The sequence below is a fragment of the Rhyacophila brunnea genome, unplaced genomic scaffold (assembly GCF_057557595.1).
Source record: "Rhyacophila brunnea isolate RB1 unplaced genomic scaffold, BYU_Rbru_1.0 scaffold_2, whole genome shotgun sequence".
NCBI lineage: Eukaryota > Metazoa > Arthropoda > Insecta > Trichoptera > Rhyacophilidae > Rhyacophila > Rhyacophila brunnea.
The window spans coordinates 48,928,728-48,986,522 of NW_028232859.1; the positions used below are offsets into that span (position 1 = coordinate 48,928,728).

Genomic DNA, 57,795 nt, shown 5'->3' on the forward strand with positions numbered 1-57,795 from the left:
TCTAACGCCATTACAATAAAGGTGATATTGCTATAAATTCCCGATGCTTTTTGTCGGTCTGCCGAATGGCATAATTCATAGTTTAATATCAATATCGTTCGCTCAAATGAACATTGACACTAGAAACATTGTTCTAACGCCATTACAATAAAGTTGATATTGCTATAAATTCCCGATGCGTGATATCGCATAATGGAAATTGCGAAATTTTGTCACGTGACGTCTACCTATACGTGTGCGAATGTCGCTATGCGCGAATTTACTTGCTAGCTACTGTACTGAGTGCGTTGTCCATCAATAATGTCATTGAAAATAGTTCATCTGTATTAATAATAATAAAATTGTAACCATCTTTATATTCTTATAACTATTAGTCTTTTACATAAAAGATAAAAATAATGTTGAAACTTTTCTTTTAAATGTTGTTCTACAAGACAGTGTAATCATTTTTTGGAAGATAATTAAATAAAATCGATTTTTAGTGCATGTAAATGATTAGGTAGGTAAATATTTAAATATATAAGGGCCCGCTTTTACTATAGGTATCTATCTACTTCACTTGGATTTTTGAGTACATTTATTTATTTGTTTATTTATGTTTTGCTTTAAAAAATGCTGTTTTTTTGCTCACGGTTGACGCATCCAAATTTGGAGGACAAGTGGACCCTGCTTGCGGCTTTGATTGTTTTTCTACTTTTAATGGTACACGTTGGGCATTAGCTGAACAAATCGATCTATTTATATAAATCTTTTCAAGCTTCATTCAAGCTAGGAGATCTTCAAAAACTCATGACCGGAAAATTTCCTGATTGCCTTGTGGCTAATTTAATCAGTAGAACTATGTTCCTTATTTACCCTTTTCACCCTTTTCATATCCCTAGATCTACCTATCTATACCTAATACGTATCCACCTCTAAAGACTGAAGTCTTCAACACAAATTAAAGATAAATAATATTATTATGTTTGTTGATATTTTGCAATTTCAATTTCACATAATACTGTTATCAGTATTATCACACTCAGGCCAAGGAAACATTTTATCGATTGGTGGCAAATTCTTCTACTATAAACTGTATTAAGCACATACTACGATGGTAATGCTAATTTTATTTCCTTATGAGTTTATAAAAACAATCAATTATTTATGTTTTCCAGCAGCTCTTGCATGTTATCGGACACGATATATCAGCGAATATTTAATTGTTGGAATGTTACATCTACTTTTCAAATAATGAACAACAGATATTCGTTTAGAGGAGAAGAGACGATGTGGCATTGGGTCGTAGTCAAAGTCTCGGTGATATTGTATAATAAAAAGTAACCCCATCGTGAAGACGTACGAATAGTGAGTTACAGAGATTCTTGAAGGCGCCGCGCCGCGTCGTGTTCATATACTCTAACTAAGCAACGGACATAAAACGATGAAGAGTCTCAATGCCATGTCAAGGGATGTTGGTACACAGACCCGATAAATCTAACGCTCACCGTAATACAAATAATTTCGAAATAACTAAAAACTTTTCGCGTGTTCGAATGTCAATTAGGCGAAATTGACAGGTGACTATTACTCCAGAAATCATTGGGAAAGTATTAAAGTAGTGATATGTTCAAGTATAACTCTCACACAATTACTTGAGTTTTCCGGCTAGTTAGCCGCTTCACTAACCAGCCGAAAATGGGTCGGGCGACGAAGGTTTTGGAGTGGGAGGTTGTTGGCGATAAAATTGAAGTTTGCACGCAAAAGATGAGAAATCGAAGAGAATCGTTCCTTTGCGTTAAACCTTTATATTTAGTAAATTCTTAATCTATCTATCTAATCATTACTCCGTGGTATATGTACTTACGAAAGTGGCATATAGGTATGTCATCACCAACATTCAGTGTTGGATATGTAACCTGAAGAAGAAGAATACATATGATCATTGCCCCCAAATCCTGAAGCGGGCCCCAAGGCTAGGATCTTTGTCGGCCCCCTCTACCTATCGCCAAGGTTAAAGGCAGTGTGACGCACTACAGGAGCGTTTTCAAAATGGCGTTTACGGTAAAATTAAGGGTATTTAGTGTATTTTTAATACTTACATCCACTCTAATTATGGAGTTTTTTTTATCAAGCAATGACACAATTAAAAATTACATCATACTATCAGATATTTTAAAATATAATTATTATTAAAGGAAAATAGTGCCGCAGGCGACTTTATTTACTATTAGAGCAAATGTGTGATGTGTGTTTATCTCACATATTTGGTTGACTCGCCATGCCGGGGCCCCCAGGCTAGAGTCCTATCAGCCCCATGCATATGATTATTAATAATAAACTTAAATGTTAATAGCCGCGTACTGACTGACCGAGCATTTGGCTCACGAGGCAAATGCACGCGCCGCTCGCCCGAGCCTTGCCGCGGCCGATCCGAGCGTTGTCGGTTTTTGTCGACGCTTAAAGGTGCTTCGGTACGATTGCCGTGCGCACTCAGGGCGGTAATATTTTGCCTCGCTCGCTCCCATTATGGATAAATATCAGTGTTTGAAGCTGAGATAATTATAAGGTAACTATAGACGGCTTTGGGACTCGCAATGATCAGAATACACGAATAGGCTTAGGGAAGATGTGTGGAGAAAATAATATAAGCCGGGAAATGAAACACCCCGTAGTGGATCTGAAAAAGAAGATTGAGTCCTTGATGGAATCATAATATAGAAGGGAAAAGTCAAGTAAACTTTCTTATATATTTTTTTAACCCATAACCATTTAGGGTTTTGTTTTTTTTTTAATTTCAATTAAGTCGATGGAATCAGTCAAAACGCAGTAGCTACGACAGCAATTCCCACGCACGGCCTCATATCGACATCGCGACTAAATTGCCTGGACGTCTTGTGGCTCGGTCTAGCTGCTCGCTCAGTCAGTACGCGGCCATTAACCGTGACTTGGTAAACTAAGGTTATCTTAATTATAGATACATAGATTTGTCACTTTTACGATTTGCAATCTGTTACTGCCGATATAAATTTGGGGTATTATGCGTGGTCTATTCTGGACGGAAGCGGAAGATCGAGAAGGATGGAAAGTCTTGATCGCTCAAAGGATGGCAAAATTCAAAGTTGGTCACGAGCCTCAGCCATGAGGGTACGACCAAGAAGAAGAAGAAGATTTGTATGTATATAAATCTTTTGTTAAATCACGTAAATGTAGCTATATGATAAATTATACATTGCAATCATTCGAATATAAAGCAATAAATGTGATTATTATAAATAATTGCTATCCAATATAATGTGAATCTTTCACGTGTCTCCTTTGGGTAATAGAGGAAGGTTAGCCATGTAAAAAATAAATTTTAACAATATTTTATTTCTTTGCATTTACAAAATAAATGCTCACAACGATAGAATAAAATTAAAAAAATCAAATTTTCAATTACAATCTTAGCCTTAAATATTAAATAATGTTTCCCGGTGTAGGACGTTCATATCGAAACAAATATTGATAAATGAAGCAATGCATATATTTGAAAGGAATTTAAGTGACTTGGAAACGACTTCATCTCGGAATAGAATCATCCAAGCTGATGATGATTATATAAATAAGTACTTATATAAAATCACCAATTCTGATAAGAATCGAAATTCATAGGACCAAGAGGAGTGGATCAGCTTAGATAAGCTTTCGTCCAGCAGTGGATTGATGATGATTATAATCACATTATAAATAGGTAGATATTATTATATACAGGGCTCGAAATGGACCGGAACGCACCGGAGTGCCGTTCCGGTTCGTGAAATCTGTAAAGTTATCGCTCCGTCTCACGGACAAAATAATTTGAGCGTCTGAGCTAGATATGCCATATAAAGATATAACAAAAATCTAGCGCACTTATGTTTATAAAATACGCATAAAATTTGATAACCTTGTTAATATCTTCGGAAAATTTTCGAGCGCTCCGGTTCGTAAACTTTTCCATTTCGAGCGCTGATTATATCAAGTTTGATACGTACAGCAATTCGTGTGACTGACAGGAATGCAATCAGCTTCGAGAAGCCTCCATCCAGCAGTGGACTGATCCATGTTGATGATGATAATGATGATATAAATAGGTAGATAAATATAATAATATCATATTTTTAAAAATAAATTTATCAATTAATACGACCGACAGGAGTAAAATTTGGTTGGAGAGGCCTTTATCCAGCAGTGGATTTATATAAATCGGTTGATATTATTTAATATCCCCATTTGTCTTTCACACTTTAAATATTTTTAAAGTAACATAAGATTATTTCAAAAATATAAGTATATTTAAATTTGTTTCATTGGTTGCATCAGTGAATAATTCAAATTTGGCATATTGTGTAATGTAATCTATATTACCTACCTATGGAATAAATCCAGTGAAGGCGTAATTAAACAGTATGTGCATTGTGAATTTACTTTATTAGTACTTGAGTCGGGTTTGTTTACATACGAAATTTTATTAAAATAATCGCTTATATCTGTCAATATAAAGGATTAGAAGGTAAGGAAAAATTGCAATTTTCTTAGACATCAACAGTAGTATATCGAAACGTGGTGTGTTAGTAAATGTCGAATTTAATCATCACCCATCTTGGAATTCATCGTAATGTTCTCTAATATTATGTCTATGTCAAATGTGTCACTAGATTTCAAAAGCAGCCAAGTCCATAATGGATGAATAGGAGAAAACAGCTTTTTTGTTTTCTCAAGTACACAGTCATAAGGGTTAGAGTATATATTATTTCGAGTATAGAATATTTAAAATTGATAAGTTCCACATTTCGATAATGCAGAAATGTTAGAAAGCAGTAGTTCTTCAGCAATTCACAAAAATGTCAAAAATACCTAAAGGTGGACTTGGGTGATTTTTAAATCTAGCGACACAAATGGTAGACATTTCGGGAGCGTACAAATCGAAGTGAAAACGTTTAAAAATCAATAGAATTGCGTTTAGTTATTAAATTGGTGTGTTATCCAAGATATTTGATAGTAATTATAATAGTGATCATTGTTTTAAAAAAATACACATTGCATGCTTAGGTAGGTTAGGTCAGGTTAGGTAGGCAATAGGCAACGGAAGTAAACTAAACATCGCGAACCCAAAAAAAAAATCGATCCTGTCAAACCTTTTACGTTAATTCCTTAATACATTTTGTTTCCAACCAGCAAGCTGATTTTTTTATGGAAAGATATTTTATTATTAGGTACTAAGTTTAGGTAGCTATTTCTATATATTATACCAAATGATTCTCCTCGATTTGCCGCCCTTCGAATAACCGCCGCCCCCAAGCGATGCTCAATCTGCCTACCCCTACGGGACGTCACTGATAATAGTATATCGGCACTATTTGAATGCGGTGCATCAAGTTCTATAAACAACGCATGTAACCTCTACAGCATGGCCCCCACAAGGGGGGGGGGGGCTGATAAGGCTCTAGCCTGGGGGCCCGGGCTCAGGAAGGGCCCGGTGTGGCGAGCCGACCAGATAAGTGAGATAAACACAGATCACAAATTTGTTCCAATAGTAAGAAAAGTCGCCTGCGGCGCTATTTTGATGTGATATTAATAATTAAAACTATCTGGTTGTACGATGTAATTTTTTACTGTGTGCCGATGCTCGACAACTCCATCATTCAAATGGATGTAACCGTACATATTAAACATATAAAAAATACACCATTTGGAACAAGCTACTGCAGCGCGTCACGCTGACTATACCCTTAGAGATAGGTAGGGGGGGCCCGCCAAATATCCTAGCCTGGGGTCCTTCAGGATGTGGGGGCCATGCTGTACAGTGTTCATAGATTTAAGTGAAAACGACTTTCCGATACACTAATATGCAAATGACAAAATGTAATATAAGTTTTCATAGGTATTATAATTTTATTTTTGTGAAAGTGATTCCGAACAAAAAATAAATATTAAAGGATTACTAAAATAAAAATCAGGTCGTTAGATTGGATACATAATGGATAATTATTATAATTACATCCACATACAATTGTGTACTTAATATTATGTGATTATAGTTCCATTTATGTATTCGTAACCGTTTAAAAATAATTTGATCCCTCCGTTTGGTGACTGATAATAAATTAATAGCATGAACTAAGAAAAAACCCGCATGTGAAAAACAGCGATCCAAACGCGTTTTCGATTCGCGAGGAAAGACAATCATATTATTTCCTTTTCATATAAATAAGTATTATAATTATTATCTCGTCTTGGGGAAAAAATATTCTGCTGTCGTCACAACATTCGTAATGATGTGTTGGTGCATTATGAGTTAAAGCAGGCGTCTACAACAGCCGGTAGGTATATTGAATAGTTGTCATCATCATCAGCCGACTTGTATCAATTGCTTGATAAAATTTCCTATAATATTTGTTATGTTTTTGTTAGAGACAAGGGTATCTGCAGGACCAAATATTAATCTTAATTATACTTTTATTACGTGCGGAATTGTGAAAAATAAATTATTATAATTACTGAATTTATTTTTCTTGTCAATAAATTGTTGATTGCACTGGCACATCCAGTTTAATAATCTATTTATAATATTAATACTATCGACCGAAAGTACTTAATGGAATTTGAATTTAAATTCTAATGGATTTAAGTTTTGTACTATTCCATTTGAATTTGTCGTGCGGCAGTGTGTGTTTGCCTTTTGGTGAGTGTACACAGTTCCTGAAGATGTCGAAAGGCGAAACCCGGGTCGCAAAAAACGACTCAAATGGAATTGTACAAAATTCAAATCCATTAGAATTTATTAATAATGTTGCTAGTTTACCTAATTACAGACTGAAAGCTATGGATCACGCTCAGGAGTTCGGAGAAGTCGAATATTGAATTTACATTTTTAACATGGCCAAAAGTTCGCCCTAATTTTAGCATATATATATCAATTATATCTAACAAATTACCATAGACAATATACGATTATGCTTCAAATACACTCTATGACAATCGGTCATATATATGTCGAAAAACCCGTTTCTTATGTTGGCGTCCTGTGTCACAGGGTGTCACAGAGTGTAAATACGATGTCATAGTTCTCATACAATATGTATGCATAATATGTCGGAATGGCATAGATTTGATCATAGACACTAAAACGCTCTTAGCATATATGTGCCCGACCGTCATATAGTCTACTTGAACCCTTAGTCAACTGCAGCGCGAAGATTATAGTAAATAAAAATTGGTTTATTATTTTATTGGTTTATTTTTAATATATTCCAGAAGTGAGCGCATAAGATACGGCATAAGACTCAAGAGATACACCATTTTCCACCACGATTAAATATCAAAATAAATGGACGTAAGTATTTATCGGTGAGTGAATAAATCACTAAATGATATATATTATAGGTTATACTATAAGTACGTTTTCTAATTTTAAAATATTTTTTATCGTTTTCTTAAGTCTACCAAAAGAGAGATGAAAATATATTTTTTATCATATTTTAACTCTACATTTACAAATAAACATACTTGTGTTCAAACTGTCTCGAATTTTTCACCCATTTCCCGTATACCCACACAGAGACCTAAGGCAAAGATAAATTCGACACACATGTGCTAATAAGGTGACAATTCGTTATATTTAAATTAAGGGGCAGTTCGGATTTTCAACCGTAAGGTGCGCATGAAACGTTCTTGCAAATAATCAATTTTTATTTAAATAAAAAGTCCACCTCATATTATGTTAAGTCGACAACAGAGCCCATAAAGAGGTCCCCAACCCCATCTATGACAATTGCATAATATTTACAATAAGTTTATTTTCAAATGTACTTCATATGACTAGTTGAATAAAGATTATCATAAGTACATGAATTTATTTATCTCAATGTTCATTGAAATTAAATTTCTTTTATTTTGTTAACTGTCAATTCATGGTGGAACTGCATTGTGTTGTTGTTTTAATTTAATAAAACGCATTTTTTTGTAGTACTTATTCCACTTTTAATCAATAAATTAGGATCGGTTTCGTCCGCCTCAGAGGGACATTTTCAACTTTAGAGTTTCATCAAGAGTTGAAAATGTCCCTCTGAGGCGGACGAAACCGGTCCTCATTTATTGATTAAAAGTGGAATAAGTACTACAAAAAAAATGCGTTGTATTAAATTAAAACAACAATTCATTGAACTTATTCAGTGATCATAATCTGTTCCTATAACATTTTCTTTGTTCTGCCGTTTCGCGCCCTTTGTAAAATTAATGATATTATGTAAACTTGTTTATTTTTAAAACTATATGTTTCCACCGTCATCATTAGCGTGATAAGTACCTAACAGTGACAACGCCGTATCGGCTTTTAATACCGCTCACGAACCAACTGTTGGCGCCCAAAGCATCAAAGCTATTTCCTCCAGGGCCGATGATATAAAACAGGTTGCAGGACCCCAATCGTGAGTTATTTTATTTAGGAGTGCGCGACGATTTTTCGCTCAGTTGCATTTGTGGTCTCCGGTTGAGTGGTAGCGAATTATATTTTACCTAGTGACCAAATCATTTTTGACTAACGATGGAAGCGAGATACATTTTTATCATCGCCCTTGTGTATATGAGCAGGTAAATACATTCGATTTTAAACCTTTTTATTAAAAGATCTCTCGGTTGCATTTTGTACTTTATGGTCGTATATTGTAATGCAACATTTGTAGAATAATTAATAACATTTAAACAAATTTATATAAATAATAATAGATTAAATATCATTTCTTCATAATTTCGTTAATATTAATATTCGATTATATAATTTTAACTGTAGGCAGCGATTAAATAACGCAAAATTTCAAAATTCTTATTAAGTATAATAAATTTAATGCTAATGAATTTCGATTGCGTAAATTCTGTAAATGGTGTAATAGATTTGTAAATATGACAATGTTATTTTTTTTGTTTACCTGAAAGATATTTGCGATGTCATGCGCTAATTTTCAACCTGTATTCAAATGTGTGACAAACAATGAAAGTATCACAAATCCATAGTCCATATACCATGAATCCAAATATTGTTAATATAGAAATGGAGGTGATTTTAATATCCTCAGTCGGAAGACGAAAGATCACAATTAATATAATATAATAGTGCTGCTCGGGAGCTATTGTGAAAGATTATTATTATGTATAAATGAAATTACTTATATTATACAACAGCTAAACCACAAATTTAGTTATTATATCATGTACAAGTAGACGATGAGCTAATTATTGAACAATAGTGAAGAAAGTAAAAAAAATATATAAACAACTATGTCGGATATTGATTACCTACATTGAATTGTACCAAGATACCTTCAAAATATGTATATAGATATGAAACATATTATTGTGTATTTCATTAATTATATCCCTATCGATTCGATTGCTAAACATGTCTCATTCGGTTATCAATCGTATTATCAGTGTATCTACGGACCTATATCTAAATTATAAAATTAATATGCAAGACTGACCCCAATTAATTATTTCATAAAAGCTACATTATGTATTACTAAATTATTATAATGTGAATGAATTCCAAAAATTATCTCGTGGATATTATAAAATATTGAATATTATAATTTATAATATTCCATTGTACCTCTTTGTCTTGGTGGTTTATATTTCAAATGATTACGATTTCTGAAACTGTTATAGTTAAGGCCATCATCTATTAAAAACAGTTTAATGCTGACACATAAATTAAACATAATTATAATATTCCAATGTATCCAATACTGTATCGATCTTTTCATATTGACAGGCAAATAATTAAGTAAATAATTATAATTCTGGCACTAGGTGTCCCCTGCTTAAACAACATTAATTAATTATTTTGCTATCTGACGAATTTCAATAGAACTTTGTATATGGCACTTGTTTTGTATTGGATACTACGTATCTATTCACATCACAATTATTGTGGTTATTATAATAGAGTTCGATCTATTAAAATATTTACTCTCCTCACTTATCGATAATTATTGAGCATGTGTCTAATTTTATTTTAAAACACGTGTATCATTTCTTACAACCTTAATTATGAGAAAAAGTCATTAAAAAACATAAATATTTACAATAACAAAACATTGAAAATCTACTTTAAACGAGTAAAAGTGTTATTGTAATAATTACTTATAATTTTATTGGAAGTTACGATCATATTTTTTTTCTTCCTCGTGGCTGAGGATCGCAATGACACCGTAACGCTTGTTGCGTAACTCTGGATCAGCCTTCTCCGCCTTTTCCTATCATCTACAAACCTTGTGGTGGAATGAAAATTGTAAAAAATCAAAAAAAATGAGTAGGTAACTTAAATATTAATACATGTACAACATGTTTGTAGTTGAGAATTATTGTTTAAGTATATAAAATACCAGATTTCTATTGCAGCATACATTCAGAATGCAGATACTGTAATAGTATGTGTTAATAGTTAATATCTAACCGTTTATAATAAATATATCGTCCGATATTATGAATTTGTTCTACCCACTAAAATAGGGAACTATATTATTAGTTCTGTTAAAAATAACTGTGTCAGGAAATTTGTTTCTGAGTACCTAACTTAGTAGTGCTGATGTATCTTTTTTATGTGGGCGTTATTTTTGCTAAAAATTACTGGTACCCACATATAATAATAAATTATTTCAAAATTCAACTGACAGACATAGAGATAGAGAAATTTGTTGGCCGATTTCTAAACAAATTGGCGGGACGCCCCCATTGGTCAAAAGGTCAAAGTGAATTCGCATTTCGTAACTTTCACCTGTTAGAATAATAAAATGCAACAAGTGCCTACTCAATCAAACTAAAATTGTATAATAACGTTTTCATTAAATATAAGTACATAATGATACTAAATGAATATTCGTCGAATGATCATCGGCAAATGCTTTAATTTTCCTAATAATCTTCTACGCGCGGCGCTTACGCGTAACTAGAGTTGGGTTTCGGGAATTTCCCGACGGGAATTCTCGAGAAAATTTCGAGATTTTCCATCCCGAATCTCGAGAATTAAAATTTTTAACATTACGGGAAATCCCGGATCTCGAGAATCTTTTCTCGGGATTCAGAATTTCGTTATCATCAAAAATTAATTGAAAAAACGATTTTCGATAGAAAAAGAGGAGAGAAAATACAAAACGTTCAAAGACTGATTGACGGGGCATTTAACACAATTAAGCCAACGTCCACTCAAAATGAGCCCAATTTTTGTAAACGCAGCGATTGACAGTCTCTGTTTTTTGAAATTCCATTTTAATAAGTAATGTTTTTAATTAATTGTTTTGTTTTCCTACTTCTATTTTGTTTGTCTTCTTACATATATAAAAAATAATATCATATTTTTATGGAATTTGTCTGGTTTTACACTGATTTTAGGATTTTTACAGTTTTTTTTAAATTTACCGATATCTCGAGAATTCTTTTCTGGAAATCCCGAATCTCGAGATTGAGATTTTCTCGGGAAATACCCAACTCTACGGCGTAACTATTTAGTTTAGTTAGTTTTATTTAATTAAATGAAAAAAGTTTAATTGATATCTTTACGTATTAATGCATGCGAGTTGTAAGTAATGGCTACAATATACGCCGAATATTTGGTTTCACGAATAAATGCAATTATAAACTATATGTAGGTAGATTCTAACTATTACATTAAAATATTTGGCTAATAACCTTTACGACGGTCATTACCAAACTTGTACTAAAGATGTGCAACAAATGGTTAAATTAGTTAGGTACCTACCAGTCGCAGTTACGTGCGCATAATCGACTTCGCTACGAAAGTGAAAGTCACTTACTTAATAGTTTACTGCTCGTGTGTCCTTGCTTGAAGAGCATTAATTCGCTAGCTGCAGTGAACAGCACATTCCCTTCAAAACATCGTAACCTGGAATCGTTCGATACGTCTTTACTGCCCATTCCAGCAAATATATTATATCTACATAACGATTGTAATTAATTTATCGTACCTCGTACTTATACCTGACCAGAAAGTGGTACTTATGTTATTAATTTAATTTAATAAAACGCAAATTTGCATCGTACTAATTCTACTTTTAACTAATAACTGGACCAGTTTCGTCCACCTCAAAGGGACATGTTCAACTAAAAAAATGCGTTGGTACTGTTCGGGTATCAGGAATACAGCGGAAAACACACTTTTAAAATACCCGACATACTGGATTATTTGTTAGTTTGGGTTAGTTTAGGTTAGGTTGGGTTAGGTTTGGTTAGGTTAATCTAACAAATAATCCAGTTTATCGGCTGTGTGTTTTCCGCTGTATTCCTGATAACCGGACAGTACCAATGCGTTTTATTAAATTAAATAATTAATAATACAAAGCATTTCCACCATGAATAATTATTGACAGTTAACACAATAAAGGGAAACGTAGGTATGCTAGTAATGTAGTACCTAGCTATGATATGTTAATATTATATCATGGCTCGAAATGGACCGGAGCGCCATTCCGGTTCGTGAAATCCCAAAATTATCTCTCCGCCTCGTGGAAAAAAATATTTCGCCGTCTGAGCTAGATAGGCCATATAACAAAAATATAGGTAACACACTTATTTTTATAAAATGTAGGTACATACAATTAGATAAATACGTTATTATTTTCTGAAACTTAGTTAGTAAAATTTTCCATTCCGAGCACTGTATTACATAATATATACAAGGTAAAGAATTACCTAAAATATATTATGCACGTATCCAAAAGCTATTTGATTGAGAGTGAGGTTCTCTAAATTAGGCTCCCCATGTTATATTTAAAATAAATAATCGTAAGATTATGTTTGGTAAATATTCTTAATAGAACTAAAAATTCATAACTACACTCTTTATTTTTATTCGAAAAACTTTATTTATTTAATAATATTATGTTTTGATCTCATTAGTTTTTAAAAATTTCCCCTTTTCTAAATTATTTCGTGAAGATGACATATTATGTAAAGATTCAAATTACATTATTTTATTCGTCTATCGAATAGCGATCCGTATGGAGGTGTATAAATTTAATATTTGAGACTAATGCTTTAAAATGTATCTATCAGTAATTGGTATTTAAATATCACATAAAAATATTGCACGATATTTATTTCGATCACATAGTAGGCTTTATCAAAACGTATTACTGAGCGTGCGAAACGTATCGTAAGATAAAATTTATATGTGATATATTTCAAATTATAGATACATTTTCCTATAATACTAATTAATAGTCACGACTGGACACATAGCTCGACGAAGAGACAATCGTTGGAGAAATCTAGTCATCCAGTGGTATCCAAGAAGTACAAAACGTCCTCAAGGTAGACCTAGAGGCCGCTGGATCGATGAAATAATGAAAGTTCTGCGGAAGTACGTAGCAACGCAATGCACATGACCGAGAGAAGTAGGAAGCAGCTTGAAGAGGCCTTCATCCAGAAGTGGATAGATTCAGGCTGATGATGATGATGAATGGTCGCGAAGTAAACGTTGAGGCTCTTAGAAATATTATGTATTTAAAATCAATTTAATTTAAGTAAGCTAGGTACTTGAAGAAAAAAGGATTAAAGCCTCGCTATAATGATTCGATACAATCGGTGGCAATGGCAGCTGTTATTTGTTGTCATAATCCATAAGGCGTACTATCATGTCACATGTGTACCTACATAGTACTGAATTTATGGTTATGCGTAAAAGATTATTATATGCATGTCATTAGACAGAGCAAAGTGGTTTCTCAACTTTTGAATCGGGTCTGTCAAATGAAATACGTAACAAAATATGGTGTAGGTTTGGGCTACGAAATTAAAACAAACTCATTTAATTATTTTACGTCTACGGGTTTTTCTCATATATTTCTAAACATGTAAATATAATGTTCTTTACTTGGATACATGGAAGTTATCTCGTTCATACGGCGTACGTAAAACCACCGTTTAAGTAATAATATAACAGTCAACGCTACTAAATTTTACTATAAAATTGTAGGGGTCGCTATAAATATAGCACCGATCCCTGTTTTACTTATTTAAGGATATTTATTATGTATAACATAGATCTTTCTAAAGCTACAACGAAATGAATACCTTCTTGAAATAATTGTAAACTGTAAGTAAACCGAATTGAATTCCCTCACGTTTGCTGTAGTCTTTTAACGAGCCTTTGATATAAAACAGGAAATAAAATTGCATTCGCTTTCATTAAATGTATTTATGTTTGACGTTTGGCAGTGAAGCCTTCCTAGTGGATTATGGTTTGCCATTTTCCGGGTGGTGAAGGTCTTTCATGATTACATGATTATCTTCAGCCATACTGGGACAACTGCTATGGAAATGTAGACTGAGAATTATTTACGGTCAACCTGTTTTACAATACTCGAGTAGATACAGATATTAAAAGGTAACACTTATTAAAGTCGGGTAATATTTTCCTTATATGATATTAACGATGGTGATTTTTATGCATTACCAGTGACTGTATACACATACACAGTACTTCAAGTGATATTTCAAAGTCAACCGCAATGTAACTACTTATATAATAATATGATAATCAATAATAATAATATGCATTTCCGATTGGTAGCCGATAACTATCAATCCGGTTATTTCTCATATTGCAACATCCAACAAATATTTAAAAAAAAATTGTATTGTTGTTATAATATTATAGTATAGTACTTATAGATTAGATTCCCAAACACGACATGAGACATTTGAGGCGTCTAATTACAAAAAGCGACAAGTCCATAATTCAATATTTTCGGGAAACAACGTTTTTATGTTTCAAGCTTCAATTATTAGAACCAAATGGCAATTTGTTTCAGCCGATAAATTCTTAAATGTAATAAATATAGGCAAAATGAAATTGGACGTAGCGCTATTTGTACCTCACTTTTTTATTTACTCCGCATAAGGCACATATTGACCAAATGTGGACTTATCGCTTTTTGGAATTAGACGCCTCATTTGAAGAATTCCTACTCACATCGGTAGTATATTAGGTATATTCAATATTATTTACTTAAGTGTTCGATAATTTCAAAACGTACCGTGCTATTTTTCGTTATGTACCTATATACGTCTTTCTTTATAAACGCCTTCTAAATTTTGGTTCAGTGTCAAAAATTTTAATTTTATACCTAATCGTGTATATTTTTGTAAACTTTTAAGTATCCGTTCTTTACGCATACCTACCTAAGTATTTTTTCATTCCAATGTTCGCGTACTTTGTTTCTTAATAACAATATATCTAAATAGATAAGTTCAATACGTACGTATTTTAGTTAAAATCACAAATGTTTTTTTAATAATATAATTATATATTTAAGCAACTACAAAATAACTGACATTGTTGAGCAGAATGATACTTAATATGTTATGTATCAGCTGTCTAGTGCATATACCTTAATTAGACTTCTCCGGCGAATACAAGGGTAATTTTTGTAGAAAAATATACATTATAAATTATAAAGTAGTGATGCAGCGCATGCCTTATAAGAATTAAAAGGCTTTTTTCCGTGTGTATCGTTATTAAATTTTTAATTAACGCAAAATTTTCAAAGATCTAAATTTATCAACCCACATTTCTGTGTTATTTTATTATAATAATACATTTAAGAATGATAAAATATAGTTTAATTAGCACAATTTTATTATAATGGTTTTCGGCTAGGCTGTCGGCTCAGATCTGGCGGTCGCTTGCCAAACTCGTGCTCGATGCAAAATATGAGATATATTGTTCGCGCATGTGCACTGCTGTGCAATAAAATTCGCGCACTGAGTCGCATTTTACAGAAATTTATATGTACGCGGATGCATGTGTTTCAAGTTACGAATTTCTGCCAAATCATTTTAGTTCCGCTATCGTTTTTATTGATATTATTGTTAGTATGTACCTACTCTAATTAAGATTATATTTGAATATTATTTCAAACCTTCAAACAGCAAAGTAATGAAAGTGATCGTAATAATGGTATTATCTGGAAAATAATTGCAACCGTCAATGACAATATTCAATCATATAATTGGGTATGAAGAACAATTGGAATTTTTGATGCCGTACTAAATGTAAAAAAACTTAGCGGCCGTCTATAAGAATTATTGTAATTTAATTTCTATCTCAATATATTTTTATCCATATTAAATTATTCTGAAGTTTTATTTGAAGTTTAAATGGTGAATTTATTTACATATTCATTACCATTTTAAAATCTATCATCATAAAATCTATATACCTATCGTATAAAAATTTCATTGTTAAAAATGAGTTTAAAATCTTAGTGGAAACTGAATATCAAAAACTAGATATTATGATGTTTGTGTTTCTTCCTTCACAGCATTCCTTGCTTCAAAAATCACTGGTATATTATATACTTACAATAAATATAATTATATTCTATTATTTTCGTATTTATATTATTTTATATCGTTTTATGTTAATTATATATATTATATTCGATAAATTACAGAAGATGCCTACGTGTTGGTCTGCCATAGTACTTACGTAGTTACATAAGGCTGTTCTATCTGTTCATTCACTGATTTGTTTGCAGTCGCTTATTTCTACGATCATCGTAATTGTTTTATTACTTATAGTAATTACGGGCGAGTACAAAATCATCTGTCTATGATAAAGTTAGTTCTCTGTAAATCGAATGTCATAAGCCGCAATACATGTTTACCTAGACCCTATTCGTCTATAGGTCATTTACCTGATGATTATACCCGATTCATGCAGCAGAGGTGTGAAAAACGACATCCAAGATACCTCGTCTGTCGATGTGAAATATTATGTTATAGATTTAATGTTTTATGTCAATACAAAACCAAGGCAACTTATCAATTTAAATTATATAGATTGTAATGGCATTGTGGTGAGATAATAAACGTAATTAGTTGACAGGCGTCAAATAGAGTAAATTAAGTAAATATTGTTATTAAAATATTTATAATCTAATAGGTACGCACACTTCGTAGTTAAAAATAAACAGATTGGTAGGTATTCTTCCTTTTGTTTTAACTTCAAAGTTCTTTTCCTAGCGCATCCGGTAAAACCAAAGTGATTCGATGTCAAGTGGTAACCGGACAAAGCAGAACGTGACAAAACAGAACAACCAGAGGAAAATAAATCATTCATTTTGTGGAATCTATTTATTACTTAATTAAATACTTATAAAACTTAAGTTTATAAACAAAATACATACCTACTTATTTATAAATAGTTGATGATTTCACTTAAAAATTGAAAAATTTTAAAAGAAGTACTTATATTAAATATTTTTATAATTAATTTTTATTTATATTGTTTTGTCGTGTTCTGTTTTGTCATGTTACCCTTTTTGATGAGAAGAGATACATTTTATCTAATGGTGAAGAACGGCCCGAAGTCCGGATGTTCAGTATCACTGAACTCGAAAAATATAGTATCGATTATTATCTTTTAAAAATAGAAGGAAAACATTTTACATATTTCACCAATTTTAAAATGTGCAACGTATCCATGATAATTTATTAAAATTTGGCAACCCATCTAGTCATTGTGGGTAATTTTGAAAAACTTGTCTTAGTCGGTAAGTGGGAAATCCCCGTTGAATACATTGTCCGAATGTCGACTATCTTGCTGAGTAAATTAACCATCATTTTACAAGAATTGATAATGAACTGAAATTTTTGATAGTAATTTAGGTACCTATAGGTACTTATTAAGTTAATTCCGAAATAAAAATAATCACTGGCGCGTCACGTGCAGGCATCTCATTATTTTCGTAATAGTGCTAGCACATCTCGACTCGCAAGTCAATTAATTCAATTAGCTACAATACATAATATCTACATTGCGAGGGTTTTTCTGTAAATCGGCAAGAAATCACATACCTAATAATTGTATATAATCACATCATAATAATTAGACGAAGAAACATATCCAAAGGTTAAAAATACCTTTAGACTTTAGAGGTTTTCTATAAATCGTGAATTTAGATGGTCATGATAACCAATACATACTATGAGTTGCTATGAATATACCAATTAATGCTGCAATGCCTACAGCCTAAAGCTAAAGCAATCTACAGCCAGATCTTATATTGTATTGCATCAGTGGGTGCATGCGACGGTTATTAGAACATTTTCGTTAGTTAATACCTCTATGTCATGCTGATCTCACGCACATATTCCAGAAAAGTGTGAACGGGTCTTTTTAATAAGTAACTAAAAATACTTTTTAATTTGGAATTGATTCCAACTATGTATTTCGTACCTACTCACAGGTTGTAGGCATATTGTGTAGATACCGATTTATTCCCGCTTCATTTGCTCGAGAGTCGAGACGATTTTTAAAGTAAAACGATATTGTGCTAACATTTGTGTTTTATGTCCAGTGTCTCTTGCCATGAGCAGCTGCGGAGATTTCCTGACAACTTCCAGTTCGGAGTGGCCACGGCAGCCTACCAGGTCGAAGGAGCATGGAATGTAGCCGGTGAGTCATAAATAACAAATATCATTAAACATGTTATTGTTTTATCATCCCAAAACTATTAGATAAAAAAATCTCTTAAATTAAACGTGTCATTTCCAATATGTGCAAACTACGCAAGAGGTGATTCTTGCCTCTCCCGCAGACTAATTGAATATTATTTTTAACAGTGTTGAAAATTCCCTAACAAAAAAAAAACTTGAAATTCAAAAAAATTAATGCTTCTGCACAACGTACATTCTAATATATTCTGACGTTGTAAAATACTTCCTAGAATGATATAATTTTTGTAAATATTTTCAACTCTATTTCAAGTCGAAACTATAACATCATCTACGTAAGTAAACGGAGTGATACAATTAAATTATCACTCTTCGTCATAATCCTAAACCTGAGAATCGCGGTCTGGTTTATTTTTCTGTCAGGCAATCTTCGTGGCTGAGATTTAACAATTTCGGCATTCATTTTCAATGGAAAACCCGTGACATCATTGGTTCGGTTCATCTATAGGTTGTATTCGATCGGAGCTCTTTTTCTCATTATCATTGATGATATGATACGAGTGGCTCAGTATAGAGAGTTGTACTGCAAGTTGATCGCCGATAGAAGACGGCGCTAAAAAGAAAATAATCTAGAATGATTTCAGTTTATTGAAAGATTGCCCTGCCCGCACACTGTATTATGATGATTCATTTAATATTAGTAAACAAACAGAAAAAATCCGTTTTATCAGTAAATTTGAAGTTTATTACGATAATATTAGGTGTTTAAACTTCCGTGAACTGTTAAACGTACTTGACTTATGACCGTACACTTTCATTTGTTTATGTTCTGTTACTTATCAGTTTATCACGTTATAAAAATATAATCAAATTATTGACCATTAAAAAATCACTACAGTACATTACTAGTACAGATAATGGCATATATATATATATTAAAATATGGTTTTAGCCAGGGAACTCAGAAATAATGGGAACTGAAATACATAACGGGTAAGGCGAAGCAGGTAACCGACTCGAGTAAGGAAGAATCCGGGGTAAACTTACACACGTGTTAAGAATAAGTTTTACGTCGAATACTAAAAACTGCTCTCGGTTTATGCATTTACGCTCATTTAATGTTGGTGTATTACACACACTATTGCACGTGCATAATGCGTGATTCATTTTCGTAGGACACTCACACATTCAAAACCCTGCATCAAGATGCGGCGTATTGAATATATAGACTATCGGTATTCTATTTATTATCTGTTCTGTGGTTTCAGCTATCGATGGGGATGACGGTTTATATACACATACTGTAACACACGTAATGAACCGAGTCATTAAGTAATATCGGGCGTAGAACATTATTATTAATATTATCATTATATGTATAATATGGTGTGTGCGTTAAAAATAATAATAATATGTTTCCAGTCATTTATTTTTATATTTGTAATCTGGGTGGCGAATTTTATGCAATTGTTATAACCCAGCAATTTGAGTGTATCTTTATATTATTCTTCCCAAGTGTTAGTAAGCAGTACAATGAATGTCTGTAAATGCGTTTGATAAAGATTTCATTTATCACTCATTGTGTCAGACTTTATTATTTACTGACATTTCAGTAGATCTAACGATATATTTTGTCATTGGATTAAAGGCACCATATTTACAGTTTTTAAAAGATACTTGTAAGGTTATAACAATAACATGCCTTGGAGAGCATTATTCTGATAAAATTTTCATCAAGACAATTAAATTATTTGTACACATTAAGTATTGTCAATCTACGGAATTTTGAAAATTTCATCTGGAAATACTGAAATACGTTATATACCATATATAATATATACTAATCTTTGATAAAAGTTAATAATATCGTGATATGTATTACCTTTTATGTGAGATCTTTTATAGAAGACGTCTTATTTTATAAAATTTTATATTGTTAAAGATTTTATAAAATATTTTTCAAAAACGATTATTTGACAATACTGTCTAATATAGTCTAATACTGGCATAAGAAAACCGTGCAAAATACTTTAATATTGTCGAAAAGTATAATACTGTACACATTGTGTCATAAAATAATTTTTTTATTAATGTCCGAAAATAATAAAATACACACTCTGTGATTCTATGAGCTTTATGCTCGAGCTACTTTGTCCTTATTTTTATTAAGCGGGTCATTTTTTTCCATTTCCATCACTTTTAATTTTACACAATAAAACGTGAGAATTTTCTCTCAACCTTCAAAAACTTTAAAGACTTTGCTATACGTAGACATTTACTAAATGTAGGAAACAATCACGAATGACAATGGTGTGCGGTGATTTCATTTATTATTTTATTACAATCTATCATTTCTACTGGAAAATCTTTGATTTTGCGCATACTCTATAATTTTTTTATACTTTGAGAAATACATCATTGACACTAGAAATTGCATTAATTAACTTACATACTTACATAATATTATTATAATATCTCTCGTCTACTTACATAATATCATTATAATATTTAATATGATGTTTATTGTAAGTGCTTGACTTCGAACGTGTTCTTTTCGTGAATGAATTTGTATTATTTTATCGTTGATAATCATGAGGGTTTCATTAAATACGACAATAGGAATATAGCGTTAATCAAATGTGGATTTAGCTCGCTTTATTATCTTAAAATATCCTTACTAAGGAATTCATTACATCTGTCCCAAAGATCTTGCCGAGTTGTTACTATTATAGCAAAAATGTGTAGTTGAGGCTGTGTTGCCAATTTTTCAAAGTGGAATTATAGTACAGAGCCTCCAAAATTGTAGTATTCGGGTAAAAATAGAGTGCGCGTTGTCATCTGTTGAAAATGTATAGGTTTTTTGTTTCTCAGAAAAAAATAACGGAGAATTTCAGAATCTCCGAGACCCCTTTTTTATTTACGTACCTCTTCCTACCAAAAGGATTATAGTACTTTGCACCAATTTATTTAACGGAGATATCGAAATTTTAGTACCTTTTACATATTTTTTCCAATATTCTAAATTATAATATTTTGAGCCGACTATACCTATTTTATATCGTACATAGTATGCGGACCAAAATTATAGTACAAATACTATAATTACAGTACGATTGGCAACACTGAGTTGAGGTGAAAACCATGTTTCTTATGTGTAAGCTTTTCAAGTAAACAACGCTTTGTGCCTAAATGGCTTTTTACCTATTGATGGTTTTCAAAGTTACCTATCAAAGAAATTAACCCTCAGGCTGTGTTCAGTAAAAATCTGAGGTAACAACGGCCGTTGACGTTATTTGAATGAATTTCTATACCCTGCCCATATACCAAGAATACCATACCCTGGAACTTGCATTAATCTTTCCGGGTTTAGTTCCATACGTGATAATAATATTGTGCCACGCTTTCGGCAAACGTCCATATATGTTTGACATAGTAGTTACTACTTCGTTGACGATTAGATATGTGTAAGAAATTGACCACGTGAAGTAATAATCTGGGGCTGGGCTGGACTGGAAGTCCATAGCTTACGGGCCGCACAAAATTGTGTTTTTGCTAATTACTTTTCAAATGCAAATTAACACGTTAATTACAAAATTAATTAAAGGAGCCCGTAAGCATTGTGTTAAGATGGCGCTGGCTGGACACATATCTCGATGAAGGGACAATCGCTGGACAAATAAAATTATCCAGTGATACCCAAGAGGTACAAAACGTCTGCAAGGTAGACCTAGAGGCCGCTGGATCGATGAAAGAAGTAGAATCAGCATGGAGAGATCTTCATCCAGCAGTGGATAGATTCAGGCTGATGATGATGATGAAATACTTTATGTGGTCATTAAGGGTAATTAATTATCGCGATTACTATATCATTGCAAAATTAATGATTGTATCCTCTGATAAACATGCATTTTATAATATAAAATATTATGGAAGTTGATAATAGGTAGGTACTAATAAATTGACCAAATACGTAATAATCGTAATCTAATATATAAAAATTAATATTTGTTTGTTTGTTTGTGTGTTTGTTTGTTCGTATTTAATGCGCAGCCATACCGTTCATCCGATTGCGATAAAATTTTGTAAACTTATTGCTTGCACTTGCGGGAAGAGTATAAGCTATACTAATATATAAAAATGAATGTCTGTCTGTCTGTATGTCTGTCTGTCTGTATGTCTGTCTGTCTGTGTGTCTGTCCCGTATGCGTTCCTATACCATTCATCCGATTGCGATGAAATATTGGTAAGTGGTTGTATGCACACCCATGAAGGTTTCTGAATTAGAAAAATCATCATCTTCTCCCTCTTCTTCATTCTATTTTCTTTTATTCGTATGGTTCCTATACCATTCATCCGATTGCAATGAAATTTTGGTAAGTGATTGTATGCACACCCATGAAGGTTTCTGAATTAGAAAAATCATAATCCTTTTCTTCTTCTTCGTTCTATCTTCTTTTATTCGTATGGTTCCTATACCATTCATCCGATTGCGATGAAACCTTCGTCAGTTGTTGTGTTAACACCCGCAAAGGTTTCTGAAATAGTACAACCATCTTCTTCTTCTTCTTCATTCTATCTTCTTTTATTCGTATGGTCCCTATACCATTCATCCGATTGCAATGAAACCTTCGTCAGTTGTTGTGGTAACAATCGCAATAGTTTTTGAATTAGTACAACCATCTTCTTTTTCTTCTTCTTCTTCTATTCTATATTCTTCTATTCGTATGCGTTTCTATTCCATTCATCCGATTGTAATAAAATTTTCGTCAGTAATTGTGCCAACACCCGCGAAGGTTTCTGAATTAGTACAACCATCTTCTTCTTCTTCTTCTTCATTCTATCTTCTTTTATTCGTATGGTCCCTATACCATTCATCCGATTGCGATGAAACCTTCGTCAGTTGTTGTGGTAACACCCGCAATGGTTTTTGAATTAGTACAACCATCTTCTTTTTTTTCTTCTTCTTCTTCTTCTATTCTATATTCTTCTATTCGTATGCGTTTCTATTCCATTCATCCGATTGCAATAAAATTTTCGTCAGTAATTGTGCCAACACCCGCGAAGGTTTCTGAATTAGTACAACCATCTTATTCTTCTTCTTCATTCTATCTTCTTTTATTCGTATGGTCCCTATACCATTCATCCGATTGCGATGAAACCTTCGTCAGTTGTTGTGCCAACACCCGCGAAGGTTTCTGAATTAGTACAACCATCTTCTTCTTCTATTCTATCTTCTTCTATTCGTATGCATTCCTATACCATTCATCCGATTGCAATGAAATTTCGATCAAGTGTTGTGCTCACGCCGCAAAGGTTTCTGAATTGATACAACTATTTTCTTTTTCTTCTATTCTATCTTCTTCTATTTGTATGCGTTTTTATACCATTCATCCGATTGCGATGAAATTTTGACCAGTTGTTGTGAGCACGCCCGTAAAGGGTTCTGAATTAGTACAAACATCTTCTTCTATTCGTATGCGTTCCTATACCATTCATCCGATTCCAATGAAAGTTTGATCAAGTGTTGTGTTCACGCCCGCAAAGGTTTCTGAATTGATACAACCATTTCTTCTTCTTTTTCTTCTATTCTATCTTCTTCTATTCGTATGCGTTCTTATACCATTCATCCAATTGCGATGAAATTTTGACCAGTTGTTGTGCGCAAGCCCGCAAAGGTTTCTGAATTAGTACAACCATCTTATTCTTCTTATATTCGTATGCGTTCCTATACCATTCATCCGATTGCAATGAAACTTTGGTGAGTTGTCGTGCGCATGCCCACCATGCATGCAGATCATCTTCTACTTCTATTTGTATGCGTTCCTATACCATTCATCCGATTGCAATGACATTTTGATCAAGTGTTGTGCCCTTGCCCGCAAAGGTTTCTGGATTAGTACAATCATCTTTTTCTTCTTCTATTTGTATGCGTTCTTATGCCATTCATCCGATTGTGATGAAATTTTGACCAGTTGTTGTGCGCACGCCCGCAAAGGTTTCTGAATTAGTACAACTATCTTTTTCTTCTTCTATTTTTATGCGTTCTTATGCCATTCATCCGATTGTGATGAAATTTTGACCAGTTATTGTGCGCACGCCCGCGAAGGTTTTTCTTCTTCTTCTATTCGTATGAATGGTGAGTGAAACTTTGGTGAGTTTTCGTGCGCATGCCCACGAAGATTTCTGAATTAGAAAATCATCTTCTTCTACTATTCGTATGCGTTCCTATACCATTCATCCGATTGCGATGAAACTTTTGTCAGTTGTTGTGCGCACACCTGCGAAGGTTTCTAAATTATTATTATATAAAATACAAAGTTAGTTGTTTGTTTGTTCCATCCAATTTTGTTTTTTTTTTACTACATATTAATAACATTAATAACGTTTTCATATTTTGGATTCGATTTTAATTTAGTGTTCTTATGTTTGACCTTTACTCCTATTAGAATTATTTTCATATTGACATATTGTATTACACAGATATTTTAATATTAAAAAAATAATTACCTCTTATTATTATTCAAATATCTAAGATAAATATAACCACGAAGCGACCCTGTGCGAAGCCGGGTACTTCAGCTAGTAGAATATAATAACAATAACTATCATAATTTAGTTCCTCGTTTTATTATTGATTAGATATTATTATTACAATTCTCTATAATTGTATTATTAATAATAAAATAAATAATGTAAAATAATATAATGTGCTAGAAATATGACACCCGTAGACAAAATAATGCTTACCTACGTTTATTATCTTTGATCCTTGCAGCCCTAATTCGATATTTGAAAATGCAAAATGTAGGAAACAATAAATTTGAACCGACATAATATCACTCTAGCAGTCTAGCTGATAATCTGACAGATATTTTGGCAGTGCAGTTGGTAAACCAAAATCAAATAATTTAATAATAATAAATTAATTTTATTAAATTATGTTCCATTTTACAACGTTTTTCTTAGTTCGTATTCTTATTTGTCCGGTGGTTCTTTGTCCGGTACAAATCTTGCAATCGATTTTTAACTGATTTCCCGACTAGCTAGACATTTGAAACTTTTAGAATATATCAGAACACGATGCCAATGTATTTTTTTAATACTTTTAGCCATCTTTAAGTACAATTGAATTCATTTTCAGTTAATTATGTTTTGTATAAAAAGTTATTTCGGAAGAAATAATATGTTAAAAGTAAAACACTATTTTTGGTTTCTAGGGGTCTGGGGTCCTAGCAACTAAATTATTAATATATACGTGCATTACTATGGAAATCAATATGAATGTCAAAATGACATTTCAGTATTATTTCTATCAAGTACAAATTTTTTTGATCGTTTAAGCTAGTCAAGCCAAGTTTATATGATTCAACAGAAAATTTAAAAATGTTGTATATAAAAAGTTTCTTTTTATCTTGTAATTATTTTACGAAATATGCATATACTTATTAATATAATATATAAATCAATAAAATGGGTTAGTTTTTAAAACTGCACTTTGTAATATTTTGGATATTTTTTTTGCAAAAACATTTGCCATAAAATATAATACTGAGAATTTTCCAAAGATATTCGATAGAATAATGAAGAAGATAATATTATATCAAACATTGCCTTATATTATTATAGAAGTGCCACCATAAAATTTAAATAAATATTTCAACCCGGAAAATACGTAAGTCAAATAAGAAATTTGGTTATGAGGCTTTATAATCACTGACTGATATTTTGTTTATTATTTTCCTTGTTCCTTGATATTTGGTAGGTATTGCATAATGATTTTTTTTTTCATCAGCATTTTGTTTGGTAATTTTGCATTTCTTGTTGATTTATGTGTATTATAGTTTTTTTTTTAAATTTGCAATGTACTCCTACTACTCTTATACTACTCACTAGATGAATGTTTTGAGCTAGAAACACACTATTAGAGGCTCAAAAAAACACCTTGTAGACTTGTAGAGATAGTAAACCAAAGAACCACATAATTTATATGAGGCAATACTCTGTAAGCTAATATTATAACAAAAGAGGTAAGTAATATTTTATAACTTGATATCGACGAATTATTTTACAATGTCTTTATTAGGTCGTATTCTTATTTGTCCGGTACAAATCTTGCAATCGACTTTTAACTAACTTCCCGACTAGGTAGACATTTGAAACTTTTAGAATATATCAGAACACGATGCCAATGAAAAGTTATTTCGGAAGAAATCCGTAACCCAATCCACTATTATTGGTTGCTAGGGGTCTGGGGTCCTAGCAACTAAATTATTAATATATACGTGCGTTACTATGGAAATCAATATGAATGTCAAAATACAACGTCTAGCCCGTGGAGGTCCATATGCTTGCTTTGCTTAGGATTTAACATGGTGGTTTACTATTTCTTTCACATTAAAAAAAATATCATTTTATACAAGAAATAGATATAAGAATAACCGTATATTTCAAAATATAAAAAAATGTTTCTTTTGCAACATTTACTAATCGATAGATGCGTTGCCATAGTTTTTCTGTTTTCTTTTGTATAGTGAGTGGCTTATTACAAATACATTTTCATATCTTTAGCTTTATTATTTTATTACACAATATAAATCATGACGCGGATGTCATTATTAGACATAACTACGTAGTTAATTCTCATCGATCCGGTTAGTATAATAGGTGCCTATTACTATTTTTGTAGGATCTCTGTGTGTATATAAATTTATTCAAGTCATGTTTATTTATAAATAATATTTTCAAATGAAATTATATCGACATTCGTAATTCAAACAATTTTATATTATCTGGGTGACCTGGCCTATAGCCTCTTTGACCCTATGGTAAATCCAGCCCTGTCTGCAGGTACCTCTCTTATGAATTGGATTAACCTTTGACATTTCCACGTTTCCGGAAAATATATAGGAAAGTGAGTATTTTTTGACAAAATGAATACACCCATTTAAAAATGTAGAGAACATAATATTATACAATACGTAAGTGCGAGTTTTCATTTTTTGAACACCTAAACATATCGCCCTCGTCAATTATTGAAACAATTTCGACGAATGGACAGCGTATGATAGTTTTCTAGATGTTGAGTTAACATCCAGATTCGCAATACCATACGCATTAAGGCTATACATCAGTTGAGCCATGGTCTAAAAAGATCGTGGCTAGGCGAAGCGCGGATTGTGCAAATGACGCGTGCCGATGAAAATATAATTTGTCATAAAAAATCAGCATGCGTCCATTTAATGTTATGTTAATTGTTATATTACTAATAATATTAGTACATTCATTGACATGTTTTCTTTTTCAAGTACGTACGTAAAGTTTTTTAGTAATCTTTACACGATTTAAGAATATATTCATCCGACGCCATGACAAAACAAATCGACTTGCGCACACCTCGACCGTCGGTCTCAGATTGGCGACGTGTGGGAAATTTCGTCGCACCTACTTTGCCTATTTGCCTACACCTATTTGTTGTTTCACTGAAGTACGCTCTTAAGTTGATTTGACAGACTTAACGTGACCAGAAAATGTATCTGCCCCTCCTTACCCGGTCACCTCTTCGCCCTTCCAATTGGAACCCACTATTCCTATTTAGACAATATTTTAACATAAATCACCAACACGGTTTATTTAACAGTCGGGTCGATCATAATAATATCATCATATTATTAGTATCACACTATAAAAGAAAATCGCCTTATATTGTTTAAGATCTTAGCTTTTCCAGTTTCTTTGTTCTTAGAATGAGACAGATTATTGCAATTTAGAAAATATCGACATCCACCTACTTCATTGTAAAATTGTAGATACTATCGGTGAATTCTGAATTCAAATCGAGATATTTTTGACGTCGAATTATGTCTTTAGACAACGTTATTGTTCAATTATCAAGCGATTAATATAAGTATATAAAATGAGATTTTCTCTTCTTTGAGCTCTGTGTGTTTTGTCCATTCCCATTTTATATTTTTGGCAAACACTATTAGGTACCTACATTGCGCACCTATAATTATTGTTTATGCCCGTCTATACTTTCCAACTGATTTGTACATGATGCATAATTTTATAACGAGACATTTTTGTCATGCCGTGAAAAATTAAAATAGTTTCAATATTAAAACGGTAGGTGTGTGTTGTTTATTGAATTAATTCAAACGTCAAATCTAATTAATTTATGTATATTCTTTTGCGTATTTATACTCAATGGTAAATTAATTTACATAAGATTTTTTACTAGAAACTTATTTATTTATTTCTTAAAATTTGTGTTTCGTGTGAAAAAAAAGATGCAAATCTGATCTTTCAATTGAATTAAAAATAATAATATCAGTTTAATTGAAAAAGGAAGGCTGAATCTTATTCAAACATTGCATAAACAATGTTACGCGATTACATGCAATTATTGCATTTTAATACCTTTGACGTTTTTACAAATCAGAAATTGAGCAATTCTAATTTAAAACATGTTCAGAAAAAATGATTTTTGTTCGGTGTTATTTTGAAGGTCTTAAAATCATTTTTTCTCATGGGCTGGTTGATGCGTTATCTTTTTTGGAAAACGATAAAACCATATAATTATGTGAAAACAGAATAAACAATGTACCTATGTACGCGGTGTATTTTACCTAAGATGCATTTTATCTCTAAAAATGAACTTATGAAACTTTTTTAAATCGGTTATTTTTTACTTTATTTTGTTAACTGTCAATTCATAGTGGAACTGCATTGTATTGTTGTTTGATTTAATAAAACGCATTTTTTTGCAGTACTTATTCAAAATTTATTTATTAAATTGTAATAAGTACCTACTACAAAAAATGCGTTTTATTAAATCAAACAACAATAAATCGGTTATGTTTGAAGCGAAGATTTAAAATACAAAACTTGGAACTAATTCTAAATACAGAGCTTATGTTATTTTATTTAATACAAAATTTACTTGGTATGTCGTATAAAAGGATATATTAGGTATCTGCAACATTTTCCTGTCACATTTATTTTCTGCATATTTCCCGTGTACCCAAAGACTTACGACGGTGTTTTGCTTGTTTGCAACTCTAGCGGTCGATCGGGGTGGGATTTTGGAAGACGGAGGGCCGAAGATAGCCAGGGTTTCAAACCCCATGATGATGGACGAAGCCCTACTAAGATTCTTTTATTAAAAATAGACCTGTTTCTCGGTGGAATTTGAAGCGCCTTAAATAGCATAGCCATTAGCAGTATTTCGCATGAATCTTGTCGGTCCATTGCTTAATGAACATCTTGACAGTGAAAAATATAAGTTGATATCCTAGTCAGTCCAGCGTTTTGTCTTAGGATTTTCTTATATTATAAATTAATGTTTATAGAGAATTGTTTACATACACAATTAGTATGTAATATATTTTATTAATTAGGTTACGAAAAGTGAGATTTTTGTTAATCTACGAGTAGCTGGTATTTAAAATCTGATATCAAAATTCAAACGGACAGATAGGTACGGCTTCTTTTTTATATAATATGAAAAAAATACGTAACATTGTTTCAAATGTATCTACATATTTATAATGTCGAACGTGTTTATACTTACGGGGCAGAAATGATAGGTACCCATATATTGTTTCAGATGATATTCTGATGTTACTAAAAATAGTACCCACAGTTAAAAAATTGAAATTCTTTTGAATAATAAGTACAACATGTCCAACGTTACGTTATATGTAGGTATGTATCAGTTTACTGGATTTAAAATGTATCATTCAATTAGGTCATTTACAATGAGAAGATCGACTAATAAACATGCATAGACAAGGACTTTACACTGTATCAGAGATAATAAAACACTATGAAATGAAATATTGTCATTTAAACTAACTTCGTATAAAGCGTTATACCTACCAATAAATTATAAACATCTTATCTATTTGGTTTCAACTGATTTAAGTTGTAAGTACATAATATTATTATGTCGGAAGAGAGTATAATCTCATCGACAGTCGTTTATTTACAGCGACAGAGAGCAAATCTTCTTATCATATTGAAGAATTACGCTCGTTATCAATGGTAAATACTTATATTTGATAATAGTATATAAACCTACGCAGCAGTGGCGAAGGCTGGAGATGGGCCGTAGACATCCGACAACAATTTATTATTGTGAACATTTTGTCAGAACATACATATTTTTGTTTTCATTGAACTAATAAGACACAGATGGACTTAGTTATTTTTTTTTTTAATTCAATTAAACCCTGTCTAAATCAAACCATAATAGTATCTAAAATTATGTGAATACATAGAAGAATATTTTTATCTAGTATGGTTTGGTTTAGGCAGGGTTTAATTGAATTTTAAAAACTATCCAACACAGTCAATTAGCTGTCAGATCTTCACCCTTCACCATTGCTACGTATTGTATATTATTATATTATATATGTAGTTACTACACCTCGACTAAAAATGATAAAATGCGCAGCGTCCTTCGCGCATATTTTGATAATATTGTTTTCCAAACAAACAAGTTAATAATGTATATCGCGGAATGTGGAATAGAGGTTGAATAAAATTCGCATAAAGCTCAGATGATCTTTGCTGTATAGTGTTTAGGTAGAATGGATTATTTGAAGACTCCCCAACCGGTTAAACGAGATTTTATTTTTTATAAACCTAATAATTGACTTGTTTCTCTACGTCTCTCAAACTATTTCATGTTTATTCAAAACAGAAAAAAATAACCAACTTATTTATTAAAGGATCTGAATAATTGATCGTTTTATGCAGTTTGAAATATTCGTATTTCATTGCTTAAAACAGCATTTCTTAGACGTTAAAAAATCTCTTGAGACACTAATAAGTAACGATTCTTGGTATTGACGAGATTTTTATAAATCTACTTATTCATTTTTTGCATACATTGTATAAACCTAACGATTCAGATCAGAAGATTATCATCCCTTATGCTGCCAATGTACGTAAAAACAATTAGACTATTACATTATGATGCTAAACCAAATAATTAAGTACCTATATATCAAGTAAGTGAATTATGGCTCGATGACATTGAGCTACTTTACAAGCTACAAGCCAGCGAATTTACGATCTGCTTGTAAACTCGCCCAGTGTCATAATCGAACTAGCTAATAAGCATATTGTAAACAATCTACCGAAAAAAAATGAAAACCGGCTACTTTACACGCTACACGCTGACGTGTCGGCCGATATGCGTCTGCGCAGTAGAGCGATAGTGGCGACCTCCCGGTAAAAAAACAAACTACTCAATAGGTGCTGTCAAAATAGTACCAAAATGACGGTTTCAACTCGGTAGCTTGTTGGCTTCTGAGCGAGTGGAAAGTTTTGTGTGTCATCATCACAATCGCACTAGCTGACTCGCCCGCTTTTAAATTCACCAGCAAGCAGCTTGTAAAGTAGCTCAATGTCATCGACGCATTAGTGACTTAGTCACCATGACGTGTTAATTTATTATTGATTATCAACACTGTGGTCTACCTCACTCACGAGCAATAATCTTGCAATTGGCAGATACAAGGGGGATCATATTATTTCTCCAGAGTTCGTATTTAATTAATTGTCGATTCCGTGTTATTTCCCCTATATACATGTTATCAATATAAACGTAATATGTTATGCACTTTTGTCACAATTTTGTTCCATATACAGTAAACACATGTATAGTCATTATTTATATTTATAATATAATATTTGTACATAACTACATATAAAATTTATTAATTTTCGATTATATTCCATGGGTTAAATAGTTGTTGAGCTGATGGGCAGATATCTTTTATGTTGACAATTCACTGTTCATGTGAAATATGGGAATTCATCGCAACGTGTATACCTTGTCTGCTTCATTTTCCATATTTTGTTTATTTTCCGGTCTTCCCTGTATGCCCGGCATGTTTCCAGTTACGGTTTTTTTATATCTCTGATAATGTCGCATCACATTCGACGAATGAACGACCGATGTACAAATGCGACCATAACAAAATGTTATTGAATATAATATTATCTACTGTCCGACAAGAAGATCTAGGCGATAACCGGAAGTCGCTTTAGTCTAAGTGCGATTAACTATATAGGAGGGGCTTTTTAGTTCACAGTTTCAAGAGCATACTTCAGTGAAACGGCAGATAATTTTCAACAGTAGGTGCAACGAAATTTCTCACTAGTCGCCAATCGGAGACCGACAGTCGAGGTGTCCGCACGTCGATTTGTTTTGTCATGGCGTCCGATGAAAATATTCTTAAATCGTGTAAAGATGACTAAAAAACTTAAAAAAGAAAACATGTCAGTGATTATACTATTATTATTAGTAATATAACAATAAACATAACACTAAATGGACGCATGTTAGATTTTCATGACAAATTATATTTCGTTCGGCACGCGTCATTTGCACAATCCGCGCATCGCCAAGCCACGATCTTTTTAGACCATACCTCAACTGAAGTATAACCTCAACACGTGGACCAACAAGTCGATTACCAGGAAGTCGAAGTGCGGTTAAAAACAGGATGGGCTTATTAGTTCACAGTTTTAACACGTTGACAAGAAGATCTTGTAACTTAAGAAATACTTTTAAATTAGTTATTTTATGTGGGTATTTTAGTATGTCATTTTTAATAATCTAGTATCTTCAATGGCCTTATTCTTAAACGTTTACTGAAAGCTTACTTAAGTGTGCGATTTATTTATCATTAAATAAACTTATCGCTAAAATATAGCTAATTAGGTGGCTTCAGTAAATTGCGATGCACTGTTTAACGTTTTTATCATTTCTATTTTGACACGGTTGTGTATCTTTTGATACGCAATAGCAACTTTACATAAGTTGAACCATCCGAAAATAGTTTTTATAATAATTGAATCTCTGCGGCGATCGCTATTTGGAATCTACGTCACAAAAAATGGCAGATGATTAAATCGTGACGGACCAAGCAGAGCCTTGGGCGATGTTGCAAAAAACTAAAATGTTTGATTGAACTTACAAAAACTAGGATGTGTGGTTTTTCACATGCAACCAACCGCACCACGCTGGGGAATTCCTACTGATATTTTTTTTATTTACTTTAGTAATATTGTTTATGAAAGAATGAGATCCCCGTCCAATAGAACGATGTCCAGATAATATGCACCTACATCAGTTGGTAATATAAGAAGAATTGGAGGTTTTTTTGTCAATTTTTTAAGTTTATAAAATATAGTAGGTACCTACTTCACTTCAAAGTTCAATTAGTTAAATCTATTTTTCTTCAAGTGAACGAAAACCGTATTTTTATAATATGATTATTTAAAGTGATATGAATTTAATCAATTGTATCTATAAACATCTGCTGAAAGTATCACATGCAGTGTTGCCTACCAATATTATTTTATACCAGTTATTTTTTTAAAATTTAAATTGGTTACTACTTTGAAACATTGACAACAAATGACACAATAATTATTCTAAACTTAGATTAGTTCACTAATTGAGTTTCTGAGATAGCAGAACCTGAATAACAAGCCAAAAGGTAAATTGCATATTCGATCCTAAGCGGATCATAATATATACATACTTTTTACGAGAAATACTTGTTAGCCATTCGCTAAACTCATAGCATTGGAACAAAAAATGCACATTTAAAAACACGACATGCACTATTTTGATGAGTCGTGGGATTAAATCAGCGACCCTCGGTTTAACATTTATACACAGACGTCTGTTCTACGAACTAGGCAGACGTGTGTAGTTGATAACATGTTGGCTAAATAAAACCAAATCATTTTTCGAGTACGAATTTCATTTCTCCATAGCACAGTTAACCGTGAGCTGTCTTATCGAAAGAGATGGCCGTATAGTATTGAGATCAAAAAATAACGCGTTGCTCATGGCGCATTGCATATATCTAAAAATGAAAAACTAGTACCATTTATTAACGAATGCGAACGTAATATGTACTCTCATACAAAGTAGGTATTTAAAAAAAAACTATCGATATATTGGCGATGGTATGGTCAACGCCAGCGTAGCATATCGCGTAGCTACGAAACAACGGCCTTCATTCAAAGAAATGTAAGATACTCGTAACATTTATTCTTCGATATTCAGCCTTTGAACTTCTCTACACTTTGGAGGTATCTTACCATAATTGTATGATCGTTGGTTGTTATCCATTCAATGTTCAACCGATCGGACTCATGTCCTGTTTTCAAATATTGCACAATAAATATCGAAAAACTATCAATAATATATAACCATTATTATAATCCAAAAATATATAGTATAACTTATGTTTATATTAATTTCATAAGTAACTACGCCGTCAGTGATTGTGAATTATTATATTAGATCATATGACGTGCAATTAATGTGATATTAATTATTATGAAACTAGTTTACTTGAGCGTGAGCCCACAATATTGACAATAATATTGATAAGAATTCAACTAAGTACTATCTATAATTAACTATTTCTTTTATTCAACGAATAATTCACAAGATTTAAGAATGTACCATTCTAATTATTGAACATACATAATTTTGAAAACACTTTCTGAGAAAATATATAATAACCAATAGAAAAAAAGCGTTCTTCTAAATCGAGCTATTGATTTAGATTTAGAAGAACGCTGATGAGTGGGTATTAAAAAGGCCAATAGTTAAAATTTGTCGCAATTAGTACGTCACCTTGTAGCATAGAGGTAATTCACGGACGGGGCGTAAACCCAGGAGATGCAGGGTTCGATTCCCTGCCGAGGTGGCTTACTTTTTTCAAAAAGATTTTTTCTACTGGTTATAATATATTTTCTCAGAAAGTGTTTTTCAAAATTATGTATATTAAGTACTATCTAATTAAAGTGGAACTAATTCATATTTTTATGAGACTATAATATACTTAAGTAATATCTGCTTATATATACAAAAAAAATAGTATTATAATACTTTGTGCCATTAGACGATGGAACGTAATCATTTTCAAACAAACTTAATCCGACAGATAAAGGAACTCGCAAACATCTGCGAACGCGCAAATTCGAAACGGAAAAATAAGCAGAAAATCTGCGAAATTTTGATAATTATTCTCGACATGTTAAAATATTACGAATGAAATATTTTGCAATAAAAACCAAAACTGGTTATAAATAATATTCCAACAATTTTTCGACTCGTGACTCTATGATATTTCCAAACCAGTCTCATGTAAGCTCGATTAGATCGTTAACGAAATATTAAAATATTTGTTAATTTTATTTAATATAAATAAAATAAGCAATCCCCTTTTAACTAAAATTATTTGAATACAATTTATTTATTTTTTCAGAATATGTAATATAATAATAAAGTACCTATTTGGATCACCATAAAACGATTAAAAGCTTAGATACCCACATAAATTTCACGTAGGTAATATAAGTTATGGGTCATCAAAATATAAATATATTTACGTACTTTTTATAAATAAAATAAGTATTATTAAAAATAATTACAAGATAAAAAGAACTTTTTATATACAACGTTTTTAAATTTTCTGTTGAATCATATTATAAACTTGACTTGACTAGCTTAAACGATCAAAAAAAAAATTGTACTTGATAGAAATAATACTGAAATGTCATTTTGACATGTCACATTGATTTCCATAGTAACGCACGTGTATATTAATAATTTAGTTGCTGGGACCCCAGACCCCTAGCAACCAATAATGGTGTCGAAATAGTTTTTCATACAAAACAGAATTAACTGAAAATGAATTCAATTCTACTTAAATATGGTTAAAAGTATTAAATAATGCATTGGCATCGTGTTCTAATATATTCTATAAGTTTCAAATGTCTAGCTAGTCGGGAAGTTAGTTAAAAATCGATTGGAAGATTTGTACCGGACAAATAACCACCGGACAAATAAGAATACGAGCAAGAAAAACGTTGTAATAAAATAGCGTACCTTGCTATTCCACGGGTGGAGTATAATATTATAATATTACTGTTTTATTATGTAGATTTTAGAAGTTTCGATTTGGCACGTGTTTTTTGGAACACATACTTTTTTTAATATGAAATATATACTTATTGTACGAATTATTACACCAAAAATTATTTAATGATGTTGGTATAGGAATCGGAATGGAATCGAATCAAATTAAAATTTGACAATGAGTGTTTACTTATTATGTTGTATTCTTCATAACAAGTCACCTCACACTTAATATTGATACGTGAAAACTATAAGACACGATATTTATTATGTACCAGAAGAATAATCATTTTAGAAGACGAAATAATTATCCACTGTTTCATCATCTTCATGAAAATGGTGGCGAAAAACAAACGAAGGTCGCGACCGTTTTTTATTTCGAATTAATTCGTCTCACCGTTCTATATCTTTTGTCAGAAACTCGCAAGTAATCGTGTGTAGTTAAATACACTTTTTAACTTTATTCTGAAACAAAATCGAGACACCAAATCTTTTATATCAAAATAACAAAACACGTACTATGTAATTAAATGCCTGAATAATAACTAACACTCTTTTTAAATTTTAAATGCAGTTTGTCAATATAATGTACACATGTCACATTAACTGTCAGAGTCAGCTGTCTCGCTGGACAATTCGAATCAGATTGGTACCCTAACAATATAGTGGTTGATTTTAATATGATAATGAAATAAATCTATAAAATAATGGTAAGCGTTGACTTTGGATGTCTTATTGTTTCCTCCTATCCTCTACCATTGATAATTTTCGTGTTATTAATTCTTCATATTATTCAAATAAATTAAAATTACTTTCTTCATATTATTATAAAAATTATTTTATTTTATTTGTATAATATGAACAATGTCTAATAAGAAAGTGATCAATGGTAGAGGATGGGGTGAATACAATAATATTGTAACATTGAAGACAAATAATGTTAATGTTTATTTTTTTTAAATGAAACCATCCTCAGCTAGTGGTAAATCAGCAATAAATTTATGTCAAACTGATAAGAAACTGAATGTCTGTCATAAAGCAAAAATCATTTTATTAACAAAAAAAAATTCTCCGTAAAAAATAAATATTATGTGTCTTCAATGAAGCTAGAACCCAATGGATCGGTTGAATAAATAGGTAACAACTATTTCTCGTAAAATTTATTTTACTATACCTAACTCTTTGGGGAGTGGGCATAAGACTTGATATATAATAGGCGAAAATGGTAATTTCATTTGCAAAAATCCGGGCAATATTATAATTGTTATTACCTATAGCTCCAAAATATAATCAAATGTAATATAAGTAGAGTTATCGTTAAAACAGTCCGGGATGAAACAGATCATACCTCGATTTTCGTATATTAGTTACCTTTATACCGAACGTCAATAATAATATGTAGGTGCTTTTCCTAATTACTGTATTTCCAAATTGAATATTTTATGATTTGTTATATGTAGGAAGGTACTCGTAATACAAATAATCTGACAAAATACATAACTTCATAACGAAATTACGGAAGTATAAATAATGTAAAAATATATAATTTGCATAAATTACAATATTATTATAATATCCAATATGCACAATTTTTACTATTCTAATAGTTTTGACGGGCCGTGTCAAATGTCACAGAATCTATCAAGTTTTATAGAAAAGACGATTTTTAACATTATTATTAGCTGATATCTTTGTTAAAAGTAGCAAATTTCTTGATATAGGTATGAATGCTCGATTCAACATGTAGATATCGCGTGTGTGTAATAAAATAAATATTTCCAAATTATGGAAAAAAATAATCAACAATAGTGGCATTTACGTGTGTACTGCACGTGTTTTCTAAGAGATTAAGTATATAGTATTATTCATATTATTATGTATTAATAATTAACCCTCAATGATTATTATGATTGTATTCAGTGATCGCGAATGATTATAACTATTAGCGGATAAAGATCCTTGAGATTGATTACTCCTCCATCAGTGATCACTGATCAGTGATTATTGTGATTACTGATCACATACCTACCAACATTGATGTACATACCAACCGGATATAAATGTTAAATATCTAATTGTTTGAATAAACTACTACTTCCGTTGATTTGGGGGTTTTAGATTGATAAAGTGCGGTTGACGAAAGACCGCAATTAATTGTAATTATATTACCTGTGGATATTGTTTTTTTTGTGACATGTCCTTCATCGGTGCTATTCAGCGTTTACTTTTAATGTCATATAATATTCAATTGTGAATTGACTCGATCGATTTTAATTTTATCAAATTACATCACTGCTCAATTTACCTCCTTTGTATTTATTAGATATAACGAATACTTAAATGTTAGTACTTATTTCACATTAAATTATTATAAACCTAAGACCAGTTTCATAATGACGGACATTATAGATTACTATCGTCTATCAGTCCTTTGTATATTTTTCGTATACCGTTTATGGATTATTTTATATGTAAATAATGTTTATGGTACAATATTATAATAAAATAACTATTACATGAAATATTAATGTTATTAACTCAAAAATTAGCAGACTCTTTCTCCAAGGTGTACCTACGCATAAAATTTATTTACAGTGCGAATGAATGGGTACCTACAGTTATGTTATGTGCCTCGGAAAATAGCATGGCATGTAGGTACCAAAGTAGATACTTGGATAGTTAGCCAATAGATTTACACCATAGGCTCAATTTAAAATAAAACCATTCTTAGTTTTCCAACTGTCATATTTTATATTATATTAACAGAATAACAATACCTATTTTCACAACATCATCAATAGTACTTAGCCGTTGGCAGTCTGAAACCGGTTTTATATCAACAAACATAGCGATACAATACAAGAATATTAGACACTTTTCTGTCGATTGACATTTATAATTATTATAATAATTTAGCTTAAGTACGTCATCAACCCATCATTCAGATGTGATTTGGTCGATTGAAGTGCCCTGTATAACATCGTTTTGTCTAAGTAGGTATCTATGATACGACAATTATTATTCAATTATATTATATTCATAGATAAATAATTCATGAATAAAAATTTTCACGTGCTTAAATTCGACGGGAGCGTTTCTCTGGTGAATAATTCTTTTAAATTCATAAGGATAGCGATATCAGTAAGAAATAATGGCTCCTTGACGTAAGTAAGTTGACGATGTATGGTTGACCGGATCCGGATGCGAAAGGCCCGCAAAAGATCGATAGTGATATCGGAGGAAGTAGAACTATTTATTGCGGTTGAAAGCAGTTCATTGCAAGATATTTAACCATGAAATTGCCCCATACTGTTGATGATTCAATTTGCGGAGAAACTAATTGAGAATTTAGCGTTCAAAGTAATTGTATTACTTTATTACATAAATATAGGTAGTTATTTTTGAAACCACCACCGCGCGCCGTGGTCTGGCAATCAAGGACGGCTTTTTTTTTTAAATATTACTGAAATTGTACGGTGGCCGGATATCCGTATTTACGTTCATATTGAAATAATATATACCTACTCAATATAAGATATAAGTTCACGGTCATAATAATGCATCCATATATCTTACATGCAATGGTATAACTATGTTTAATTATTGGATTAATTATGTTCGTAATCTACGATATTATATTTTGTCCATCGACGTCCATATCCAGGGAACTCAAAAATTAATAATCTATATCACTGGGCATTGCCACTTTGCTAACTTACGTCTTGTATACAGTTACGTCCCGTGGGGTTAGGCCGGTCATAATAAATAAAGGCGGCGAATGATGGAACGAATATAAAAATATTACAATTGTTGAGAGCAGTGGCGAGTATAGAAAAATGAAGAAAACGATGCAGTCGTAGAAAGTATCGTACACATTAGTTTCAAAAATAAACGAAGCATAAAATACCCCGACAACAAATTAACCACTATTGTATTGTATATATAGTTATAGTAAAGTTGTTTGTCGTAAAGACAAATTTTTCACAACGATACCTCCGAACTTGTCAGCATCATAGACCTCCACGTGCTTAAAACCACCACTGTTTAAGAGTAAGTTTCGTGGAAATGCTCTAATTATCAGTATATGGTGTGCATATCAATTTAATATTTTTGGTATTTTCATTCTTCTTCTTATTGTGCCATCCCCTAGCGGAGGTCGGCCACCATCAAGGCGATCTTATCTTTATTGTCTGCTACCCGGAACAGTTCAGTGGAGCTGCACTCGTATCAATCACGGAGGTTATTAAGCCACGAAGTGCGGCGCCGTCCTCTGCTACGCTTCCCATTCCTTGAATGACAAGTTGGGGAATGCCGTATTTTTGTCCTCTCATAATGTTTTATATATATTTTCATTAAATGTTTAAAATATCCAAAAAAATTAAAAAAAAAAAAATATATAGCAAATATATACCTACCTAATAAACTTGCAGACAATTTAAAACTTAAAATAAATGAGGACATCATTCTAAGTATGCTAAAGGGCAGCACTTCACCTAGAGATGTAATTGCTTATTTAACCACCATAATAATACTTGTATACTACACAGAGAAACGGATAACCGTGTCGAATGTAAACGTCGACAAGACTCTTCATTAATCCTGTAGATACCTATTGTTAACCGACCTATACTAATTATATTCTTTTTACACCTTTTCCAGACAAAGGAGAGAGCATTTGGGACCGGATAGTCCACACCGACAAGACGGCAATTTTTGACCAGACGGATGGAGACATCGCGTGCGATTCTTACCGGCTATACAAGCGAGACATCGAGATGATGGTGGAGTTAGGAGTAGACTTCTATCGTTTCTCCATCGCCTGGCCCAGAATTCTGCCAACGGGCTTCGTAGACAAAATCAGCCAAGACGGAATAAATTATTATAACAATGTGATCAACGAGCTGATCGCTCACAACATCACTCCAATTGTGACTCTATACCACTGGGACTTGCCGCAGAGGCTTCAAGACATCGGAGGATGGCCGAACCCCATCATCATCGACTACTTTGAAGATTATGCAAGAGTCGCTTTCGAGGCTTTCGGAGACAGAGTCAAGGCCTGGATTACTGTAAACGAGCCAACCAATGTTTGCTTAAACGGATACGGTCAGACTTGGATCGAAGGTGGACTGGCGCCAGGATTGAACTTCCACGGAGTAGCCGATTACCTCTGCGCGCACACCGTCATCAAAGCGCACGCCAGAATTTACAGATTGTACAACGAGACCTTCAAGCCAACTCAACATGGTACATACTAAATCACATTTACTACCAAAATACTATAATAATATTATCTACATAAATCCTTTTTTAATTCGTAGTTTACTTGATAAGTCGATTGTTTTTCTTTTTGGAATTTAATAATAATAATTATCTGGAACTCTCTTTTGCTTTATGGCAAAATAATATATGAACGTATCATAGAACGCAGTTACGACCTTTGAAGTTATATAGGTATGATAGTTATATTAGTTATATTATATATATATATATATGAAAAAATAAAATATGATAGATATTAGATACTTACCTATATTGATTCGAATAAAAGAAATGATTTAATACGTATACTTAATAGTATTTCTAATATAGTAATTGTATTAATGAATATTCGATGGTAGTGTAGGGGTTGTCGATGTGAGGGTATCGCCATAGTATTATAAAAGTTTTCGTAGATTTAATTAAAGATTCATCCATCCATCAAGCGTGCGAGACTTTAAACTTTAAAGCGACGCGTCGATTCGACACTCGAACACGAAAAAATACAGCGTTCTATTAAAAACATTTTTCAAATATTTTATAATAACACCGAATCTTTTATTTGATTATAATATTTTCAATGAACTAGTCCGTATAATTCTCAGGAAACGTTCATACAAAGAATACAATTATTATCCATGTAACTTTTTTTAAATTGTGTTATTTAGTATATTATAATAATATTTATATTTTAGGCAAAGTTGGCATGAGTTTGACAGCGCCGTGGATCATTCCTGAGACAGATTCACCAAAAGACAAGTATGCCGCTGATGCCATCATTCAATTTACGGTAAATAATTAATGTTTCAACAATATTCTTGGCCGGTCCATTCATTTTTTTTTTTAAATATCTGGCAAGAAAAAAATTAACATTATATAATTAGAAGTATGTAGGTATATAGGTACCTACTTACAATTACCACTTTTAATATCCTTCCAATCACTGCACACTAAAACCTAACGGGAATGTCATAGTTTTTAATTGATTCAATACCAATTTTTAATTTAGAATTAATTATGCATACTGATATGTAAGGGCTTATGTTGGGGGGTTTACAGCGCTCGAAATGGAAAAGTTTACGAACCGGAGCGCTCGACAGTTTTCTGAAGAACAATACATATATATCATAATTAGAAGACATAGTTATCAAATTTTATGTGTATTTCATAAAAATAAATGTGTTAGATTTTCTATTATATGGCCTATCTAGCTCAGACGGTCAAATTATTTTTTCCACGAGACGGAGCGATAATTTTACCGATTTCACGAACAGGAACGGCGCTCCGGTGCGCTCCGGTCCATTTCAAGCCCTGGGGGTTTATTTACACTTATTAAAACCACGGGTTTGGAGAAATTCAATATTACGTGTATTTGGCCTTTCACTTGAGATATAACACATGGGAATGGGTTGAAATAACAAAACTTTGGCGCGGATAAAAAGAAAAGCGGCGAGTAGGTTAGTTAGGCGGTTTCGAAGGATGCTTCCCGACTGGCGGCTACCTAGTACCTACCCGAGTGATTCCCACCCTACCGGGGGACAATTTGAAGGTTTTGGCGGGCAAAAAGGTCATCTTGAAAATCATTTGAAGACAAAGCATAGCATAAGGATCACACTGATTTTCTTCTGAGTTGTACATGTAACGTAATATACCTACACACTTACTTACGAAAGTTAAATTAAAGATAGTATTGCCTATGTGTAGTGCATTTTTATTCGAAAGAATTAGCTAGGTAACTAAAAAATTTTGATAGGGGGCATGGAGATTTTTGAAGTGTTGAAGTGGGGCTTGGCATAAATCAGGTTGCGAAACAATGACTACCCTCTATCCTTCGAGTCAAAAAAACAACGGTACTTTCATCCAGTATTCATTTATATTTGACATTCTCACTTTGTTTCGTTTGTTTAAAAATTTTAAAGTTACACCCACGAGTTAGATATAATATTTTTCTTCCCAATTCTGTCGATTATAGGAATACTGATGGGATGTTTAGGCATTTATTGTGTTATTTGGTATCAATACGTATAGATAACTTTATTTATTAATCGAAAATCTGTCGTTTTTGGTATATTATTATAATACTCGTGTTCGCAAAATCGCAATTATTGTAATATTAATATGTACGTCAATATTTTATTTTACCTACTATGATTATTTAAATAAATTGTTATTTAGTCGATCTATAAATAAAGTAACAAGTATTGCAAATTAATTGTTAAGTATTTCGTCACTGTTCTGGCAGAAGACACTAATTCAAAAAAATGACATATTGAGTTAGTTATACCAAAATGTTATTAACCTTATTTCAAACTTTACCGTCTGGAAACCTTCTTAATAAATAAACAGTCTTTATTTTAAAGTCATCCTTTTTACGATTACTTAATAAACTCACTTGATAGACCATTTCAAACATTTTAACAGCTTTAAAGTCAGATTACTCAAAACTAGTATTCTCCAGTTAGTGTGTTCTGCCAGAACACAGACGATTTATTATAATAATATTATTGTTGTTGTTTCTTCAAAATATACGAGGTCTTATGAGTCAATTCCATACAGCTAAGAATATTATACACAAGGTATATTTTATGACAATCAAAAGTTAGTATAATAATTATTATAACTGTCAATTTTCATTCTGAGAATAATTGTTTAGTTGCTACTAATACTAAAGAAAACTCCAAATACGATACCTATTGTCGGTGTTATTTAAAGTGTTAGTTTGTTGATAGCTCTGTCAATCTTAGTGCTAACAAAAAATAGATATGAGATGCGATAATATTACATCCTAACCATCAATATTTTTCTGTTGTAGCTCGGTTGGTTTGCCCACCCTATCTTCTCATCTGAAGGAGACTACCCAGAAGTGATGAAGAAATTGATCGAAAAAAGAAGTCGAGAACAAGGCTATGCAAGGTCTCGTCTGCCATCTTTCTCGCAAGAAGAGGTGGAGTATATTCGAGGAACTTATGACTTCTTCGGATTAAATCATTACACATCCTTCATCACGAGATATGTTGACGAACCTGATTCACAGTCCGTCCCATCGATGCCGAATGATTTTGGATTCCCAAGATTCCAGAACAAGACGTGGCCGGCGTCATCCTTCGAATGGCTCAGGGTGTGTTTCCTTTTATTGTGTTTAAATGTCTATATTTAATTAAAATTAGTATTATTGAACTTTTTCGGTCTACACTTAGTGTAAGTAGCAACAGTGAACAAATAGTTGTATTTATCTTTACCCGTAGTTGATGTAAAATGATTACAATGTAATCTCAAATGAATTGTAAAATAACTACAACCTTCTTGCAGGCCTATCCACCAGGCTTAAGAGCCCAGCTCAACATGATAAAGAACGATTACAATAATCCTGAAATCATCATCACCGAAAATGGAGTCTCCACCTTCAATGGACGTCGGGACATGATCAGAGTCAACTACCTCAACTCCTATTTGGAAGCAGTTCACCAAGCAGTCACCGAAGATGGATGCAATGTGACCAGCTATGCGGCCTGGAGCCTTATGGACAACTTCGAATGGACAGATGGATATACGTAAGTATCTAAGGCGTGTTGGATTTTAATCTTCTTCTGGTGTTCTTAACAATTAGGTCCTCATACAACCGTTTGTTCGATCATTACTCAAAAACTACTGGACGAAACTTGCACAGCTTATAGAATTGATTGGTACTGATTTAATGTTTTTTTTTAATCTTCTTTGTCCAAATTTGGACTCCACTTACAACTTTCTTCCACAAAAAAATAACCTTTTTGTTACTGGTGCTGTCTGAAATATTCACTAATAAAACCGGTACCAATTATTGTCTCACCTTGATATTTCTAAAAGTTCTGAAGTTGCATGATAAAACTATCCACAAATATCTCAATAGGTAAAATTGTTAGATAACAATGGTGCAGTAATGAGGTGGGGTGCGGATAGAGCAGCCTATATCCAACCGATGTGGAATAACGCACTTGCAACAATTCATTACGAGTAGGTAAAGTGATCAGATAGCATCAGTGAAGTAGGAAGTTGAGGTGAGGTACCTTCTGCGTGCAACCATTGTATGTAATAATCTCATTGATTTGAAATCGGACTATCTGTTCGTTCTATATTATCTGCCGGCATTTCAAGCATACAATTGCGAAATATTGCTAGTGGCTAGATAATATTATTATTCTGCCATTATTTTTCTCTACTCATATCGTACCTATTTATTTGTTATTATAATATTAAGAAAAATATTCAACACAAAATTTAAAAAATCGTTTTATGCATGACGTATTGTTTTCTTTACAGGCAGAGATTTGGCTTGTACGAAGTCGATTTTGACGATGTAAACAGAACAAGGACACCAAAAATGTCAGCACTAGTCTACAAAGAAATCTGCAGGACCCATGTCTTGGACCCTCTGTACCTCCCCTTGGTTCTGGAGAAAGAAACGGGCCCGTGGGTTGGTCTCATACCTGTCGTCTCTATCATCGTAGTCGCCATCTTCCTGATCAGTTTTATTATTGTTCTGAAGAAGATTGGAAAGGAACGCATCATGGCCGCAATGAACTCAATTAGACCATCAAAAGACTGCTAAGCGTTCATTTTATTCAGCGACTGTGATTTTTTTTTGTTCAGTGTAAATGCGATTATTCTTAACATAAGATAAGAAAGAGCAAAGACAGTTTTTATTCAGAAACACGCTTTCTGAATAACTATTATCAATACAACCATTGGACAATAGAGAGTTTGGCGTGATATAGCAGGTGTCAATATTAGACCCGATTATCCGGCTAAATCAGCTCTCCGTATTAGAGTAAACGAGTTTTTACATTATGATATTTGAGTAAAGCATAAGAGCGTTTATAATAAAATTAATTGTATTTATACTGCTTAATTTCAGTCAATGTTTTACGTTAAAATATTGATTGAATTAAATGTCTATTCATAAAATTATCACTTCATATGTACTTAAAAATTCAACACAATTACTAGGTATTAACTTACGTAATTTTTTATATCAGTGTTAGGAACTGTGAAATTTTTTGAAAGCTAGTGCCAATTTATTAATAAAATTTTAACAACAAAAAATAATCAATCTGAATCCAATTTCTGATAAGTTATGTAAAACAAAGACTATTCATATAAGAAAGATAATGTAGGTATTTACTTGTGATTTGTACATATTTATTTTGACCATTATCCATAAATATGTATGTTACAGTATTGCAACTTTGTAAGTTGTCAATGGTAATTTTATTTATTAGGTAATCATTTTCATAAAATTGTAACATTGGATTTATTTCTGATGTGTATTTAAAATTTGTGGACAGTATTAACGTATCAAGAACCCTCGAGTTGGAAAATGACATAAGTATGTTTATTTTTTTGTTTTATAATATTACCTTGCATGCATTCGAGTTTTCTTTGTTATAATTTTTACCTGAAATTAAATTAAATATTATAATAGATTTATGTAAACTAGTATTAAAAACTGACGACGTGATATATTTATATTTAATGTGTGTAAATTCCATACTTCATAATTTTCATTTTAGTTTTCGAAAAGTTAAATATATATCTCTTAATCCTGCAATATCCTTAAGCACCCTCAAACACCAATGTGAATTTAATTTGTGATTTGAGACATCCTTATAAAAATATTATCAATATTATTTCAAGAAGTAGGGACATTTCTTATAGTGTGTAAGTATTTATGTCAAATTACAGGCATTCATACATTTTTTGGTCTTCATCATCCACTAATAAATAACCACCATTTAGATTAGGTACTTAAACTTATTTTTATTACTTACCTTATATTCCACTTCGTTGTAAATATCATTGTCTAAAGCCTCAATTACATCGAGCTTCTTTACGAGCTGTTTATTGGCGAATTTAAAAGCGGGCGTTTCTCGGTAGAGTGTTTACAACCTGCTTATTAGCTTATTCGATGATTACACTGGGCGACTTTACAGGCAGATTGTAAATTCGCCAATCAACAGCTCGTGAAGAAGCTCAATGTAATTAAGGCTTAACTAAATATTAAGTGGTGTCCGCAGTGGCCGATTTCCAGAATGTGTATATCTGAACCCGCATCTGACAATTTTACATATTTATCAAACTTGTTTTTGGTCCGGAACATGGACCTATATAGTAAGTTGATCGAATGGCTAACTGCCATATCATATAATAAATACTAAATCTGTAAAGAAACTTATTCGAGAGGAGGCCTATATCCACGCATGATTGTAGAACCAGTTATGAATGAATAATTATGTAAAAATATCAATTAGTAGTTTCTTTAAAAATCACATTGTTCTGCATTTATTAGCTTTTCCTTGAAAAAAATATTTTTGTGGCAATTGCGTTTTTATGTTATTTTACATGATTGAGTATTTTTTATTATGCAAACTGTGTAACTTACTGTGTCATATTATTTGAATAAACAATTATGAAATTTTAAAACCAGAAAAATATTTTCTACATTAATTCTAAATGATATCTAATTTATCTATAAATAATTCTAATTAATAAATGATATCGAAAAAAATGTGTTTATAAAGCTATACATGTATTGAATATTTAAAGAGAAAATAATTATTATATCTATGTAAATTACTTCGCCAGCTTAATTTAATGTATATTAATACAAAATTAATGTACTCGTATATTGTACAATAATTAGATATTTATTGTTTTGATGTTTCCCACACATCGAACTTCTATCATCATTAAAAGCATACTTAATTATCATATCTTTAAACAACCTGTATTCATATTTTTTTTATTTTTATACCTAGTTTAAACTATATACATTTCAGGCATTATTTATACATTGTCGAACAAATAAATAGTTATTTTTCAATATATAAATAAATTGTGTTGTTTCTGTGTTGGCCACAATATCATCATATATTTAATTTGACTAAATATAAATGAAAAAAATAATATAATAGTATGTAATTGTTGTATTTATTTTAACTAGTAATTTTAGTGTATAGAAATAAATTTTTGTATCAATGTTTTTTTGAATAAAATATATTAATGATTTTAAAAATATGTTATCAGTTATCACTAGACCATAATTATTAAAGCCGATAGTTATTAAAAATTATGAACACTGTATTACTTTTAACAGAAAATAATAGATGGTGCCTACCACCTTTTTGTGATTCATGAAATGGAAAATAAAGAAGCATTATTCTGAAAATAGCCGATTAAATTTACTACATTTTACTTAGGGATCATTATCATCGTCGGCACTGTAGCGCAATGCGCAGCCTCCGGAAAATGTCTCCAGGGGTTGTGTGTCTCTTTCTGTACATTAAAATGCCATCAATATAGATTTTCCGACCATCGTTTATTGTCTACTGTCTGTATATTGAAGAAAAGCATTTTAGGTGGTTGGGTGTGCTGAGATTGATACACGGACTTTCAAACGTATTCGTCCCACTTTCACGTGTGATGTCTATGACAGGTGGATCACTATTACGTACCACGCGTAAATTTGGCGGTTGAGTTATAGATTCACTCGCCACGTGCGATCTTCGTAGAATACGTTTTCAGAGATCTGTTTCAACATCTTCCTTTCAACGATATCCCGTTTCCTTGCAGCTCCTTCCAGTGCGATGAATGCGCTTTCACAGTGAGATCATTTTATATTTATTTTTATAAAACATTTCAATGAGAAATATCATCTTAAACTTAACCATGCCGCATATTTTTTACAACGTTTTTATTAGCTCGTATTCTTGTTTGTCCAGTACAAATCTTGCAATCGATTTTTAACTAACTTCCCGACTAGCCTAGACATTTGAAACTTTTAGAATATATCAGAACACGATATTCTTTTAATACTTTTAGCCATATTTAAGCAGAATTGAATTCATTTTCAGTTAATTCTGTTTTGTATGGAAAATTATTTCAGAAAAATGCGTAAAAAGTAAAAGACTATTATTGGTTGATAAGGGGGTGGTTCTAGCAACTAAATTATTAATATATAGTGCGTTACTATGGAAATCAAAATGAAATGTCAAAATGACATTTCAGTATTTTATATTTGTTTGTTTTTTATTTACTTCATATCAAGTACAAGTTTGATCATATTGATCATAATAATTCTACAGGAAATTTAAAAACGTTGTATATAAAAAGTTCTTTTTATCTTGTAATTTTATTATTATATCCGATAACTATGACACACAACATACAAAATTATATATTTTTTAGTATAATAGGTACCTACCTACTACAAAAGTGCTCGTTACCTGTTTTACAAGAATTGATGGGGCCCTCGGCTAATACACATGTGATACATAGGTCAGGTGGTCAAAAATTATTAATAAAACATACGTTCTTAATTATTTTAAAAACTCATCCTGATTTTTGTTCGAAAATCTACATCTAATTAAATTCTACACTGTTGATAATAGTGAAAGTGGACTGGGTAGTCAATGTTAACCAATTGAATGGCGTTACCTAAATGAAAAAATGCATGAAAATCTCGTAGAAGAACCTGTTCTTTCTTCAATAATTGAATTATTTTTCGGGCCCCTGCCATTTAGGGGACCTTGAACCATACTGCCCTGCAAGTAAAAATGTTTGTTTCTAACATGAGTATATTATGGAAATGATCCTCGCCAAATTTAAACACACTTCATTAAAAGAACACTGTAGTTGGTACTGAATGGGCTCCCAATCTTTTTGTACCCTAGAGCAGTGCTCCACAACCTTTTCTCATCCACGGCACACCAAAGGTCTTCCCAGAATTCCACGGTATACCACACGTAAAACAAGTTATACACCAAAAATGGACCCCGCATCTTGGACGGGGGACTCCAGACCAGGATCTTTGGCGCCCCCCTACCTATCACTAAGGTTAAAGACAGTGTCATACTCTAAAATAGCGTTTTTCAAATGGTGTTTGAGGTAAAATTAATGGTATTGATTGTATGTTTTGCGATTTTTTGTATTTATTAATACATCCACTTGAATTATGGTTAGTTGTCGGGTTAAGAATTATTATTTGTCGAGCATTGACATAATAATAATACATTATATCCTACAATCGCATATTTTAACATATTAGTACCAGCGGATCTAGTGAAATAGCCCCGCAGGCAACTGTTTTACTATTAGAGCAAATTTGTAATTTGTGTTTATCTCACTTATCTGGTTGACCTGCCACGCCGCCCCCCCGTTCTGAGCATGGCCCCCAGGTTAGAGCCCTGTCAGATCCACCCTTGTGGGGGCCATGCACCAAAATTACATTAATTTATGTTTTTTTATTTGATAAATAATTAAATATAAAAACAACATAATACACGACGAAGAACTAAATGTTTTTATTTCCATGTATTTGTATTATAAATATAATAACTAGGTTATTAATGTGATAACTGAGCTTGTTTCAATGAACGTAAAAGTTTTATATATTTTTATTTGATATTTGAAAGAGCAACCCGAAGTTCTCGGTCAAGACCCTTCAAGCAAGACTGCTTATTATTTTTAATTATAACTTGAGTTGAAAAACTTTGCCCACCTAGATATGTCGGAGAAAATGGGAAAATCCGAGGATATTCTTTATTAACCGAAATCCAGAAAATAGCCTATGGAACATCGACGAACTTCAGTTTAGCGTCCCGTCGTTTCTCAATTCAACCAATTCCTCTAGATTTTATAGGGAAAGCGCTTCTATAAAATTTCCGGCATTGGTCGCAAAAGGGGTTCGAATCCAGTCGTATTGATTATATGAAAGTAATGATGAAATTTCTTTTGCAGCAAAGTTAAATGTTTTTGAATCGGATCCAAAATTAATTGCTTGTTTTCAATGATGGTCTGGTAGGTCCTTTGGTTCATTTGTAGAGATCCTTGTCTTAACTCCTTCTAATCTATCAGATCATGATAATATAGTGCATTGTTTTATCAAGTTCTTGCAGGTGCTCAACTATATTACCAGACATGTACGCAAATTTGGCTATTAATTAAGTATTGTATAGTATTCAAAAATATTTGTGTTTTTTTTTGGGAGCAATGCACCGCGGCACACTAACATCATCTCACGGGGCACCGGTTGCGGAGCACTGCCCTAGAGCAATGTTTCATAACCTTTTTACATCCGCGGACCACAAAAAAATCAAAAAATCTTTTGTGGACCATCAACATTGGAATAAAATAATAAATATTTATATAATTGATTTTTTATTCAAAACAATTAATTTTGCAACACAGTATGCTGAATGCTGATATAACAATATTTAAGTATCTACCTATATTAAAACAGACAGTAACAAAAAAAATAATTTAAAAATTCATAAAATATAACATAAAATTCGATTGTTTATCGAAATTGAAATTAAATATAATCTTTTAAAAATGGATACTAACTATTTTTGAACTGCAAAACATTTTTGCGGCCCACCCAAAAATCTTCGCCGACCACCGGTTAAGAAACTATGCCCTAGAGCACATTTTAAAATATCGGTAGAGTGGCGGGCACCACATATTTTTTCAAAATTTATAGTTAGACATAGGTAATAAATAATTTACAACAAATTACTTTCCAAAGTAAAATTTAAATTTTAAAAAAATCTGTCGCGGTCGAATAGTGGTGGGCGCACACAAATCGGTAAACGGGCACGGGGGTGGGAATCCCTGGTGTACATAATAATATAACAGGTGCAGCTTCTTTTGTGATGTATGTATCTGAGATCATAGTATACTAGATACACTATACCAGGGGTGATGGACCTTTTTCTATTGGAAGGCCGCAATCATTTATTTTAAATCAAATAAGGCCGCATTCTAAAATGCATGTACAGTCATCCCTCAATTTACGCGGTAGATAGATGGTTTTTTTTTGCTTTATATCGATCGCGTAAATCGAGAGATGAGTGTACATTATTTTGTAAATAAAGGAAAACAATGAAATTAATAATTTATTTATTTACAAGGTTTCCTGTTAGAATGTATACATACATTATACTATACATAACTATATTTACACGAATATAGTAAATATTTAAAATTAATGAAAACTATTTATGGGTTGTGTCTACTTTTTTTGGAAATCATTGGAATATTTGGTTGCAGCGTAGAGGTATGCAGTTTCAGTTGATCCTCTAAACGGGTATCTGTCAATTGTGACCTTAATCGTATCTTGGTTAGGATTTGATAGGAGAATGTAGATTCACAGCAATATGTGGTTGAAAAGCAGGAAAGCATTTTATGAGCATGTTGCCGAAGGCGTGGGTATTTATTCTACGCCTACGGCATTTCTCCATATTTTAATAGGATATTTTTTAGCATCAAACAATAACGTATTATTATGAAAAACGTATTATTTTGACTACAATAATCAAAATGTACGAAAAATAAAACTATTCTGTCAATTGAATCGCGTCAAATTGAGAAAAAATCCATTGCGATGAAAACTATGAGTCCACCTAAACCAGCGATCCCCAACAGGTGGTCCGTGAGAGAATTTAGGTGGTCCTCAGAGTATTTTGAATATACATTTTTCGTATTTATTAAAAAGTTTCAGTACATTCTTATAATTTTTTTTTGCGTCGTCCGTCCATATTAAATGTGCCTATTCGCTGCGGACCTTTTAATTAATATTTAATTACCACATTTAAATAACATGCTAATTATATCTAATGGCCACCCTGATGGGCAACGCACTAGTTAATAAATTGAATAAAGTTTGCTGTTCAGGATAAAATTAAATGCAAATATCGACACACTGATATTATTATTTGTAATTCTTGGAAACGGGCGATGTCGACACACCACTGAAGTAGAAAAAATACTCGATTTTTTCATGTTTACATCTCTGATGTAATTAAAATTTTAATCGAAATTCGCCACAAAGCGCTCAATTATCAAATCTTTGAAGCACTTTATGAAGAAATGGACCTTCAGCAAACTTATCTTCTACTTCAAGCCAAGGTGAGATGGCTGTCGAGGGGCAAAGTACTAACCGGATTGTTTGACCTACGCCAAGAAGTGAAGTTATTTTTTCAGCAGCAAAATAATTCACAGTTCCAAGATCTCTTGTCTGACGACGATTGGCTGGCGAAGCTTACATACCTGGCAGACATTCTTCTCTGTTAAACGAGTTGAACGCGTCCTTGCAAGGACCGCACGCGGACGTGTTCGCATTGCGAGGCATAATTGATGCATTTCAAAGGAAGATATTGCTGTGGCAAACGCGGTTGGCTGAAGAAGATCTGCAAATGTTCCGTAATTTGCTTGTTTCAAACAAGCAGCAACAAAGGTCAATCTTTTACCTGTAAATAATCTTTTATGCACCTCTATGTCAACGTAGAATTCATATTAATTTAATATTTGTATTAATTCTTTTTTAATAAAATGAAATTTAAAATGTTTTTTTTTTAATTTTTCGTAATGAATATCTGTGTTAATAAGTTTATTTATTATAGTTATTTTATCATTATATTGACATATCGAAATTTAAACAAGTGTGGAAAAAATACATGGTAGTGGTCCGCGGGATTCAAGATTTTGAGTTTAGTGGTCCGCGAGGTCCAAAAGGTTGGGGACCGTTGATCTAAACTACCTAATAAATAAAGTTGGTCAGATTATACTTACTTCGTCGTTTTATTAAAATCAAAGATTTATTTCTATTACATAGGACGCCAAGCGACCTGCAAGGTCTAGCGAGCCAGCTGGGTCTGCTGGTATTAATAAACAGCGATAACAAAGTGTGGACATAATAATATTATGATAAAATTACAAATCGGCGCAGTTCTGTATTCATAACCCAAATTTGGAGGGAAAATATCGTTTCGTCAAAGTAGCACATCGAATGGGCCCCATTATGAATAACTGTTTCAATCAGTTTCCTCATTATATTATAATGAGCGTGAAACAGATCATTTTTCAATCGATGTATTGAAACTAGGGAATGGCGGGCATTTTCTTAATATAGTATCAATATAAAGGCTAGGCTAGATAGCATAATATAAAGCCCAGGCCTAGAGGCTCAATGACATTATGTAGTGTAACAGTATTGTATTTCGCAATAGAAGTGAAAGAATCACAATACCAGGTTTTCACAAAATCATATACTTAAACATATTTTGTTCTCATCATAGGGAATCGAGCCCGGAGCTCTTGGATGAAAGGCCAGCGCTTCCCGCACTGCACCACGAGAGACGCTTACAAGGATTACATAAAACTTACATTATATATAATTTGACAGATAAATATAAGTTAATTTAAAACTTTGTTAAACATAATGAAACACAGAATTAGAAATATGTAATGCACAATTTTAATGAGTCCGTGGGCGCGAGAAGTACTCTCGGGCTCCCTCGTGAAAGGCATAAGAATCATTGATGGTTGGTGAGCTACTTATACATATTCCTTGTTTATAATTATATATCATCGTCTTTTATCGTAGCTACTATACATAATATTATTATATTACTTCAAATAAATTAGGACATCGGTCTTTCAATAAAACATACAATGCGTACTTTAATTATTTATTGATAAACAAAATAATAATTGAAAAATATCTTGAAATAAGTGTGAGTAAAAGTAAAAATAATTAGTGAAAGGAATGGCATTCACTTTCCTCCACATTTTTTTCAATTCTCGGTGAGTACCTTGTCACTCCCATCCGAATGCAATCATCTTTGAGAGGCGAATTTATAAATATGATAAAATATCCTACGCGAGCTACCGAAGATGCCGCCGCGAGCTACCGGTAGCTCGTGAGCGACCATTTGGCGATCACTGACCTATGGTATTTGATTTATCTTAGTGGGTGTTATTCATTAAATAGCGTGGATGATAGTCATGCATTATTTTCAATCTGATACACACAAAATGACAACATTCACACTAAAAAATCGCTTAAAATATTATAATGACTCCATCAAAATGTGGCAAATAATGGTATGAATGGGTTTATCGTAAGGGATGACTGAGGGTAGGTGGATTGAATGACTTCAATGAATAGAAGGCTGATGCGTGATGAAAGTAAATACCAGATATATTATCCCCACAATAAAGGATACAATTTGATACCGATTATCGACAAGTTTACAATGATTGAGCAGTTAAGTCAGTTAAGTGTTGATTGACAATTAATATTATGACGAGGCATATATAAGAAATTATGCAACTTGATGGACGGCGATGTTACTGAATGATTTGAATACGTGTGTTGTTTAGTAGGTCGTGCCATCGAGCTATATACTATTTTATAACAAAGGAAAAATCGCAAATTGATACTTGCCTTGGGGAAAATGACCGTAGAGCATCGTCTATTGTTTTCCCGTTTGAACTCTGATGACTGATGAGGTTAAGGCATAAAGTCCACAAAAGCGGACTTGCGGGGCGCTCGCGCATATTCTATGTGAATCATCGAAAATACAACCGTAATCAAATACGCCAGCGCACACTGGATTTGACGACGCATTGTGCCCGCGAACCCCATGATTCATCGTTTTTTGGCTTCTCAGCGATACGAATTAACGAAAATACAACGTAGTCCATTCATTGAACACGGCAAGCAAAATCACGCTCCTTGAAGCGTCGTCGATAGACGGGCGAGAAGCCATTATTTAATAACAGTGAACCCATTGTTTAGTTTGCTGCGTGTCCAATATTTCGCTGGTAGAATGATATCATCGTGAATATTAATTACAAGCCCCGAGAAATAATATAATATTTTTATTGCTTTGTTATGAGAGACGCTGATAATAATAATTATTTTGTGCTTCTTGGGCCCCTTATTACATCGGTGAAGGGTAATGCGCGGGTGGGAGGGGGCCTACTCAGTAGTGAGCGCACCGAGCGCTTTTTTGGTGGGCTTTATGCCTAAAGCTTAGCAAGCAGTATTCTCTTAAGAAATTGATACGGTCATCGCAAGTAGCAAACTGCTTACAAAGTTGCGAAAACAATTAGAGACATAATTTAATAAATAAATTAAAATATCTAGTAAGTGAGACGTTGTGCATTGCACAATCGTAGGTGCATGACCCCAAGGGTACATAGAATCGTTGTTTGACTATAGACGACATTGGCATGATTTTACTGCTTACATGACAATGTTGCATCTGTTATTATTAAAACTATGAATCTAATGATATAATTCTTCGTAATACTAGTGAGCGAAATATTTGAATGTCACCATTGCGTCACCGTTTTTGACCTGTGTTTGGCACACCCGGTGAACTGATAATGCTCGCTACTTGGTTTACATTGTTATGAAAATACATAAACATAATATAACTTACAATGTATTACATTCATAGTTATTACAAATATATTGACATGATTGATGGTTCATGGTGTGCACCGATAGGTTCATTATTGTTCTAATATTATGTAAAATATAACATGGTTTATTTTTATATCTTGACAAATACTTTTTAATGTCCTTACTTGGCTCTATATTATCTCCTTTGACGTTTTAAACGTGCAACAACCGTACACGATGCGATAAAAGTATCGTGTGCTGCTCATTTTTTTTAGAAACGAAACGTTTTTGCATGCGTCCCTGTTTTATTTACTTTTCGCGAACACTTCACCAAAATCTTGTATGTAGATAATATGTACATAATATGATCGATTCAATTGGTTTTTGAGGTTACTCCATCTCTACTTGTAATGTATTTTTGTAGTCGTTATTTGTACACGGCCGCCTTCCAAAAGACGTAGGTATCATAATGAAAAATTATCTTTTCATTTTAGCACCAGAATCACTTTCATATCTTAAGATGTAGTTATACGGGGGCAACTAGGGTCAACCATGCACCGCAGCGGTTAAACTTCAACCGTTACTAACAGGGAGGGGGGGATAATGATGATGTTTTCTTACCCCCGATGTTAAAATAAACTATTTAAATATAATAATATAACGTTTCGACGTACTCTGCCGTCAGTTTAATTTGTAACATTAGACATTTTCATTGGTCCATGCGCCGTTTATATATAAATAAATAAATCTATCTCCGCATACCAAAATCTGCCGGGTATTAATGTAATGTTATTTTGTATACAGTAATTATGGTGTGTGTAAAGATAGATTTTATTAATTGATGTTCTTCAAAAATGTATGATACCATCCGGAT

The 57,795-nt window shown here is 32.4% G+C and overlaps 1 protein-coding gene across 1 annotated transcript; it reads left to right on the top strand.

Annotated features, from left to right (window-relative positions):
• Positions 1-8,470: 8,470 nt before the first annotated feature.
• LOC147072454 (myrosinase 1-like) lies at positions 8,471-48,147 on the top strand. The gene is made up of 7 exons (XM_085946862.1): positions 8,471-8,592; positions 18,381-18,478; positions 41,096-41,683; positions 42,391-42,485; positions 44,508-44,813; positions 45,005-45,246; positions 45,992-48,147. Exons 1-7 carry the CDS (start codon positions 8,546-8,548, stop codon positions 46,278-46,280), a joined length of 1,665 nt encoding a protein of 554 aa, XP_085802988.1. The 5' UTR covers positions 8,471-8,545; the 3' UTR covers positions 46,281-48,147.
• Positions 48,148-57,795: the final 9,648 nt, after the last annotated feature.

Coding starts and splice junctions, on each gene's coding strand:
- LOC147072454 (XM_085946862.1), top strand. CDS start 8,546: ATGGAAGCGAGATACATTTTTATCATCGCCCTTGTGTATATGAGCAG. Junction 42,486..44,507: donor ATGCCATCATTCAATTTACG/GTAAATAATTAA, acceptor TTTCTGTTGTAG/CTCGGTTGGTTTGCCCACCC. Junction 45,247..45,991: donor GAATGGACAGATGGATATAC/GTAAGTATCTAA, acceptor TTTTCTTTACAG/GCAGAGATTTGGCTTGTACG.